Consider the following 72,089-nt stretch of genomic DNA (forward strand, 5'->3'; position numbering starts at 1 on the left):
AATTAATAGCATGAATGTTATGATGTAATGTGATTTTATAAAGTTATCATGTTAGTATATGACGTAATATGCGGGTAGCTTTTACGTATTAGTGATACTTGATCGAGTGAGACTGACTCGATCGGGTAGGTTTTTGGCAATTTCGAGGCCAGAATCGAGTTTTGGGGCCCTCGATCGAGTAACTGGGGTACTCGATCGAGTAGAGAGCCACTCGATCGAGTAGCCTAGATACTCGATCGAGTGGGTTAGAGATCAGAAGGTCTGTTTGGTTCTGGAGTTTGGGTACTCGATCGAGTACATAGGGGCACTCGATCGAGTAACCCGTCACTCGATCGAGTGGGTTTGGGTACTCGATCGAGTGGGTTCTGGGCATCATGTTTTCGTGTTTTGAAGTTTAGTACGTGTGTTCATATCTACCCTTTCTTATATATGTATAGTTTCAAGATGCCGCCCAAGAGAAATGCCTTGTATGCACGAGCTGAGGTTATGACCCCAGATGATATCGTTAAGATGCTAGAGCACCAGGATGCTCTTACTGAGACCTTGAAGAGAGTGAATGGGGAAAAAGATAAGAGTAAGGAGAGGGAGGTTGATCCTTCTAAGATCAGTCTCTACATTGCGAGGTTTAACCCGAAAGAATACAAGGGGATTGAGGAACCTAACTTTCTTGATAGTTGGTTGAGGGAGATGGAGAACATACTTTGGATTTGGTGCGTTGTCCGATGAGATGAGAGTGGAGCAGGCTGCATTTTATCCGAGAGAGGCAAAGCAGCAAGTGGTGGGATTCAGTGAAGGTGAGCGCTAAAGATATATACATCAACCAAGGCTTACCTGCAATACCTTGGGGAGAGTTTCGTAGAGCAGTGAGGAAGGAGTTCGTACCGGAGCATGTGAGGAGTAAGTTGAGGGAAGAGTTTGATAAGTTTAAGATGTCAGCTGAGATGTCTGTGGCCGAGTACTACAGGCAGTTCAATGAGAAATCTAGATATGCTGAGGATATGGGTTTGAGTGAAGAGAATCTGGCTTTGAGGTTTGAGCGAGGGCTAACTGCGAAAATTATGGATAAGTTACCCGTGGGAGTCCTTACTGACGTAAAGGAAGCATATGAGAGGGCCGGGAGAGCCGAGAGGCTAGTGGAGATGGCTCGGAGAGGTCGGGAGGAGAGAAGAGGAAGTCTGAGAGTGAGGGTGGTGGCCAATCTAATTTCAAGAAAGGCAACCATAATCAATCTAAGGGATTTTCTTCTGGATCTGGATTTAGTGCTGGAACTTCCTTTGGGCGTGGCCGAGGGAGTGTGAGTAATAGTTGGGGAGTGACCTGCTTTGGATGTGGTGGCGTAGGCCACAAGAGGCATGAGTGCACGAGTGCACCCTTGATCTTTTCGAGACTCGCACAGAGCTTCGCGAGCAACAGACCGGCTGGATCATGGCCAAACCGAGGAGGCCAGAGCTATCAGAGTGGAGGCAACCGCAACGGCGGTAATTCTTATCAGAAGACACCGACGAACAACAACAATCAAGGGTCGGGTGCTAAGCCGACCGCATCAGCTAGTACTGTCCAGGGAGGTGGGCAGAAGACCAGTGGCAAGTTGTTCATGATGGACAAGACGGCAGCTGAGGAGGATGCGCATGTTATCACCGGTACATTCCTTGTTAATGGTATTCCTACGTTCGTTTTATTTGATTCGGGGGCTTCTCAGTCGTTTGTGTCTTCGAGTCATGTAAAACAGTTAGGTTTGAGAGTATATGAGTCTGTTAGTGAGCGAGTTTTCATACCTTCGGGTGAGTCTGTACCATGTGGGAAGTTATTTAGAGATGTGTCTTTGATAGTGGGGCAAGTCGATTTCCCTGTAGACTTGTTAGAGTTTCCTTTTAATGGCTTTGAAATGATAGTTGGGATGGATTGGTTAGGAAAGTATAAGGCTAAGATAGACTGTCATCAAAAGAAAGTGTCCCTAAGAGGTCCTAAGGGTGTTAGTGTGTCTTACCGTGGGTTTTTAGTCAAACCCAAGGTTAAGTTGATCGCAGCTGTTACCTTGAAGTCTTATCTGAGGAAGGGATGTCCTTTGATCCTGTGCCATGTGAGAGATGATCGGATAGTGAGTCCAAAGATTGATGAGATACCAGTGGTGGGAGAGTTTGCGGATGTTTTTCCGGAGGAGATTCCGGGGTTGCCACCGAAGAGGGAGATAGATTTCACCGTAGAGTTGAAGCCAGGGACGGGGCCAATCTCTAAGGCACCGTACCGTATGGGTCCTAAGGAGATGGAGGAACTTAGGAAGCAGTTGGATGATTTGATAGAGAAGGGATACATTAGACCAAGTGTATCGCCTTGGGGAGCACCGATTACGTTCGTGAAGAAGAAAGATGGGAGCTTGAGGTCATGCATAGATTACGGGAGAGTGAACCGTGTGACGATAAAGAACAAGTATCCTTTGCCAAGAATAGATGACCTGTTTGATCAGTTGAGTGGTGCAACAGTCTTTTCTAAGATTGATTTGAGGTCGGGGTACCATCAGGTGAAGATTAGAGATGTGGATATACCGAAGACGGCTTTCACGTCGAGGTATGGCCACTATGAGTATGTGGTGATGCCGTTTGGGTTATCTAATGCACCGGCAGTATTTATGGATTTGATGAACCGAATCTTCAGACAGTTCTTGGACCAGTTCGTAGTGGTGTTTATCGATGATATCTTAGTCTATTCCAAGACTAAGGAGGAGCATGAGGAGCATCTGAGGATCGTGTTGCAGACCTTGAGAGATCATGAGTTGTATGCTAAGCTGTCCAAGTGCGAGTTCTGGTTAGAGGAAGTTGCTTTTCTGGGGCATGTAATCTCTAAAGATGGAGTAGGCGTGGATCCTGCAAAGATTGAAGCTGTGACAAAGTGGGAAGCACCGAAGAATGTCGCTGAGGTGAGGAGTTTCTTGGGTTTAGCTGGATATTACAGACGGTTCGTGAAAGACTTCTCCAAGATAGCTAGACCGATGACGGCGTTGATGAGGAAAGAGAACAGGTTTCGTTGGGATGAGAGTTGTGAAAAGGCGTTCCAAACCTTAAAGGAGCGTTTGACCACGCTCTGTCCTAGCATTACCCGAAGGGAGCGAGAATTTCGAGGTTTATACGGGCACGCTTCAAGAATGGGCTAGGATGTGTGTTAATGCAGAATGGTAAAGTAATTGCCTATGCTTCTAGGCAGTTGAAGCCTTATGAGGAGAATTACCCTACTCATGACCTGGAGTTGGGTGCTGTGGTGTTTGCTCTCAAGATTTGGAGGCATTACCTTTATGGAGCAATCTTTAAGGTATTTTCGGATCACAAGAGTCTCAAGTACATCTTCACGCAGAAGGAGTTGAACATGAGACAGAGGAGGTGGATGGAGTTGATTGGAGATTATGACATGGAAATCATCTACCATGAAGGGAAGGCCAATGTTGTTGCTGATGCTTTGAGTAGAAAGAGTGTGCATTCCTTATGTACAGCTCTATCTTTGATGAGGCTGAGGGAGGAGGTAGCGAGTTTTGGAATTCATATGATGCAGAAAGGAGATGCTATGGGTGATATGACGGTACATATGGGAGTTTTATGATGACATTCGGGATAAGCGAGGCTTTGGATCCTAAGATAGTTGAGTGGAGAGTCGGAGTAGAAAAGGGACAAAGGTGTCCGGTTTTCCATTCATACAGATGGTAGTTTGAGGTTTGATGGTAGGTGGTGTGTGCCTAATGATGAGGAGTTGAAAAAGACAATCATGACAGAGGCTCATTGCACACCATATTCAGTTCATCCAGGTGGAGACAAGCTATATAAGGACTTGAAGAACACGTTTTGGTGGCCTGGGATGAAGAAAGAGACAGCTGAGTTTGTGTCCCGTTGTTTGACATGCCAGAGAGTTAAAGGGGAACAGAGAAGACCACAAGGTAAGATTCAGTCTTTGGAAGTTCCTGAGTGGAAGTGGGAATCCATTTCCATGGATTTCATTGTGGGTTTGCCGAGGAGTCAACAAGGTAACAATATGATTTGGGTGATAGTGGATCGTTTGACCAAGTCAGCTCACTTTGTTCCAATGAAAGATACATGGACTAAGGCACAATTGGCTATGGCCTATCGAAAGAACGTGCTTAAGTTACATGGGGTCCCTAAGGACATAGTGTCTGACAGAGATGCGAGGTTTATATCGAAGTTTTGGAAAGAGTTGCGGAATCGTTGGGAACGACTTTGAAGATGAGTACAAAGATTTCATCCTGCGACAGATGGGCGACAGAGAAACAATCAAGACCCTTGAGGATATGTTGCGGGCCTGTGTGATGGATTTTGGTGGTAGGCGGGAGCAGAGGTTGGATTTGATAGAGTTTTCTTACAACAACAGCTATCACACCAGCATTGGTATGGCGCCGTTTGAGGCTTTGTATGGGAGGAGATGTAGGAGTCCAATCTGTTGGGACGATAGCGCTGAGGCAGTGGTCTTAGGACCAGAGATGGTACATGAGATGGTGGAACAGATTAAGATGATCAGGGAAAGGATGAGAGCAGCTCAGGATCGACAGAAGAGTTATGCAGATCTACATCGCCGGGATATAGAGTTTCAGGTTAGGGATAAAGTTCTTCTGAAGGTATCTCCGATGCGTGGAGTTATGAGATTTGGGAAGAAAGGCAAGTTAAGTCAGAAGTTTATAGGGCCTTATGAGATCTTAGAGCGAGTCGGGGAAGTTGCTTATCGTTTGGCGTTACCAGCTGCATTGGAGAGAGTGCACAATGTGTTTCATGTATCGCAGCTGCGGAAGTATGTGAGCGACCCGTCACATGTGTTAGAGGCAGAGAGCTTAGAGTTGGATGAGTCCCTATCATACCTTGAGGTGCCTAAGAAGATCCTAGACCGGAAGGTTAGGAAGACCAGGAGTGGTGAGACAGTGTTGCTTAAGATCCTTTGGTCTAACCACGAGACTGAGGAAGCTACATGGGAGGCAGAAGATATCATGAAGGAGCGTTACCCTTTTCTCTTTGATCAGGTATGTATGGTTACGAGGACGTAACCTTGTTTCTTTTAGGGGGGTAGGAGAGGATCGCGAGAGTTTTTAAGAGCTTTTACACCCTTCTTTTTCATGTTGTGTCGGTATGTTGTCGGGATAAGTTGGGTTAGTGTCATGCTTTACGTTGTGTTTTGTTTGACCTTCGAGTCGGGAGGCTTATGGGAGTACCTTTGGTTTGGTAGTGGTTTGAACTTCGGGGACGAAGTTCCTTTTAAGGAGGGAAGACTGTAATACTCCGTATTTATAGTCTTAGGGGTACTCTATAGAGTAGCCCTTACTCTGTCGAGTAAGGGTAAGTGTCGCAAAAAATAGTTTCGACTGTTGGGCACTCGATCGAGTAGCTGGGGCACTCGATCGAGTAGTGGGGTACTCGATCGAGTACCTTGGGTACTCGATCGAGCGCCGGTTTTTCTGGGGAGTTTTCGCGGGTTTTGTTAATTATGCGATTAGGGTATTTAAACCAATTCGTCTTTGTTTTAAAACACTTTTACCAAAACCTAAAACCTGTTTAAGAGAGAAAGCAGCAGTTCTTCTTCCTAATCGCATCCTTAACGATTCCCGAGTTCGAGACGGTCGATTCTCGTTGTTTTTCGTGTTGTTGGATTCCTTGCGTCGAGGGTAAGCTTCTAGCATAATTTTTATAATGTTTTGCTAGTTTTGGTCAAACCCTAATTTAGGGTTTGGGGGTTTTATGAGTAAGTAAGTAATTGGTAGCCTTTATGTGTTATGTGTGATAGGAGGAGAATTCGTAGAGGAGCCGTTTTGAGACAGCTGTTTAGATCGTCTGCGTGTTTGCTTTCCGGTAGGATTTCCTACTCGCATTAGTCCCATAATGGGATATTGGTGATGTGCTGTAGTTAGCTGTTTGATTGTGATTGTGATTGTGATTGTGATTGTGATTGTGATTGTGATTGGTTGTGATGGTTCTCGAGATGCGTTCTCGGCTGAGTGGGGTCACTTGCGGGAGTGATCTCACGCCCTAGTTTCGCCCTTCGTGGAACCCGCCACGAAAGGGGATGTGCACATTAATGATACAGGGTTATCGCTCGTACGATGAGCGGGGCTTAGGTGGGAACGGCTGCGGTCCCCCACTGGCAGGGCTGGTCCAGTGGACAGTCAGTGTTGAGATGATGATGGGAGTTGGTGTTGTGTGTATGTGTGACAGTTCAGCTGTCTGTTTGCCTTATTGTTATCATCTATTTTGATTGTGTGATTAGTACTGACCCCGGTGTTGTTTTGTAAAACCTGCGGTGATCCATTCGGGGATGGTGAGCAGATATTGAGCAGGTATAGAGATGGTACTGGATAGCTGGGAATGGCCACGACATGACGATAGAGTCTTCCGCTGTAGTTTAGTCTTGATTTACATTTCATTTGAGAACAGTTAGTTGGAATAATGTATTGTACTTTCAGTTGGTTTGAGGATTGTAACTTTTCATTAAAGCACTTATAATAAATGTTGTTTCTATTTTGTCTATTTGATTATCATGCCTCGGGCAACCGAGATGGTGATGTCTCCATACCTGAGTGGTCCTGGTAAGGCACTTGGAGTATGGGGGTGTTACAACCTTGATATAAATCTCGCATCTCTGTCAGACACTATGTCCTTAGGGACTCCATGCAACTTAAGCACGTTCTTTCGATAGGCCATAGCCAATTGTGCTTTAGTCCATGTATCTTTCATTGGAACATAGTGAGCTGACTTGGTCAGTCGATCCACTATTACCCAAATCATGTTATTACCTTGTTGACTCTTTGGCAAACCCACGATAAAATCCATGGAAATGGATTCCCACTTCCACTCAGGTACCGTTAAAGACTGAATCTTACCTTGTGGTCGTCGTTGTTCCCCCTTAACTCTCTGGCATGTCAAACAACGGGCCACAAACTCAGCTGTCTCTTTCTTCATCCCAGGCCACCAAAACGTGTTCTTCAAATCCTTATATAGCTTGTCACCACCTGGATGTACTGAATACGGTGTGCAATGTGCCTCTGTCATGATAGTCTTTTTCAACTCCTCATCATTAGGAACACACCACCTACCGTCAAACCTCAAACTACCATCTGTGTGAATGGAGAATCGAGACACTGTCCCTTTCTCTACTCCAGCTCTCCACTCCACTATTTTAGGATCCAACGCCTGCTTACTTTGAATGTCATCATAAAACTCAAGCTGCACTGTCATATCACCCATGGCATCTCCTTTCTGCATCATATGTATCCCAAATCTCGCTACCTCATCTCTCAACCTCATCAAAGATAGAGCTGTACACAGAGAATGGACACTCTTCCTACTCAAAGCATCTACAACTACATTGGCCTTTCTTTCATGTTAGATAATTTCCATGTCATAATCGCCAATCAGCTCCATCCACCTCCTCTGTCTCATGTTCAACTCCTTTTGAGTGAAAATATACTTGAGACTCTTGTGATCAGAAAATACCTTAAAGATTGCTCCATAAAGGTAATGTCTCCATATCTTGAGAGCAAACACCACTGCACCCAACTCCAGATCATGAGTAGGGTAGTTCTCCTCATAAGGCTTCAATTGCCTAGAAGCATAGGCAATCACTTTACCGTTCTGCATCAACACACATCCCAACCCGTTCTTTGAGGCATCTGTATAAACCTCAAAGTTCTTGATCCCTTCAGGCAATGCTAAGACCGGAGCTGTGGTCAAACGCTCCTTTAACGTTTGGAACGTCGTCTCACAACTCTCATCCCAACGAAACCTGTTCTCTTTCCTCATCAACGCTGTCATAGGTCTAGCTATCTTGGATAAATCTTTCACGAACCGTCTGTAGTACCCAGCTAAACCCAGTAAACTCCTGATCTCAGCAACATTCTTTGGTGCTTCCCACTTTGTCACTGCCTCAATCTTCGCCGGATCCACAGCTACTCCCTCCTTAGAGATCACATGCCCCAGAAAAGCAACTTTCTCTAACCAGAACTCACACTTGGATAGCTTATCATATAGCTCATGCTCCCTCAAAGTTTGCAACACGATCCTCAGATGCTCCTCATGCTCCTCCTTAGTCTTAGAGTAGACTAAGATATCATCGATAAACACCACTACAAACTTGTCCAAAAACTGTCTAAAGATCCTATTCATCAAATCCATAAACACTGCCGGTGCATTAGACAACCCAAACGGCATCACCACATACTCATAATGGCCATACCTCGACGTGAAAGATGTCTTTGGTATGTCCACTTCCCTAATCTTCACCTGATGGTACCCCAACCTCAGATCGATCTTGGAAAAGACCGATGCACCACTCAACTGATCAAACAAGTGATCTATCCTTGGCAAAGGATACTTGTTCTTCACCGTCACTCGGTTCAGCTCCCTGTAATATATGCACAACCTCAAACTCCCATCTTTCTTCTTCACTAAAAGAACTGGTGCTCCCACTACAACAAATCCCTTGTATTCTCGACGCTCTTTTTGGCTATTATCGACGTTTAAAAGCGTCGGCAATTTATTTCTCGACGCTTTAAAAAGCGTGGGGTTTTGGGGCGTCAGGAATTTCCGACGCTTTTTAGCGTCAACCTTGTCGACGCTTTTAGGTGTCAAGAGCCGCGACGCCTTTAAGCGTTAGTGTTTCTCTACACTTCTTTCTGTCGCAATTTAGAAATTTTTCGACGCTTTTCATACACAAAAAATTCACTATGACTACTATTTTTGTCAATACGATTGAATTAAATCATATAGATTACTAGATGACATCATCGAGTGTATAAAAAACATTAATTTGACTAGAACATATGCAAAACAAAATTTTATTCCATAAATTAAAATTCCATTATCAAATTGCATGCTTTCAAAATTCAAAAGAACTATTGTAATTATTTTATCCGAACAAGAGAAATGTTTTCACGCAAAAATAATAAAATATCCCCAAAAGAATAAATCCAAGCCTAAACGACTAAACTACTCCAAAAAGTTATTTCCAGATTTGCTCCTTTCATCTCGAAGCACCGCCACCATTTGTTGAGTCCAATATCTACATGCAAGGAAATTAAATATCATCAAGTCAATCAAGTAGGGAAGTTGTGCTACTAATAACGAAAAGATGAAATCACAACACTCCTTAATAAAAAGTATAGCTGACATGAATCCACAGACGCAAAACTTTTAGCCTGTTGTGAATGTGAATGCTATAGTTGCATGGACTAGCTTAGGTACAACTTCCTGCCAGTTTATGTCTAGTACATTGAGATTGTACAAGGGTATATAGGAAGGAATTGGTAAACAATAGCATGTTGAAGTTGCGCCGGAATGTAACTTAGGAAATTTCTTATTTAAAATTTGCAGGATGAATCAAACAAGACAAGTTTGGAACCATAATACGAATATAATAGCCTCAAACTTCATATCTTTATCAATTTTTGACATTTTTGACAGGTTTTACATCTCTTCTACTTAACTTGCACATTAGAGAACTTCACATATCTTCTACTAAACTTCAACTTTAATGTTATAATGCGAGGCTTTGAGCATAGTTGATCATACTATAGTGTAGCCAGGAACAATATTGATGGTGTTTTGAAAAAAGCTTTGCTAAAATGCAGGAACGAGACTACTAGAACAACAACACATAACCGAGAATCATTCCTATAAAAACTGTTCAGTATATACGAAACTACCAACATTCCTATAAGAACCGTTCAACATAGATGAAACCAGCATATACGAAACTACCAACAACATCATACTAGGATTCCAGCTCCAAGGCAACAGCTCCAAGGCAGGTACATGTATTAAATTTAAAGACAACATAAACATAAAAATACCTGTGCATTCGATTTTGCAAGCACTATCTCAGGCGACGGCATTCCAGAACTCATACCTTCCAAAATTTTATACAAGATGTTATTCGTCTCATTCAACTTGCTTTGCAGCTCTTCTTTGTCCTTAGTCAAACTTAGAACAAGCTTTTCCATATTTTCCATTTTTTCCATATTCTTGAGTGCCACTCTGACCCTGAAATGTCAGTAAGATGAAATGTCATCCAAAAGGCTATGTAACTCTCTATTTAAGGAAAGAAATTCACTAAAACCGAGGTAATAGACAATGTTTTTAACGATAAAGAACTGTTATGCCTAAGTATACCAAGCACGGCCAAGCAGAGACTAGAATCAATGATGCTCAACACATAGAAGGCTACATCAGCATCCTGGCCTTGTATAGTAAGATCCTCTTATCGCCCTCCATTAATGTTGGGTATCCTATTTTGATGTTAACCAAATCCTGCCATAGAACCATTTCAATTACAATTGAAGAAAACAAGATCAATTACAATACACTTCACTGTGATGACCTTTACAATTGAAGAAAAAAAAGATCAATTACACCGGCAGCACAACACCTACATATCAACAACATAGCTCAATATAGATCCTGACATAAAAAGAAAAAAAATAAAATAAAATAAAAAATAAACTTGACTTATGTTTTAACATAGTTGTCAAGATTACATTATGCACATAAATGTAAAAATGGTTTATGATGACAAATTGCTGCTAGAACATGCAGATGCTAACAAGCATCGATCGACTCATGGTTGAGCAGCATGGAATAGTAAAAAAAAGTTAGTTGTTAACCCACCTACATCACATTTTCTTTTTCTGAGTAGCCACTTATCTTTGTCATACTCTCATGGCTGACCATGTGCAATATTTCTCATATCCTACACTGATTTTGAACGTCAAAAGTAGTAATGTTGTAAAAGAAGATTATCCATAAGTAATACGTTACTACTCACATATATGATATAACACATGATAAGAACTGAGAAATACATTCAAAAAGACCATTTTCTCCCTAATTTCCAAACTACCAGGTGACAAAGCATAGCTCCTAATATAACATTTCATATACTCTATAAATCCCGATTATTTGTTTACCTTTGATTAAATACTCCCTCAAAAAAAAGGTAAACAAGTGAATGGGACAAAGAGACTAATTAATAAAGATTTGTCCCTAAAAATTGTGTACTTGTTGCTTAGCTAGCTCATAAACAGGCAAAATAAAAACTCAGTTAATCAACTATTTATGGAAGTGTTTAGCATAAGAGGTTAGAAAAATGCTGAAAAACTATGAATTATCTATAGTGATGCAACTACAAATCATACAAGTGGATTGAAAATTAAAGTTCCTATAAATGAAAACTTAATGGATAATTGTATACTACCATTTTTGCTGCACACTAGGATTTATCGCCAAGAATTGATGGATAATAACGTATTAGTCAAGTTAAGTTTCTGAAAAGAATATCCTGCTATTTCTTTATATTAAATAACATCAAACAAACAAAACTAATTCATAAACACACAGCATTTTAACACAAGTTACCTTACATACTCTTAGAAAAGCTTAGATGGTCTAATTTCCACCTAAATGCAATTTCCGAAACAAACAAGCAGGGGATAATACTAGAAAAGATAATACTGAGCTAGTCATGGAATTAAAGAGCAACTGCTTCATCAGGTTCAAATTACTTCACTAGTTTGTCATTTTCCCACGACTCGTTTTTTACCAAAACAAATTGAATAATCTAAACCAGATAAATGATACTGAAGTTGAATAAATAAAAAAAGATTACCTTCCTGATTTTGAACAGTGCCAGCACCAAATTTGCATTTAACAACAGGGCATTGTTATCAGCAGTTCCTTACGTTTTGCAACAATCTGTGAGAAAGAACACAAATTAGTTAAATGACAATTAATAGAGTAAAGATGAACATAAAACCCTAATTGTTTACAAATTAATGGTTTTGAAATGAATCTCCAATGCAGGAACTCTAATATTGAATGAAACCTAGAAGAAGGAACTCTAATTGAATTAACATAGATTAAACTTGTAAATTAAACGGACGAGTAAAGATTCAGAAAGTGCAGTTACTTACAAGTGAAAGTGAAAGACAGCCGACATGAGTGAGATGAAAATGAGAGGGAGATTGATGCGAGAGATGAAAACAAGGGTTTTGAGATCCATTAGACATTAGAGAAAAGAGTTTCAATCGATCTCTCCTTGATTTTGCTGGGTAAGGGACGCCTTTTTTTTAAAAAAAATTCAAAACCGGTTTTCCACATCAAACATCATTTACAATACATTGGAGATACATTACGTCTTTGAACCATCTCTAAAGGTGCAAATAATGGGGAATGGGACTATGACTATTATGAGCTAGTAAAACTCAAACTTAATTGCATTAAGTCACTTATACCAAACATATGTACGAATGCATAGTTTGCAGCTACTAGAACAAAGAATCATTTAGTATGCCTAGCCCTACCTTAAGGCACATAACCATGCATCATTCCTATAAGAACTGTTTAGCATAGACGAAACTACCAAACAATATCACTCTGATTCCAGCTCAAAGGCAGGTTCCTGTTTTACATCAAGAAAGTATCTACGACACTCCCAATTCTTAAAGGACAGGACAACAAATCCTAGAAGTTATAGGACACCAACTCCTATAAGTATAGAAGCATAGAATATTTCACAAGGACATCAACCTAGAAGTGTTGAACATTTCACACTAGTTACACCGTGTGGACAAGGCCCTCGGGAACTGCGTCCGCGGGATCCACACCAGGCATAATCGACTCGAGGTTCTTTCGAATCGAATTAAGACATATTAGAGTCGCCACCAAGTTTTTTGGGAACTTGGAACCGTTCAAGTCAACTTTACACCTTTCATCGAAAAGCATAAAGCCCATCGACTACGAGTGATTAAAGATAAAGACTTGTACCCTATATCACTCGATTTGAATGACTCTCGTAATCCAATGGTATTTAGACGGATCCACAAACCATAGATCTTGAGTAAGGGGTGAGGGTACGTGTTGGGAAGCCCATAAGGACACCCAACCCCGCCCGTCGATAACGGCCTCTACTAAGTCAAGTGTCGGATTTCAAACAAGGTCATAGCTACTACGATATATGAAATGCAAACGTTGTTTTAACCCTAACATGTGAAGTTTCTATGTCGATTTAGATGCAACTAAACTAACTTTGTCAAAGTTGTAATTTAGCATGTGGGTTGATTGATCTAGCAACATGTAAAACAAACAAACAAGGCTTAAGGGGGAATGGGGGGAGCCGTTGGGATCTACCTATTACAAACCAGGCATTTCATGCCGACACAACGATAAATAAATTACAACTCGATCTAATTACAATTGCTACATACAACTCAAAACACGACACAAAACACACGGCCATTGGGCCTTGAAAACCGTGCACATGAGGGTGGCCCACGGCTCACATGACCCACGGTCCTTGGGTCACTCCTCGTAATGCGTGCTCGCGCTTAATCTCATCGAATTATACATAAGGCTACGCACCAAAGCATGCATTAGCATAAACCGGGCCATGTTGCTTTCGACAACATGCGGTTTACTACGCTCCTACAAGCATTGGGGAACAACCGTCTAACCAAACAAGACCAAGGTTTTTGAAAAGGTTTTGACTCAATAAAAGAAAGCTAACTTGAAAGATTACAACTCGATAAACCAACGATAAATTACAAACAATGAAACAACGAGAAAACAAACGGTATAAAAACAAAACGAGAAAGGCAAGACACACGGCCACCTCACGGCTTAAAGCCACGGCCCAAACCAACGGCCAAGATAAGGTCAACCTAGTTCCTAAGTTAGATTCATTGATTAGATCGGGTGATTGCAAAAAGGGATAAGAAACAAGTTAGAAAACGAGTTAAAAACGATGTCGATTGATTGTCGCGCAAGGGTGCATTCTACACGGCCTAAAGGGTCTAATTAGGTCAAATTCGCTAATTAATTTAACTCATCGAGTGTCAATAAGAAGGTGCTAATCACGCACTCTTATACTAGCGAGAAATTAGGTGAAAGAGAGAGATGCATTCAATTATTTACAGAATCGTCGATTGATTTTATAACTTACGTCGAAGCCACCTATCGTGTCTAATTAGGTTATTAAATTAAATTAAAGTCATCTAAATACGTCATAGGTTAACAATCAGAGGTTAAACTAATATGCAACGGGTCCTAGGGTCTGTCGATTTGGCCGAAACAAAAGGGGGTCGAAAACGAAGAACAAAGTTAGATAATTGTTTTATTTATGCCCTACTTTGAACACGAGGATATGTAAATGAGACTGGGGTGTACGACCGACAGATGTAGCGGTTTCTTTTCCCATCTCAAGTCAACGCGGGTGTTCATAGTGGTACTTTAACTCATACTCGGACTAACTAGTTTCATAGTTAATTTAAAACAATCGATAAACAAGCGAAAAAACAAACAAAAAAAGACAATAAAAAGGGCATAAAAAAACGAAATAAAAAGAGAAAAGAGAAGGGGATTTGATGCACCCTCAACCTACATGTATCGTTGACACCGTCTTGGGTCGTAATCGATGGTAGATTTTATCTCGAGAGGCCGTCGTCGACGAAGAACAAAGCAAACACGGGTTTTGGAAAGTTTCTGGACAGCGATTTTAAAACAGTGATATCTCCCTCGTTTCACGACGAAAATTCGATTCGAAAGATGTTTTGGAAACTAGAAAGAGAGGAGAACAAGGATCTTAAATCAACCCCTGCTCGATTTGGGTTATTGGGCACGAAAAACGAGCACAAACAGAACTGGACAGACAAGAAGAAACCGCGAAAACAGAGTGTTATTTCACTCTGTTTTTCGAGGGATTTCGTGTACTCTCAAGGGCAATTTGGCTCGTAATTCTTTGTCTAATGTGTATATGGATGTTATGTGGTTAATTAGGAACAAGAAACTCGAATTTTTATGGAGTTTTGATGGAGGAACGAAAGGGTTTTCGAAGAGGACACACAAACAGTTTCAGTTTGTGTGTCGGTTTTGTTTAGGGTTTTTGAAGGATGTTTAGGGTTTGTTTCTGAGGTTTAAAGCTTGTATGTGATGCTTGGATGTATGGAGGACTTAGAGGAATGAATGTATGGTGAAGGGGTGGTATTTATAAGGAGTTAAAATAGGTTAAAAGAGAGGGAGAGGCAATCGGGCTTGCTGAACATAGCTGCTGTCCAGCAGCTTTTGGGGGGGTTTCTAGGGTTCGTTTTGGGGTTTTCTTGGTGATTAAGCTAGGATAATATGGGTAGGATACTAGGGTATGGGTTAGGGTTAATGGGTACGGGTCTTGGTGGTGTTTGGAGCGGGTTTGGGCTCGGGAATTGGCTCGCAAAAACAGGGGGCTCGGTTTATGCGTGGGCTGCTTGTGAGGGGTTTGGGACGAGGATTTGGGCTGTGATATGGGGGGTTCGAACAAGGGTGGATGGGCATTGGTCTAGGTGGGTTAGTGTACTCGAGATTCGTGCCAATTCGCAAAGAAAACGGGCTCAAAAACCGAGCTCAAATCAAGCTCAAAAACAAGTGTTCAAAACGAGTTTCTCGCTTTTTAAAATCGATTTTTCAAATCAAATAACCCATTAAAATAAATGACTTTTCAAATCAAATATACTCACAAAATGATTTTTCAAATCAAATATTTATTTTATTTTCAATAAAATAAATTTAAGAAAATAAATTCAAAATAAAATAAAATAAATTGAATTTACCTAGAAAACCATATTTTAAATATCATTTAAAATAACAAAATGAACTCACTAAAAAACATTAATTTAAATATCATTTAAAATAATAAAAATGAATTCCCTTTAAAAAACATTAATTTAAATATCATTTAAATTAATAAAATACTTCATCGACGACGCCCATTCTACCTCGTAAAACGAGCTCCAAATAATGACAATGACAACTAAAGAATACATGTGTCCTATCATCATCGGGTGTTTGTCGGGTTCTCTATAAATTCCAATATCGACGGATACGGGTATCTACAGAGCCCCCACTTTGACTGAGGCTTGGACAAGGCGAAAGTCAAAGTATACCCCAGGTCCCTTTCGACCTGAGGATTCTTCGGGTCGTTTATAGTCCATTAGACTTGCGTATATAAGCTCGCCAGCCATAAGAAGAGACCATACCTGAAACTTCGTTGGGGATTGACTCTTGCTTCTGTTGTGTCAAATTATCGTCGTTGGTCGTCGACCCATAAAGTTACATATATAATGGATTGAGCCTTATCCTTAGGCGCCTACGTATCCGTTTCTGACGGAATCAAACCCGCGTCGTAGTTCGGCCACTGCTGACACATGCCCAAAGTTTATCATCTGCTGGCATTTGTCCAAAATTCATCATCTCAATGACATTTGCCCAAAATTTATCATCTCACTTGGCGCTTGTCCGAATGGGACGGGACTTTCCAAGGAGGTTGCCGCCGCTTTCATCATTTGCTTTCGGCTACGGAATTCTTCCATTTCATACTCTTGTATTGAATTGAATTCTTGGTGGATGTCATCCTTTACATCTTGATAATGGTCTCGAAGCCAACGGCTTCGAGCCCCTGAAGTTGAATGGCTCTAAAGTCGAAGACTTTAGAGCCCCCAGTTGAAGCATATCCTGCTATATTTGAAACACAAAAACGTACTAGCAATAATCATCACATAAGCACATTTGGATCATCGATCCTAAAATTAGATCATTTGAAAGATTGGGTCATCGACCCGAAAATTGAATTTGAAAATTTTGAATAATTGGGTCATCGACCCGAATTTTGAAATTGACATCACTTGGAATGTTGGGCCATCGGCCCTTCAAAAATTGAATTTTGAATGAAGGATTGGATCGTCGACCCACAAAGTGTCCACCACTTAATCTATCCACAATTCGCAAATTTTTTTTGGAATTTTGAAATTTTGAAATTTTTGAAATCGAACCTTGACGGGTGAGCATGAAATACGACTCAGACACTCCGTATGACCCGTAAACAACGTGGGCGTAGCCCGCTACCGTCAAACAAAAAAGGAAAATAAAACCCTAAGTGTGCACGGGCTTTAATTCAAATATGGACTTGCTGGGGGTAGAAATGTAAATTGGCCATTCTGATGCCAAAAGAAGCGAATGGGAATCACAAGGTCGTCGAACTTGGGACGGAGATATCGTATGGCATGGGCGTGCTCCCAAGGGCACATGGGAATCAAGATCACTTGGCATTGACAAGGTGGATTAAACTCACGGAGCAACAACGTTAGCTTCGCCTAGACACTAAACACAGACTGATTTTATGAGAACACTTACACATCACACATGACTTTTGTTGGGAACATTCTGTCACTCTTCTCTTCGCCTCCTTTCTTTTCAGCGAGTTTCATCATTTCTTGCCACCGCCTTCTTTCTTTTCAGCGGGCTTTTATTATTTTTTCTTCCACGCCTTCTTTCTTTTCAGCGGGTTTTTTCATATTTTCTGTTCCCAACACAAACCCACATCTATGTGACTCAGCATCTTTGCCTAAACCATTAGATAAAGCTCATTCTGAGACTCGGTACTATTCATCCGAACCTATATCCTCATCCTAGCCTACATCGAGTGCTAAGACTGACTCAAACAAAGGTGGCGTCATTTGGACTTGGTTAAGACCCGTAAGAAACTGACAAGATGACAACTTGGTTGATGAGTGGATTGAATCCCTTATTCTGAAGGACTGCCTACGTATTCGCGTGGAGCGAAATCAAATCCGACGTAGTTCGATCAAGGTGCATAAACTTGGCATATTGATTGTGTGTACACACTCGAAGGTTTCACCTAAGGTATCATGTCATATCCCATTCTAGCCTGTAAAGTACCGTTAAATCCCGTGTTTGGGGTTAGGTGTAAAAGGCTTGGATCTTTTGGGATGTGGAGCTTGGTAATAACAAGTTTGAATGGTTAACCATCATTCTGAAGGTTTGTTTTGTGGTGTTAAGGCCAAGGGCTATGGCTTATAACGTGGTTGGAATGGGTGTCTCGGGTTTGATGAACCACGAGTGCAAATGGGTTGAAAAATGATGTGGGTTCAAATTTCCATGTCTGGACCCTAAAGGCTGGGTTTAACAACACAAGCGGAATAATTCTCAAAATTCCCGACTATCCCTTTGTAACTGTCTCAGAAAGGACTTAGAGGGTAAAGAGGTTACTACTTAAGCTTTTGGGCTTCGCCCATTGAACCTCAACTATGGGTACTTGACTTGACTTCTGGCTTCTGTAACTTCGACATTCAACCAAAAGCATTCTGCAATAACTTCAACATCTTTTTTTCTTTTTTTCTTTTTTTTTCTTTCATCACTTTCCTTTTTTCATTTTTCTTTTCTTTCATCCTTTTTTTTTTTCATCTTTTCATTATTTTTCATTTTTCCAATTTTTTCCCTTTTCTCCTTTTTTCATTCTTTTTGAAAAAAAGTCTTCTACTCATTCTCCTAGTCACAAATGGATACACCTTGAAAACATGGCTTCGCCAACTAATTTGGGTAGGAACTAACAATTCCTTGTTAGAACGGGTTGATATCTTCTCTCTTCGAGATGGGATGATTTTATGGGGAAAAGGCTTGCCTTCCGTCATCGATAGGGGAAACAAGGAGCTAGTCCGGGTTTGTCATAGAATCATCTAAAAGCTTGTCACAAACATTGGTTCAGATGGAGGTTTTCTACCACCAGACATGGAATAGGTAAAGGAATCAAACACGGGATCCTAGTGTACCTTACATTTTGAAACAGGACATATTTCTACCCCAGGGATTCCTTTGAGTGTGTTGTGCATTTTATCATGCTTTCAGAATGATTGAGGATTGAAAACAAGGCAAATTTGGAAACGAAACTGTAACTTTTTATTGGAAAGACAAATGCTTGACAAACTCGAAGGAACGATTCCTAGGACACACCCTAGGTCATCGCGGAACAAATGACTCAACTTCAGGAAAAGAAAGTCCTAGACTCGACTCGACTAAGATAAGAAAACAGATCCCGACTCATAATTTTTCAAATCTGGTCTTGAGCTTTCCCTTGTTCAGCTGTCAGCATAGATGCTCGGTTCTTGTCCTTCATCCCTTTGATGGTCTGCCTCCATCCTGAGGTAGTCCTCTGAGGATCTATGCCAGTGATGAAGGTTGGTAAATCGAATTGTCTTTTATTAACTTCGTTAATGAGAGGAGAACATTCTAGAGCAAGACTCCCGACTTGAATTTCATTCTTCGAGTTTGGCAAGAATTCAAAGCAATCCACAAATATTTTCCCGATAAACACCCCTTTCAAGTGACATGGGCGGATAAGATGGGAATAATCGACATTGTCTTCGACAGAAACAAAGTTGGCGTGATCGGCAAATGGATTGGTGATGTTATTGGGTTTAACAGCTGGGATTGGGAGCGTTCCGTTCTCAATCATGTCTTGGATTTCGTGCTTCAGTCGATAGCACCTTTCAGTATCATGGCCTTTCCCTTGATGAAAGGCACAGTAGGCATTTGGTTTATACCATTTACCTTGTTGTTCAGCAGGTGGATCCGGAGTTGGACCAATAGGCTTCAGCTTTCCTTGGGCTATGAGCCTTTGGAGAGCGTATGTATAAGTGCATCCGATATCGGTGAATGCCCTAGGTGTTTGGCGCTGCGACTTCTTCGATTGCCCTTCTAAGAGATTGATGGCTTCATCAATATGGGTGGTTGCTGGGGCCTTGCCCTTAGACGATGAGGCCCCTTGGTACCCTTTCGGCTTTTCAGCCTCTGCCTTTATGACATCATCTTCTACCTTTATCCCGATTCTTATCAATTCTTTGAAAGAACCAAAATTCTGGTATCTCAGAGCATTGCGGTAAATAGGTCGTAAATTCTTTACGAACTTATCTACCATTTCAACTTCGTCAGGCTTCTTGGCTAATTTCACGCTTTCAGCGCGCCATCTTGCAAGGAATTCAGTAAATCCCTCTTTCTCCTTTTGCGTCATAACCTCCAAAGTTCTTATGTTGGTTTGAATCTCGACATTGTCAGCATAGTGCTTACAGAACTCCACCGTAATATCTTCGAAAGTGGGGAAGTTCTTGAGGTCAAGGTTATAGAACCACGCCTTTGGGTGTTCACCCAGAGATTGGGCGAAAATTTCAGAGAGCATATCAGCAGGTACTCCCTTCAGTGCTAAGTACCCTTTATAGGCCTTAACATGGTGGACTGGATCTTCAGTGCCCTTGAACTTTGGGATGTCAGTGAGTACCATGTTCGTGGGCAACTTGTCCTGAACTGGGGCATAGGCCCTAGCATTCTCATAGTGGATATTCTTCCCTTGGGAGAGCTTCAAACGGTCCTCGATGAACTTGAACCGTTTCTCTAAATCGATCGAGTGGAGTAGATGAAGAGGAATCTTCAACCAACTTAGACTCGATCACATCCATTCGGGTCATCATGAGGTTCACGGCCTCCGTGAGCTTGTTGATAGCATCTTCCATTGCTTGACGTCGGGTTTTGGGCGGCCTTTCTACAAGAAAACCCCGTACTGAGTCAATATTTAAAGTAAGAGCCCCTGCACACTTAAGGACACGACCCCAACTTGACTCAAACAAAGACTCGACTTGAGATTGATTAACCAAAGGTTCAACTCACGGTTTGATTTAGACATCGGTTCATTTTAGACTCGACAAAACGACATGACTCAAACTGTCATAACTCGATTCTAAACTGGACTTGGTGTGACTAAACCCGTGATTGGGCTAACATAGCCCAGGGGTTCGAGTGAAACGTCCATAAGGCCTAGCTTGGACGTTTTTTGTGGACTATTCTAGACCAAAAGGTCGACCAACATGACTCAAAGCCCAAGAGGTGAATTTGGGTGACCCAACAAGGTCGTGTTCTAGACTCTTGAAACAAAACCCGGCCTAACACGGCCATGACCCGGACACGACTCGACGCATTTCATGCTTGGTTGAGGTTCGAGAAACATTTTGGATTGATTTTGAAAAACGAATGATCGATTTGAGATTTGAAATGGGCAGCATGCCGGCTATAAAAGCTTGTTTTGGGCCGAAATTCTAGTCCTATTTGGGCAGCATTCCGCGTTTTGAAAATCATGCTAGGTTTGAAAGTAAGTTGTTCAAAAGTTCGGTTTTGAAAAGGACTTGGAATTTTCGAAAAACAAGACTCGGGAAAACACATTGCACATTGTCATTCTCATGTTATAAGGATGTATGCTCCTAGACATCTCTAGGTCTCGGCAAGTCTTCTATAAGAAGGTCTATGCCCTTCATCCTTTTGCGGTCTAATAGAGCGAGGTGTCTTAAGGTAAAGTACCTAGAAGATCGTCCCCACCCTCAAGAACCACGCGAGGCGAAGTGGAAGCGAGCAATGTGCGCTTCCGGCATAGTGGGACGTCGCCCCCACGCATCACGAAGAAACGCTGGGACGGCCCGGCAAGTCCTTAAGGGTTTATGCATGAATCGTAGCACTATGAGTAATGTTTTACTTTCCAACACTTTCTTTTCAAGTTTCACCTCGGAGGAAAAGACCCTAGAAACACAATGTAACTAGTCCTCTTTTCCCCGCGGAGTCGCCAAATCGTGGACAAGGCCCTCGGAATCTGCGTCCGCGGGATCCACATCTGGCATAATCGACTCGAGGTTCTTTCGAATCGAATTAAGACATATTAGAGTCGCCACCAAGTTTTTGGGAACTTGGAACCGTTCAAGTCAACTTTACACCTTTCATCGAAAAGCATAAAGCCCATCGACTACGAGTGATTAAAGATAAAGACTTGTACCCTATATCACTCGATTTGAATGACTCTCGTAATCCAATGGTATTTAGACGGATCCACAAACCATAGATCTTGAGTAAGGGGTGAGGGTACGTGTTGGGAAGCCCATAAGGACACCCAACCCCGCCCGTCGATAACGGCCTCTACTAAGTCAAGTGTCGGATTTCAAACAAGGTCATAGCTACTACGATATATGAAATGCAAACGTTGTTTTAACCCTAACATGTGAAGTTTCTATGTCGATTTAGATGCAACTAAACTAACTTTGTCAAAGTTGTAATTTAGCATGTGGGTTGATTGATCTAGCAACATGTAAAACAAACAAACAAGGCTTAAGGGGGAATGGGGGAGCCGTTGGGATCTACCTATTACAAACCAGGCATTTCATGCCGACACAACGATAAATAAATTACAACTCGATCTAATTACAATTGCTACATACAACTCAAAACACGACACAAAACACACGGCCATTGGGCCTTGAAAACCGTGCACATGAGGGTGGCCCACGGCTCACATGACCCACGGTCCTTGGGTCACTCCTCGTAATGCGTGCTCGCGCTTAATCTCATCGAATTATACATAAGGCTACGCACCAAAGCATGCATTAGCATAAACCGGGCCATGTTGCTTTCGACAACATGCGGTTTACTACGCTCCTACAAGCATTGGGGAACAACCGTCTAACCAAACAAGACCAAGGTTTTTGAAAAGGTTTTGACTCAATAAAAGAAAGCTAACTTGAAAGATTACAACTCGATAAACCAACGATAAATTACAAACAATGAAACAACGAGAAAACAAACGGTATAAAAACAAAACGAGAAAGGCAAGACACACGGCCACCTCACGGCTTAAAGCCACGGCCCAAACCAACGGCCAAGATAAGGTCAACCTAGTTCCTAAGTTAGATTCATTGATTAGATCGGGTGATTGCAAAAAGGGATAAGAAACAAGTTAGAAAACGAGTTAAAAACGATGTCGATTGATTGTCGCGCAAGGGTGCATTCTACACGGCCTAAAGGGTCTAATTAGGTCAAATTCGCTAATTAATTTAACTCATCGAGTGTCAATAAGAAGGTGCTAATCACGCACTCTTATACTAGCGAGAAATTAGGTGAAAGAGAGAGATGCATTCAATTATTTACAGAATCGTCGATTGATTTTATAACTTACGTCGAAGCCACCTATCGTGTCTAATTAGGTTATTAAATTAAATTAAAGTCATCTAAATACGTCATAGGTTAACAATCAGAGGTTAAACTAATATGCAACGGGTCCTAGGGTCTGTCGATTTGGCCGAAACAAAAGGAGGTCGAAAACGAAGAACAAAGTTAGATAATTGTTTTATTTATGCCCTACTTTGAACACGAGGATATGTAAATGAGACGGGGGTGTACGACCGACAGATGTAGCGGTTTCTTTTCCCATCTCAAGTCAACGCGGGTGTTCATAGTGGTACTTTAACTCATACTCGGACTAACTAGTTTCATAGTTAATTTAAAACAATCGATAAACAAGCGAAAAAACAAACAAAAAAGACAATAAAAAAGGCATAAAAAAACGAAATAAAAAGAGAAAAGAGAAGGGGATTTGATGCACCCTCAACCTACATGTATCGTTGACACCGTCTTGGGTCGTAATCGATGGTAGATTTTATCTCGAGAGGCCGTCGTCGACGAAGAACAAAGCAAACACGGGTTTTGGAAAGTTTCTGGACAGCGATTTTAAAACAGTGATATCTCCCTCGTTTCACGACGAAAATTCGATTCGAAAGATGTTTTGGAAACTAGAAAGAGAGGAGAACAAGGATCTTAAATCAACCCCTGCTCGATTTGGGTTATTGGGCACGAAAAACGAGCACAAACAGAACTGGACAGACAAGAAGAAACCGCGAAAACAGAGTGTTATTTCACTCTGTTTTTCGAGGGATTTCGTGTACTCTCAAGGGCAATTTGGCTCGTAATTCTTTGTCTAATGTGTATATGGATGTTATGTGGTTAATTAGGAACAAGAAACTCGAATTTTTATGGAGTTTTGATGGAGGAACGAAAGGGTTTTCGAAGAGGACACACAAACAGTTTCAGTTTGTGTGTCGGTTTTGTTTAGGGTTTTTGAAGGATGTTTAGGGTTTGTTTCTGAGGTTTAAAGCTTGTATGTGATGCTTGGATGTATGGAGGACTTAGAGGAATGAATGTATGGTGAAGGGGTGGTATTTATAAGGAGTTAAAATAGGTTAAAAGAGAGGGAGAGGCAATCGGGCTTGCTGAACATAGCTGCTGTCCAGCAGCTTTTGGGGGGGTTTCTAGGGTTCGTTTTGGGGGTTTTCTTGGTGATTAAGCTAGGATAATATGGGTAGGATACTAGGGTATGGGTTAGGGTTAATGGGTACGGGTCTTGGTGGTGTTTGGAGCGGGTTTGGGCTCGGGAATTGGCTCGCAAAAACAGGGGGCTCGGTTTATGCGTGGGCTGCTTGTGAGGGGTTTGGGACGAGGATTTGGGCTGTGATATGGGGGGTTCGAACAAGGGTGGATGGGCATTGGTCTAGGTGGGTTAGTGTACTCGAGATTCGTGCCAATTCGCAAAGAAAACGGGCTCAAAAACCGAGCTCAAATCAAGCTCAAAAACAAGTGTTCAAAACGAGTTTCTCGCTTTTTAAAATCGATTTTTCAAATCAAATAACCCATTAAAATAAATGACTTTTCAAATCAAATATACTCACAAAATGATTTTTCAAATCAAATATTTATTTTATTTTCAATAAAATAAATTTAAGAAAATAAATTCAAAATAAAATAAAATAAATTGAATTTACCTAGAAAACCATATTTTAAATATCATTTAAAATAACAAAATGAACTCACTAAAAAACATTAATTTAAATATCATTTAAAATAATAAAAATGAATTCCCTTTAAAAAACATTAATTTAAATATCATTTAAATTAATAAAATACTTCATCGACGACGCCCATTCTACCTCGTAAAACGAGCTCCAAATAATGACAATGACAACTAAAGAATACATGTGTCCTATCATCATCGGGTGTTTGTCGGGTTCTCTATAAATTCCAATATCGACGGATACGGGTATCTACACACCGTAGCAAACACGTCACAGCATCGTCAGTTCTACATAGCTACAACAGAGCAACAACAACAAGTCTCTCCTGTGACAAAGCTTGCGACGGGTCAAGTAATACCCATGTGGGTAGAAAAGACCAAACACATTGTTACTCCCTAGGCATTTTGTTTTTATCTTATCTACCCCACATGGGTAATATTTGACCCGTCGCAAGTTTTTACTTGCGACGGATATGCCCGTCACAAATGAGAATTGGTGTAGCAACAATTACACTAATCTAAAACTGTTAGTAAAGAGGATGCATCATTCATTCTTGATGTTTGCAGACACACAAGGGCTTGGTAAAGCTAACACTAATTTGCTTGGGAGCACATATAATTGTCAAATTTTAGAGCTTAAGTTAACTCTTACCGGAACAAAGAACAACTTCTATTCAACAAAAGTCACTCTATATTTAAATTCTTAACTGCCCACAATAGGACCCTCGTTACCAAAATCATATTAATGAACCTCGCATATTGTCAGCATTGAATGGATTATGGACCCTTTTAGCGTGCTTGACTTTTAGTTAGCTAAATGTGTGTTAGAAGAGGAACATATCTTACCATGCTGTATCTATAGCTTATAGATAATTCTTCATAGCATTATTTGACCATATCTTTATTCCACTTCAACAAACTAACAATTATTATTTTCTTCTTAAGCATTTGAAATTTTGTTCTTAAGCATTCGTACCCAGAAGAGCGATTTTAATTTCCTCATATATAATATGACAACATCAAGCCATCAACCATCTATTATTTTAATCTCAACTCATCCGTAGGACATGCTCACATGTATATTCAAGCTTAATAGGTTTATAATAATAGAATATAACCACAAAACTAGTAAATTAGCATCCACATCATTGCTAAAATTTCAATCAACCAAAATAAATCTGAAAGTCAATGTAAGGCATTCCAACACTAGTTCTCCCACCAACTTGAAGCTCAAGGTTTCCGGAAACGCGGCACTTTATAATGGTTAATCTGGAGATTTGTTCCCCATATTACTGTTTATATGTAACTAGTTACAGTACTAGTTTCAGGAATTTGAAGCCAATAGTTGAACAATGAAAAGAAAAGTAGACAACAACAACATCAGAGCCTTAATCCCAAAATGATTTGGGGTCGGCTGACATGAATCATCCTTTAGAACCGTCAATGGGTGAACGCACAGCTCAAAATGCGAATAGAAAAGGGGAAATGAAAAACAAAAGAGAGAGCAAAAATGTAATGCAAAGTCAAGGTAAACTTACGGGTCTTAAAATCGAATTCCGGATTTCTTTTATAAAAACTTAAAATTTAAATCGAAAGAAAAGATTAAAAAGATTTTGAAAACCGAAATAGAATTAAGGATCCGGAATACCTTAAAAGTAAACCAAGTAAAAAATATAAGAAAGTGGTTGGTAAAAAAAATGTAATAAAGGGGAGAAAACAAATAAATAAATTTTTAAATTAAATAAAAACATCAAATACTAAAAATCCACATGAATCCTTTCCTTCCATTGTGCCCTCTCCGTCACCATACTCTCCTCAAGCCCCAGAAATCTCATATCGTGCTCTATCACTCTCAACCATGTCTGTCTCGGTCTTCCTCTACCTCTAGGGATCTTTTCTGTTCTCCAAGTCTCCAACCTCCTAACTGGTGCGTCCATAGGTCTCCTTCTCACATGGCCAAACCATCTTAGTCGGTTTTCCATCATCTTGTCCTCTATTGGCGCCACTTTTACCTTTTCTCTAATCACCTAATTCCTTAATCGATCTTTCCTTGTATGTCCGCACATCCACCTCAACATACGCATCTCCGCCACACTCATCTTTTGAATGTGACAATGTTTCACAGCCCAACACTCGGAACCGTAAAGTAAGGCAGGCCTAATTGCCGTGCGATAAAATTTTCCCTTTAATCTTTGGGGCATATCTTTATCGCATAAAAACCCTGAAAGCACTCTTCCATTTCAACCATCCCTCTTTAATTCTATGAGCCACATCTCCGTCTAACTCCCCATCTTTTTGAAATGAAAAGAAAAGTAGAAATTAAAAAAAAATTACAATATGAAAGCAAGACACGATAAATGATGAAAAGACATACTCCCTCCTATTCCGAATAAGTGTCCCATTTGGATAATGACACGAAAATTAAGGAATATAGTTAAAATAATGAAAATTATTTTATAGGGGTAAGAATATAGGAGTTAAATAATGAAAATTATTGAATATGATGGGTTATGGAGGTTGGGGTGGTAATTAAAGAAAAAAGCCAAGGGTAGGAAAGTAAAAACCATGTCCAAATATGGCAAAATGGGACAGTTATGTGAATTGACAGAAATGGCAAATGGGACCCTTATTTAGAATAGGAGGGAGTAATTAACTAAAGAGAATTTTTTAAACAAAAATAATAATTATCAAACACCACATAATAGCAAATATGACAACATAGCTACACGATATGCAAATTGTCCAAATGAGGTTTCCAGTTTAATAAGACATGTAAAAGCTTCATAAGTATGAAATAACCTAAATACATATAACATTATAACATGACACACCTATGATTCCACCCAATTCTATGAATTTAGAATAAACCAGTAAGTTTAGCACAAAACCAGTAAGTTTTTTTGGGTTCTTTGTGCCAACTTACGTCTCTGAGTATCTTAGAAATTCAAAATAATAGCTTATCAGGGCCGATTCCAAATTGTTTGGCCAATGCTACAAGTCTTTCTTTTGTACATCTCTCGTATAACAAGCTCACGGTACATATTCCATGCTTTAATAATGTCTACTTTGGATTTCATTTGCATTTGAATAACAACATATTGAGTGGAGATATCCCTTCATGCTTAAGATGTCTGAATAAACTGTGGATAAAAATAATCGTTCTTTATATAACTACACTTCAAATAATTCTAGAGGGAACCTTAAAACAAATTTAGAACTCGGACCACGCTGCATTGAAACAGTTCAGACAATATCATTACAATTTTCAGCTGAACACTACATCCTTATTGATGCACAAGTATATTTCATGATTACTGAATGTTGATCAGGGTTTAAAAATCGAATGTGTAGTTTGGTTTTTATCCCGTCTTTTTATGGGGATTTCTCCTACCACCAAAATACTTAAAACAATTATTCACTGCTAATTCACCTATAGTTAGCCAGAGAGGTGGAAACACTAATGATGCTCAGCAGTTTGATATAGAGACCATAAGAAAGGCAACCGGTAACTTCTCGGATGCAAAAAGACTTGGTGAAGGTGGATTTGGACCAGTTTACAGGATACTAAAAAATCAAATACTTTCTCAGTTCTCACGCAAAATGCCGAAGTGGTTTAGTACTGAAAAATTGATGAAACTGATGACACTTAGGCTTAGAGGAAACAGGTTTAGTATCCTATTCCTACGCCGATATGCTCCTTCCCTCAGCTCCTAATTTTCAAATCGCATTATTATTAGATATTTAAGTTCCGAAATTCAATTTTGATTTTTTAAGCATTCCCGTAAATAATGCAAATAGTACATGAGAATAGAATGGATATCTATTGAACTACAACTCTTTGACATCACTTTTCTCCTTAACATGTGACATTCGCATACGAATATTTTTTTAATGACTATTCGCAGTAAGCATCTAAATAGATGACAATCATAAGAACATTCATGTGATAATGGAATGGAAAAGAACTGTTGAAGCACATAAAAGATTTAAAACCTGGGAATATGTTATAGAAAGCCACCCAACAAGGCTGAGCACATCTATCAGGCCAATAGTCTGCAACAGATCAAGCAAATATGTGAGTATAGTTATGAAAAGTATTATGCATTAAGCTGGATCTTAAATTGGGTACTCAGTTTACATACTTGAGCCAAAATTTGCAATTAACAAAGCATAAAAACACCAAATAAATAAATAAAAAGTCACCCTACTCGTGGGTATTACCAATAGCATATTCATGAATTTGTCAGAATCCTATATCCCTTTATTTCATAGAAACAACAAACTGGATTAATGAAAATTATTACGAAATAACTAATTCCATCTACAAAAGACGATCGAAAGCAAGAAATTAAATAGAAGCGTTCATAAAGTTTTGATTAATTACTTACCTATTTAGCTGATGACGATGATTAACGAGGGGCGTGATTCACTGGGATGATAATTGAGAAAGATGGGCAGTAGATGAATTACGTTTAGGTTAACTAATTAATTGGGATTTTTAGGGAAAAAAATGAATTGGGTAGCAGATGGATTATAGGTCGGCAACTGATGAGGAAGGAGATGAATGAAAAAATTGGGGAAAAAGTTTGGGGGAGATGAATCAACGACGGTCTGAGTTATTGGGGAAAAAAATAATGAAAAGTAAGGCGCGGAAATGAAATGTTTTGAGAGCGTTAAGCCATTTTTTCAATAAAAATGATTATTATATTCTTGAAATGGATATTTGGGGGAAAATGGGCCGACGCTTTTAAAAGCGTCGACCATAAAGCGTCGAGAATGCAAGGGATTTGTTGTAGTGTCCCCACGACGATACACTAGGTCTAATGTATCCCTTCTCTATCAGATCATCCAACTGTTTCCTAAGCTCCTCCATCTCCTTAGGACCCATACGGTACGGTGCCTTAGAGATTGGCCCCGTCCCTGGTTTCAACTCTACTGTGAAATCTATCTTTCTTCTCGGCGGCAACCCCGGAATCTCCTCTGGAAACACATCCTCAAACTCTCCCACCACCGGTATCTGATCAACTGTCGGACTCTCTATCCGGTCATCTCTCACATGGCACAAGATCAAAGGACATCCCTTCCTCAGGTAAGACTTCAAAGTGACAGCTGCAATCAACTTAACTTTGGGTTTGACTAGAAACCCACGATAAGACACACTAACACCCTTAGGACCTCTTAAAGACACTTTCTTTTGATGACAGTCTATCTTAGCTTTATACTTTCCCAGCCAATCCATCCCAACTATCATCTTAAAACCGTCAAAAGGAAACTCTAGCAAGTCTACAGGGAAATCAACTTGCCCAACTATCATAGGTACATCCCTATATAACCTCCCACGAGATACAGACTCACCCGAAGGTATAAAAACTTGCTCACTAACGGACTCATATACCCTCAAACCCAACCGTTTAACATGACTCAAGATACAAACGATCGAGAAGCCCCCTGAATCAAACAAAACAAAGGTATGAATACCATTAACAAGAAAAGTACCGGTGATAACATGTGCATCCTCCTCACCGCTTTCTTCTCCATCATGAATAACTTTCCACGGTCTTCCGTCCACCTCCCGACAAGATCTTGGGTGATGTGGTCGGCTTAGCACCCGGCCCTTGATTGTTGTTGTTGTTCGTTGGTGGTTTCTGATAAGAATTACCGCCGTTGCGGTTGCCTCCACTTTGGTAGCTCGACTTCCCGGTTTGGCCATGACCCAGTAGGTCTATTGCTCGCATAGCTCTGCGCAGGTCTCTGGAAAGTTCCCGGTGCACTTGTGCACTCATGTCTCTTGTGGCCTACACCACCACAACTATAGCAGGTCACTCCCCAACTACCACTAACACTTCCACGGCCACGCCCAAAGGAAGCCCCAACACTGAACCCTGACCCAGAAGAAAACCCTTTAGACTGATTGTGGTTGCCTTTCTTGCGATTAGATTGGCCACCACCCTCGCTCTCAGACTTCCTTTTCTCACCACCTGACCTCTCCTGAGCCATCTCCACCAACCTCTCAGCTCTCCCAACCCTCTCATAAGCTTCCTTAACATCAGTAAGGACTCCCACGGGTAACTTATCCATAATCTTAGGGGTCAACCCCTCTCAAACCTCGGCGCCAAATTCTCCTCACTCAAACCCATATCCTCGATACCTAGACTTGTCATTGAACTCGCTGTAGTACTCGGCCGAGAGACATCTCTCGCGGTCATCTTAAAAACTGTCAAACTCTTCCCTCAACTTACTCCTCACATGCTCCAAAGACAAACTCTTTTCTCATAGCCCTACGAAACTCTTCCCAAGGTATAGCAGGTAAACCTTGGTTCACATACAACTCCTTAGCACTCACTTTCACCGTATCCCACCACTTACCAGCTGCCTCTCTCAGATAGAATGCAACCTGTTCCACTCTCATCTCATCAGGACAGTGAACCAAATCTAATATGTTCTCCATCTCTCTAAGCCAGTTATCAAGAAGGTTCAGCTCCCCAACTCCCTTGTACTCTTTCGGGTTAAATCTCGCTATATAGAGGCTGATTTTAGAGTGATCAACCTCTTTCTCCTTATCCTTATCCTTATCTTTCCCCACAGTCTTTAAAGCCTCAGTAAGAGCATCTTGATGCTCCAACATCTTAACGATGTCATCTATGTTCATAAGCTCAGCTCTCGCATACAACGCATTCTTCTTGGGCGGCATCTTGAAACTATAACAGAAAAAGGGGTGGATATAAACATACGCGCCAAAACCTCAAAACACGAAAATAAGCTGCCCAGACCCTACTCGATCGAGTTCCCAAACATACTCGATCGAGTAACAGGCTACTCGATCGAGTGCCCACTATACTCGATCGAGTGCCCCAACCTCAGACCCCAAACAGACCTTCTGATCTCTAACATACTCGACCGAGTAGCTAGGCTACTCGATCGAGTGCCCGAGGTACTCGATCGAGTGCCCAAAAACACGATTCTGGACTCAAAATCGTCAAAAACCCACCCGATCAAGTCAGTCCCACTCGATCGAGTCATGCTAACTCGGAAACGCTACCCGCATGCAATATCATATGCTAACATGCTAAAAACTTTATAAAACCAACATTATATCATAACTAAGCATATAATGCTACGCATCTTTTCATACGATCTACGAAATAATTATATCATGTTATTAAACGCCACATTGTAAACACCCAACATGTTTTCGTTCCAACTACAATGCTACATATATCATCAACCTTTCTTTCACATTCCCAACTTCCTACCGCAAACACCCAACAGTTACACACACTCCATCACATTCACACACCAGCTAACCAAACAACGCATTCAACCTTGACATACACCCCCCATGTGACCGGTTCAAAATTGTAGAGCGAGTTTGCGACTTCAGGACGTCTCCCAAGCCTTTGCATTAGCTCCTACAACCTTTACCCCGGGTTCATTTTAATTGAATCCCTATGTTCATTAGGTTCATTGGTTACAGGTTTCAAGATCGTCGCTCTTATACCATTTGTAACACCCCCATACTCCAAGTGCCTTACCAGGACCACTCAGGTATGAAGATATTACCATCTCGGTTACCCGAGGCATGATATTCATAAGACAATAACGAAACAACTTAAATGATATAACTTTTAGTGAAAAGTACAACTGAAACCAAATCCCACAATACGGGTACAAGTTCTTAAAACCAAATGTCTACTGAAATACTGAAATGTCATAAAACTAAAAGACTACAGTGGAAGACTTCTATCGTCAGACGGTGGCACCTCCCAGCTATCCCAGTACTCAACTCAATCCTGCTCAATTCCATCGCTCACCATCCCCGAATGGATCACCGCAGTTTACAAAACAACAACCGGTCGACTAATCACACAACTCAATATATATCATCAATAAGATAAACAGACAGCTTAACCGTCACACACATAACCACACCAATTCCAACAATCTCAATCACCGACTGTCCACTGGACCAGTCCTGCCAGTGGGGGACCGCAGCCGCACCCACCAAATCCCCGCTCCTCATAACGAGCGATAACCCTGTCCATTAATATGCACATCCCCTTCCGTGGCGGGTTCCACGAAGAGCGAAACTTGGGCGTGAAGCCACTCCCGCAAGTGACCCTACTCAGCCGAGGACACGCCTCGAGAACCAGAGACAAACAATCACAATCAACAACCGTCACAATACAATTACTATATTATTCAATCAACCACAACACATCAACAATCATCCCATTATGGGACTAATACTGAGTACGAAATCCTACCGGAAAGCACAACTATCGACGGTCTCTACAAATTTGAATCAAAAGCTTCTTCTACGAACCCTCCTCCTATCATACAACATACAAATGCTACCAAATCACAAACTACTCAAAAACCTCCAAATCCCTAGATTAGGGTTTAACCAACTTAAAGGAAAGACAACAAAAAGGGTACATAGATCTTACCCTTGACGCAAGGATCTCAACGGTATAACAAACGATGAAAACCGACCTTCCAAACTCCGGGATTTGCTAACAATGCGATTAAGATGATGAACGTACTTGCTTTCTCTCTTTGACAGTAAATTAGGTTTTGCAAAAGTGTTTAGCATAATGACGAAAAAGGTTATATATCTTAATCGCATAATTAACAAAACCCGAGAAAAACTCCCCGTAAACCGGCTACTCGATCGAGTACCCAAGGTACTCGATCGAGTACCTCCTTACTCGATCGAGTATCCTAGTTACTCGATCGAGTACCGAACAGGTCAGAAACTATTTTAAAACGCAACTCACCCTTACTCAACAGAGTAAGGCCTACTCGATAGAGTACCCAAAGACTCATATATACGGAGTATTACAGTTACGCCCTTTGCCCAAATCATTTGTTTGTCTTTTTATTCTTTATGAAAAGTATTTTATTTATAGACAAACAAATAATTGGGACGAAAAGGGTATCTATTATTTGATACAAAATGCAAAGAAATAAGAGCGGTTATTATAGTTATTAAAGAGAGAAAATTTCAACGTGCACGTACAAATAATAACCCCAACTTTAATAGTCGGCCAAAGGCATTCATGAAAATTTCTACATCATCGCCGTCATCATTAGATGGTAGATCGAAGAAAATAACTTCTTCTTCATCATCGTGATCAGGTGCAACATTCGATTCATAATCGGATTCGTTCACATCGGCTCAAATCGACAAAGAGGACACAAGTGCTTGTACATAATCAGTTAAGTATGCATTGATCATGAAACATATGTTGACATGGAAACCACGCCAACTTCGTAATAATCACATCACAACTATTACTATTATTACTATCCTCGTCGTCGTCGTCCTCGTTGTTGTTGTTGTTCTTTTTTGTTGTTGTTGTTGTTATTATTATTATTAATATTATTATTATTATTATTATTATTATTGTCGTCATTAGTTTCATTAACAACAAATCAATTAAGACAAATAGAACAACTCTCCTCCTTCACCTACCCCTCCAAATCGCCCTCATCAAACATCTCAATAGCACTCTTAGAAGCGGGAAAGGGACGCACCTTGTCTGAACGGTCCAATTCCAATGCCATACCTAGCTCCTTATCCGTAATAGGTCGTTTCAAAATACTCGATTGTTTAAACCAAGCCCTGACTCCTACAATTGCATGTACACGTGTTTTTAACAATAACTAATTGGTCCATGCCCTTACTAACATCACTACGTACTTTTCAAAGTTATTGAATGCACGTTAACACTTGGCGTGAAAAAAGTCGAGGAATGCCACCTGTCATTCAGTGCAAAACAGGTTGAACGTGTCAGATCGTACGAGGTCTGTAATTGCCATGTAATCAACGTCGAGGTAATACAAAGACTCACATCATTGATATGTGTAACTAATATATAACAGGGCTGTCTTTGGGCCTGTGCGGCCTGTGCGCCGGCACAGGGCCCCCAAATTTTTGGCCCAGAATGTCGTTGCAGTTCATGCGCAGAATGCAGATGTAAGGGCTGGATATGATCAGGTTCCTTAATTTTCTTAAACTTCCCAAAAATATAATCAATCCTTTCCAATCCTCCAACTCATTATCTAAATATTTTAAATATCTCATTCCTCCTTTGAAGGTTATTATGGTGCTACTTGGCCAGGTTTATGTGAAATAGCTTCTACTTTCTAGAATGAGTTTTTTCATAAACTACTTTTTGGAAAAGTTGTAGTTGTTTGGCCTAACTTTTGTAAAAACAGTTTCTTAACAAATGGATGTGTTTGGCCATCATCCTATTTTCCAGTTTTTTTTTTCCTTTTTAAACTAACATTATGACATATCGGAAATTAATTATTATGATTACACATCCTCGTCAAATCAAAAGTGTGCCAACAAATAGATAGAAAAAGTTTACGTTTCTAATATAAATTTTAAGATCGTCTCATGTTCATAAGAGACGTAGCAATAGAATTACGAAAAATAGACATGTTTACATCATCTGCAGCATCGCCATGCTCATCTGAATCATCTTCATCGCCATGCTCATCTGAATCATCTTCATCTTCTACGTTGGGCATATAATTTGGATCTGCGTCACACTTATCAAACTCTTCATCTTTCAAATAGCATTTTTCGAATAAAATTATGTAGCGCCATAGTTACAACCACTATTTTACATTGGGTCGAAAACTTATAACTGGGTATGTTAAATAATATTCTCCATCTGTTTTTCCAAACGCCAAATGATCTCTCTATAACATTTCTAAGAGATGCATGTGCAAAATTGAATATTTCAAAATACCCAGTTGGAGGTTGACTCGATCGCTTATAATCAGCAAGATGGTAACGTGCATTTTTTCCCTTAAAAGGTGCCAAATATCCTTTCGAATTTGAGTAACCTGCATCGACTAGATAAAACTTACCTGAAAAGAAAAACACATTTAATACTAAAAGATAAAATAAAATATAAATTGAAATGAAAAGGGAGAAAAAAACTATGTAACTGACCTTCTGGAGGATATGAAAATATATTTTTCCCTTTTAATTTTGCTAAAGTTTCAGTGAGAATTCGAGAATCGTGTGCAGACCCTTCCCATCTAGCTTCGACAAATGTGAATAACATGTCAAAATCGCAAATTGCCATGACATTTTGAGTTGCATAACCCCTTATACATATATAAGGGATCTCATCTTCTTTTGGTGTAACTACTGCACGAACATGAGTATCATCCATAGCACCTATGCACCCTCTGAAATGAGGCCAAAACTTATAATCATCTCGAATCTTTCTAGGAACTTCTTTAAAATTGTAATCAGCTGGTCTTATGATGTCTCTAGAAAACATCACTAAAGACGTTAAGACCTCATTAAACTTTCTACTAATTGTTTCCCCTGAATGTTTGAATCTAGTTTGGAGAGTACGATTTGATTGATTATGTGCACAAATCCAAAGAAATATTGCGAGCGCCTCTTCTGCACGCATCTCTCTAGTGGGATGCAATCCATACTTAGTCACTAATAATTCAGCTAATCTTATAAAGACATGTGACTCCATTTTAGTCTGAGTCACTCAAAAGGAAGAAAGCTAGACAAAAGTATGAGAGATGGCACAAAGTTTTGTTTAAGACGGATGTATCCGTCTTAGCCTTAAGACGGGTCAAGTATGACAGATAAAACAAAAGTAAAATGTCTAAGAAGGAACAAAATATTTGTCTAATTCATACAAATAGGACACTAATTTACTTATTTAACCTTAAGACGGATATATATTGTCTTAGTTGATACTAATTGACTTATTTAACAAAATACACTATTTGATGCATAGAATAATAAAACGCCATGGTACATATACATGAAACAGTTAAGCAATTTGCTGAACACATAATTTTTCAAGCAGTTGGTCTTGCTTGTGACGAGCACTATCCGTCACAAGCTGAAGACGGATAGTACCCCTCTCACAATAAGACAAATGGAAGGGCAAGTGGGGGGGGGGGGGGGGGAATGGAGCACTCCTGGATAGTGCTACTTGCATATTGTGAGAGGGACACTATCCGTCTTCAATGAGATTTTGTGTTTTTCAAGAGCCAAATCGGAAATAATTATTCTATCAGACATTTTACTGGAGATGCTAAAGCATATCTATAAGCATGAAGTTTAATAGAGGCGAGAGGTACAAAAGAAAATAGATCTAAAATATGCCATCATTCTGTACAGTCTACAAACATGCAGCTGAAAAAATGTGCCAGAAAATAAAGAGCAAATTGGTGTGACTTCATGTAGTTCAAAACATAGAGAACTCTCACTGCAAATAGATATGCTGAACACATAATATACAGAGTAAAAACTTAGTACAAATGCTTCAACTGCACATTAAACTACAGTCAAACATGTAAACAAATAGGACCTATGCCTCAAAAAACTGAAATTTCCTAGTGCAGGCAAGGAAAAAGCATGACTGTATTTGTCCATTAGTTGAAATCTATGTTGGTCGGATTCTTCAATATTACCTCGCGTACATGGGTAGGACACTCGGACATTTCATTTTAGACCAAAAACATGAATTTTTTCATAAAATAGCCGAATCCGACACTTAGACACGTATACCACTATTTATCTTCTCTACTGGGAATAAGCATATCAAAGAGCCAATCTAACTAGTTCCACGCATCTTGATACACAGAAACCTATGGTCATGCCTACTGCCACAGACTTTGTCGCTTTGACTCTTCACTTTCGGGGTCAATACCAGTGTTTTCACACAACATTCAAAGACATAGGTATGGAATCCATACCGACCTTTACCAATTGTACAATTATCATTATTTGATGGAGTTCATTGAAATCAGAAAAGATTAATAATTTACCAATTCAACTTATCATATATCTCTAAACTAATTCACAAACATTAATATCCTCAAACACAAGGCTAAAGCAAATTGTTAATCCCTTCTTTGTAATCGATCTTCAACTTAATCAAATACTACTAGACCAAAATCAAAAGCAAAATACATCACCATAATTATTCAACATCCCTTTGACGATTTTAATTAATTTTATCACTGAAAAATTAAAATTAATAATCTCAGAATGCTTGACATTAGTAGAAGATTATGATTATTGAAGAATTAACATTAAAGGAGTAGATAATTACCTAGTATTACAGAGAAATTAATTAATGGAGCCGATCAACAGATTGGAAAGGAGATAAAAATTGAGTTCAATAGCAATGAAATATAAAGGTATAAGAAAGGGATTTGTTACGCGGTAAAAAAAAATTGGTTTGGCGCTTAACAATATTTGTGGAATTGTGGGAAACATAAGCAGAAACAGCAATTTAGTGCTTCTGTTTCTAGGGGCTTTTTTTTAGGTTTTGACTTTTTAAAAGTAGTTTTACAATTTCCAAAAATATAGTGTTTGGCCAAATTTCTCTTTTTACATTTACAAAAACACTTTTTAAACTTGGCCAAACACCCCCTTTAAGAATTTTTGAGAAGGACATGAGGGGTAGAATTCGCAAGTGTCTGGTCATGATATTATTATTGTGGCCATTAGTATTATTATGATGATAACTTCTGAAAGTTTATAAGGCTTTATTTATATATGTTGTTAATCAAATCTCTACTCCCAAGTTTGAATAGATGTTAATTCCTATTCCTAATGAGATTTCGATGAATATTAAAACATGGATTTTATAAGCTTCCATAATTATTGGATGGAAAAATTTAAGAGAAATAGGAATAGGTATCCCGTATCTGAAGTTATAATATTACTTTGCGACTACTTCATTAGTTCAGTGCTTTAGTACAAGCGTGAATTGGAAAACACAAATTCTTAAATATATTGGTCATTACAATTTATTTTGTTATCAATAAAACATATAAAAAAAGATAATGAGTATACATCAATAAACACCCACATAGATTGAACTCAAAGTTAATAACCTTAAAAAAAATAATTGTGGCCAATCACCGTATAACACTTCATTTTACACAGGGGCTGAAACATTGTCATCATCACTTGTGATCTGCATATGTTTCAACAAATTGTTAGTGTAAGTATTTGACTTAGACATACATTATGAAAAATATTTATCACCAAGTCTAGTGTAAATGTAATGTGTAAATTAGTTTAAAACCATATATAAAACGATAACAATGCGGAAAATGAGATATCTGTTGGAGCTTGTGTCCTCCACAAATTAGTGTGATAACATTAATAAATCTCTTAAAGGTTCACAAGGGTATACTTCGTATTTTAATCAGTTGATTAACGATTACCTAATAACGGTTGGCTTGCTAGAAAGTTTGACGTTATTATCATACAGATGGCGGTGATCAACTGGTCCCTAAAGGTCACACCTATAGGATGTGTTCGAGAGATGTGGTTATAGAAATATAATCACATTGAAGTCTTATATGACTAAACAGTTAGTCAATGTGTTGATGAGACAATTATTTAATGAAGATTAAATAATATTAGTTGAGACGAGTTAACTGTCAATTCGTAAATTGAATATAATAAGTTATATTTAATTAAATGTATGTAATGTTAGCTTGAACGAATTAATCTGTTAATTCGTAATTAAATGTAATCGGTTATATTTAATATCAACAAGATGAATGTGTCATAGTGGTAATAGTGAGGGTACTCAAACCAAGAGGTCATGGGTTCGATCCTCACTAGATGACAATTTAACACATTTTATACATTTTTGGAAAAACCGAAAAAAGAGAAATGGATCTCTCTTATTTCGGTTAGCATTGGGCCGAAAATTAGGAGGGTAAAAATATCTCCCCATTCACTCCTCTTTTTCGGTTAGAATAAGAGGAAGAGGGAGCTCATTGTTCTATCCTAATAATTCTAACCTAATTTTTCACTGCTTCTTGCCTCCTCTCATCAGAAAAAACACAAAAATAACCTAAAATTTTTCAGAAAATTTAGGAATCGATTCTAGCAAAATCAAAGGGCTTTTCTCAGAGCATCTTGGGTGCAACTGATAGGAGAATATCATTGCGATATTGTTCATAGGCCGAATTAGCTAGGACCGAAGGTTATTTCGTCATCTATTTACCCTTTTGCTTATGCAATTTATTTTATGACATGCTTTCATCATGATTAATTCGTTATAGTCCTTATATTTAATGGGATGCATACAGATAAATCCCACAATTGGTATCAGAGCTAAGGCCACGAATTTTAATTTTGATGATTTTCATAAAATTGTTTGTAAACAATAATTAGGGTTTGCGGAAAAAAAAGGTAATCGGCTTGATTTTTTCTGTTTTTAAAAAAAAAAATATTTTCTGTTTTTTCTTTCGGTTTCTCCTGAAAAACCGATTAAAGTTTTTTACGGGTGTTTTTGTTTATGCCGATTTGAAAAGCATCCGAGAAAAGAAAAATTTTTCTTCTATTCATCGTTCACGATGCTGAATAAAAAAAAATTGTTTTGTTATGGTTTTTGAGAAAAAAACCGCAAGAAGATAGAAATAAAAACGCAAGTCGCTTTTTTTGTTGTTTTGTCTATCCAGTAGAGAAAAGTAAAAAAAATTTTTTTTGGTTTTTTCTTTGTTCACGTCTTTGATGATTTTAAAAAAAAAAAAATTTGTTTTTTTTTCGGTTTTAGCTGTAAAATCGATAAAAGTTTTTTTGGGTTGTTTCGGTTTTTACCGAGATAAATTTTAAAGAAAATTTTTTTGGGTTTGTTGTGGCCAATTAATTATTGTGAAGCGGTTCATAATTCATGGATACCTAATCATTTTAAAGCAGTTTAAAATTTTGACGGATTAAATTCATATTACAAGTTTAATATGAATTAAGATTGAAATTAATGTGATTAATTGAGGAATTGTCACTTAATTTGATAATTTAAATGGGTGGTTTGGATAAAATTAATCTAGATAATTAAAGAATTATGTCTTGCATGTTTATAATTTTTTTAATTGATGCATTTTATATAGTTGAATGAATCGTTTGAATGGTTTAATTTACGTATTTTTGCAATCGGTTGTAATTTGTAATACTTAGTGTGGCCTTAGTCAAATTATGTTTTCGTAATGAAGGAAACATAATTTTTATGTAATTATGAGATCTCGAATCTCCTTTATTTTTCTTTAGTGTTGGGTTTTTGAAATTAGAATGTAATAAATAGGTTTATTATGTAATTTTATTTATTGTAATTTCAAAGAAGACTAAAGATGGAGGTTGGAGCTCACTTCCACTACATGGATCAATATGGAACATCAAGACAAGCTTCTCGGGTCCAAGGATGGATTCCAAACTTGTATTTATGTTCATTTTGATAGGATAGGCCACACTAGGACTTTATTATTGTTTTTACATTTTACTATTCTTATTGTTTTTCATTCACATGCTAGTTAATGCATCATATTCCGCCTAAACCAAACCACCTACTACTAAAATGCATGAAAATTGACTCATATAGATTGTATGTAAGTTTTCATGGACATACAGATGTCACATACTTATTAAGCCATCACCTTAGTTTATTCATTCACGCATGCTAGATATTAGTTCACTTAAAATGAATTAAAATAAAGTTGATGGGATCTTCCTCTAAAACGGAAATTGAGATTAGTCTTTATAAGGGCAAACAACTATGAATCCCTTCTTCGTCGGTAGGCATAATATGACCCCTTCTACATTGGGTAAGTAGTTTGTGTTGACTTAGTTTATCTCAATATTATAGTCCGAAGAGTTTCTCGTGATTATAATGGACTAAAGATAGAATTAACAGAAATTTATCGACCAAGAATTCTAAAGGTAGAATTAGCCAAGAGGTGGGCTTATCAATTTACAGAAATTGAGTCTTGGATCATTTATATAATTCTTAAGGAAGGTCAATTGTATAAATGCATGAGTCTTCGCGTTATAACAGTATTGCATTAGACTTAAAAATCAAATCGATGCATATGCTTATTATTCAATTTTCTTTTCGCAGTGTAGAACACGTTAATTTTACTATTACAACAAATGGCTGGAAATAACGAAATCCCAATGCCAAGTGCCACACTTGATCGCGCGTCCTGGCTGAAAGTTCTTATGGACAACATGAATCAGTTCACACGTCTGAAAAATGACGGGTCCAACTTTGCGGATCGGGAGGCGGCACTACGGAATCTTTGCCATTGCTGACGGTAAGCTCAGGTACTTAATTGAGCCAATACCGGTAAACCCAGGCCCCAATGCAGGAGTCAACGAGTCACTCGCTTATAGTGATTTCGTTATGGAAGCGGGTGCGATAAAGAAAGTACTCATCTTTGCAATGGAAACCAATTTACAGAGACGCTTCATTGCCCAAGGTGCAAACAAGATTTTCACCACGCTCACAAACGAATTCTCAAAGGCACCGAGAATCGTTACTTATGAGCATACCTATCGCTTCTTTGATGCGAAACTCCAAAAGGGCCAACCGGTTAGCCCACACATTCTTAACATGATTGAGAATGTCGAGAAATTGGAGGCACTTAATTGCAAAATCAGTGAGAGCATTGTCATTAACCGAATGCTTCATTCTCTTCATGATGATTTTGCCCTTTTCAGGGCGAACTACAACATGAATGAGTTGAAAAAGAGTCCTCATGAGCTACACTCCCTTCTTGTACAGACCGAGGATATGAAATTGAGTGGGAGCATGAAGCAGGATGTTCTCATGATTTCCAATAAAAGTAAAGGTAAGGGCAAGGCTCATGGCGACCTAGCTGTAGGTAAGCCAAAGTTCAAGAAGCCAGGAAACGGTAAGAGTGGGCCTGGTGAGACTAGTGGCTCACAGGGCAAGACAAAGAGCAAGGGCGGTGACATTGAGTGCCACCATTGTCACAAGACTGGACATTGGAGGAGGAACTGTCACGTACCGTGAGGACATAAAAGCAGGCCGCGTCGTTCCTGTTGGTATGTCATCTTATATTCATATGATTGAGATAAACCATGCAAGTTTCGGAACTTGGGTACTTGATACTGGTTGTGGTTCTCATTTGTGTAATTATTTGCAGGACCTAAAGAACATCATGCCTCTCGAAAAGGGTGATGTGGACCTGCGAGTCGGGAATGGAGCACGAGTTGCTGCAGTCTCGAAGGGAACATACGTAATCCAACTCCCTAGTGGTTTTGAGTTATTTTTATAACTGTTACCATGTACCCAGTTTATCTAAGAACATTATTTCAGTTTCCGTACTTGCTAAAGACGGTTTTGCATTTTCAATAAAGGATAATAGCTGTATTTTCTTTTTATGAAATGATTTATGGCAAAGCACTTTCCATGAATGGAATATACATCTTAGATCAAACCACGGAAGAATTACACATGAATAATAAGAAATTAAAGGTTGGTGACAAAGATCAAACCTATCTATGGCATTGTCGAATGGGACACATAAATGAGAAACGCGTAAAGAAACTCGTCGATAATGGGACTATTCCCGCATTCGAATTTTCTACATATGGCATGTGTGAATCATTTCTCATTGGCAATATGACTCGAATTTCCTTCAAAGGTGTTGGAATGCGCACTATTGACCTATTAGGACTCATACATACTGATGTTTGTGGACCTATGTCAATTACCGCTAGAGATGGCTATAGATATTTTATCACTTTCACGGACGATTTGAGTAGATACGGATATGTCTACTTAATGAAGCATAAAAGTGAGTCCTTTGAGAAATTCAAGGAATACCAGATCAGGGTTCAGAACCAACTGGGTAGAAAGGTTAAAGCACTCCGTTGAGATCGGGGTGGCAAATATCTTTCAAATGAGTTTGATCAACACCTTAAAGACTGTGGAATCGTACTACAGTTAACTCCACCTGGAACACCTCAATTAAATGGTGTGTCCGAACGGAGAAATCGAACCTTACTGGATATGGTTCGATCCATGATGAGTCTCACGGTAGTGCCTGATTCATTATGGGGTTATGCTCTTTTGTCAGCTGCTCTTATACTTAACCGAAGTCCGATTAAAGCTGTCGACAAGACTCCATATGAAATGTGGAGGGGAACGGTCCCTAACTTGTCCTTTATTCGGGTTTAGGGCTGCGAGGCTTATGTCAAGTGGAGACACGAGGATAAGCTCGGCCCGCGATCGGTCAACACATACTTTATAGGTTATCCATAAGGAACATTTGGTCATTACTTCTATTCGCCTACCGAACATCGAGTTTTTGTTGCGGCTAGTGCGACGTTCTTAGAGAAAGAATTTCTCGAGAACAAGACAAGTAATAGAACCTTCGAGCTGTTGGAGATTCCAGAACCAACAACCGAGGAACAGATAGAGGAAGTTGTTCCTCCAACTGATGATACGGTTAATATTCCTGAGGAACCTAGGAGGTCGGGTAGAGTCTCTAATCCTCCGGACAGATACATTGGTATGGTCGAGGAGAATGACGTTTTACTCCAGGAGAGTAATGAACCCGCTACCTATAAAGGTGCCATGACCTGTTCCGACTCAAAACTATGGCTCGAAGCGATGCAATCCAAGATGGACTCCATGTATGAGAATAACGTATGGAATCTAGTTGATTTACCTAATAAGGTAAAACCTCTACAGTGCAAATGGCTTTACAAAATAAAGCGTTCTGTAGACGCGCAACCAAATACCTATAAGGCACGACTAGTGGCAAAAGGTTTCACTCAAGTGCACGGATTGCAATATGATGAGATTTTTGCACCTGTAGTCATGCTACGTTCCATTCGGACAATCTTAGCGATTGCCGCCTTTCATGACTATGAAATTTGGCAAATGGATGTAAAAACCGCCTTCTTAAACGGTTATTTGGAGGAAGAGTTGTACATGGTGCAACCCGAAGGTTTCATAGATCCTGAACATCCTAAGAAAGTATGCAAGCTTAAGCGTTCCATTTATGGACTTAAGCAAGCTTCTCGGAGTTGGAATCATCGTTTCGACCAGGTGATAAAAGAGTATGGTTTTACTCGATCGGTCGAGGAACCATGATTATATACCAAGTCGAGTGGGAGTAAGATTGTATTCTTGATATTGTATGTCGATGAAATACTCTTGATTGGGAATGACATTCCTCTCCTATCTTCGGTTGAAGGATGGTTGAAGAACCATTTCCAGATGAAAGATCTGGGTGAGGCACAACGCATTTTGGGAATCCGTATCTACCGAGATAGATCACGACGGACGTTATCACTTAGTCAGGAGTCTTATTTGGATAAGATTCTTGAGAGGTTCAGCATGACCAACTCCAAGAAGGGGAACCTTCCAATGACGTCTGGGATGCGCCGTGTTCCTTATGCATCTGCAATAGGATCAATTATGTATGCCATGATATGCACACATCCAGACGTGGCATATGCATTGAGTATGACGAGTCGGTACCAAAAGAATCCAGGTGAAACACATTGGATAGCTGTTAAAAATATCCTCAAGTACCTACGGAGGACTAAGGATAGGGTATTGACTTATGGAGGAGATACTAAGCTTTGCGCAATCGGTTACGCAGATGCTAGCTTCCAAACGGATCGAGATGATTAGAAATCTCAGTCTAGATACGTTGTTACTCTTAATGGTGCTGCGGTCAGCTGGAATAGTTCCAAACAGGAAGTTGTAGCAGATTCTACTACTGAGCCATTGAAATATGATAAGCATGGAGGGCACGTTATTTCCATGAGAACTAAACGTGTACCTGAATTATAGTAGTTTATTATGAATTCGATACGTTATCTTTTTCATAAACTATTTATAACTTCATCATTTTTATAATATTTTGTTTTTCATGTGGATTGTACTGACAACATTGAACGCCACAAAGTGAACTGAATTACATTATATTTGTTTTGATCCGTAATGGCCAATGTGAGCTGATAACTCCGGCTATTATATTGTGCAGTCGATTGATGGTGGGTTCAACGAGCCATAAGTCAAACGGTTGGCTGATTGATCACAGATGCGAGATTATAACGATACCTCGTAGGACAACTTTTTGTGACAACATAATGGAGTCCTAAATGTTTAAAAACATTTGGTGCCAGGTCATGGATAGCACATCCATTGTGTTCCTAGAGTCGATTCTTTTGACTATCGACTGTCGCTTGAGATTAAGGCAGTTTTTGGGTGACTTTGGTTTCTTTCTCACGGTCTGCCGTAACTGGAGGCTAAGTAGATTTTTTCTGGGTCATTTCATACTGTGCTTACATCTGCAGGATTCGAGTTGAGGAAAATATCCAACCCTTATCAGGTATAGTTATTTCTCAGGGCCACTCGAGGAGTTGTAACTGAAATGCATGGCCATGCTCGAATGATGATTCGTTTATCAGTTAAGTTACTCTATAGTCGGGGAAACCACTCTTGATGATGATCGCTTGTAAGATACGACCTTTGTGAATACGGATTTGAAAATTGTTTTACATTGAGTGGGAGATATTTTAGGATATGAGAATCGGTTATCGCACATACACTTGTGAGGACAAGTGGGAGTTTGTTGGAGCTTGTGTCCTCCACAAATTAGTGTGATAACATTAATAATTCTCTTAAAGGTTCACAAGGGTATACTTCGTATTTTAATCAGTTGATTAACGATTACCTAATAACGGTTGGCTTGCTAGAAAGTTTGACGTTATTATCATACAAATGGCGGTGATCAACTGGTCCCTAAAGGTCACACCTATAGGATGTGTTTGAGAGATGTGGTTATAGAAATATAATCACATTGATGCCTTATATGACTAAACAGTTAGTCAATGTGTTGATGAGACAATTATTTAATGAAGATTAAATAATATTAGTTGAGACAATTAATCACAATTCGTAAATTGAATATAATAAGTTATATTTAATTAAATGTATGTAATGTTAGCTTGAACGAATTAATCTGTTAATTCGTAATTAAATGTAATCGGTTATATTTAATATCAACAAGATGAATGTGTCATAGTGGTAATAGTGAGGGTACTCAAACCAAGAGGTCATGGGTTCGATCCTCACTAGATGACAATTTAACACATTTTATACATTTTTGGAAAAACCGAAAAAAGAGAAATGGATCTCTCTTATTTCGGTTAGCATTGGGCCGAAAATTAGGAGGGTAAAAATATCTCCCCATTCAGTCCTCTTTTTCGGTTAGAATAAGAGAAAGAGGGAGCTCATTGTTCTACCCTAATAATCCTAACCTAATGTTTCACTGCTTCTTGCCTCCTCTCATCAGAAAAAACACAAAAATAACCTAAAATTTTTCAGAAAATTTAGGAATCGATTCTAGCAAAATCAAAGGGCTTTTCTCGGAGCATCTTGGGTGCAACTGATAGGAGAATATCATTGAGATATTGTTCATAGGCCGAATTAGCTAGGACCGAAGGTTATTTCGTCATATCTTTACCCTTTTGTTTATGCAATTTATTTTATGACATGCTTTCATCATGATTAATTCGTTATAGTCCTTATATTTAAAGGGATGCATACAGATAAATCCCACAATATCATCATGCATGACTAATGATTTTCAGATATCACACATGAAGAATAATATATGGGAACCAGTAAGTGGACTATACTTACATTTGTACGAACATTTTTTTCAACGAATCCGCCACCGAAACCACCTCGATTGCTGCTTTTCTTTTGCCTGTTGTTATGATCTTTCATTGTCCAACTTCTAAATCTTGGAAAAGTTCTGTTTGTATCTCTTCTACCATCAACAACTGTGTCAACATAGTGCAACTGCCCATAATAATTAATTTAACAAAAAATAAGTATAGACGGATGAGTTAAAACATTTATCTAAAAAGGCGCATGGTTTAACTTACCAGAAGAAATAATAAGGGACCGTGAAAAGAAGCCCATCGAACCAATTCTCACTTGATTTCAACAATCTATCAATGACGAACTCAAAGCAATCCAATTGATTTAAGTTGTCGGAGTCTACTAACCATGGAAATACATCCAGCCAAACATGGTCATTTCCGGAACAATAAATCATTTTGGCTATGATGTAAAGATTGATGTTTCTTTTAAACATCGGACCCGATTCTCCTTTGTTTTCTATAATGTACTTCCTTAGAATACCCATATTCACCACCCTACCATTGGCATCTTTGTCAAACTGATTGATCTATTCCGAAAAGACGGTTTTGTACTCAAGATTTGAAAAAGTAGGTTTACTAGTCATAAGTATTGGTCCCTTTGGTAAACCTAGTACATTGTGAACATCTTCTTTCTTAACTGTGAAATGCTGCCCATTTGTCAACACAATTCGATGGTCTCTATAGTTATATGTGATGTAGAGCTTAGTCTTCACGCTCCATAAAATACATTTATAAATCCAACAAATAATTAGCAAGTGGTAAGTCGGAGTCGATCATGGTATGGTGTGTTTTGGATTCTAAGTCTACCAATTCTAATATGTGCAAGGGTAACAATTATTGGGTTTTTAAAATAAACTAAACTAATGAAATTAAGCAACAATAGCAAAGATGTAAACAAATGATTAAAAGCGCTAGGGTGTCATGGTTTCATAGGGGTAATCAAAGGATTTTACACATGTGAGTTTAAACTGGGTCAATTTTACAAGCAGACTATGGGCCAAGGTTCTCGATCTTATGGCCCTACCTAGGTCGTGTAATACCCCGTAATTTAGTGACATGGTCATTAGTCAGACAGTGGTGGAAATGTGTTTTACAAATAATATTTGAGTATTTTACATTTTATAAAAATGATATTTAAATTAGAGAATTATGTTGTGAGACGGGATAAAATAATAAAATAATGGATTAGTCGGGAAAGGGAGTTGGGCAGTGTATTGGGCCGTGTGTGGTAGCTCGTGCTACATATTAATATGATAACAATAATAATAACAATAACAATAACAATAACAATAACAATAACAATAATAATAGTAATAATAATAATAATAATAATAATAATAATAATAATAATAATAATAATAATAATAATAATAATAATAATAATAATAATAATAATAATAATAATAATAATAATAATAATAATAATAATAATAATATGTAATATAATTGATAGATTAATAGTATATAAAATAGTTTTCTAATACCTTTCTATTTGATCTACCTTACTATTATAAATAGAAGACATAGGAAGCCTTTTGTCCCTCCGCCTCAAGATCTTAAGGTAAGAGCGTCTTATACTAGTCCGTATATTAATAAGTTTATACCGTTGACCCGCCATAACCTTGACCTATCTCTGACCATCATTGACCACCTATTTGACCACCGTTGACTTAGGGTTTGACCGTTTTTATATTGTTGTTATTGCTATTTTTGTACCCGACCTTAGGTGCGTTTTGACCCTATATCTGTGACTGACCAGGGCTGGTCTTGGTGTGGTTGTGTCGTTGGCTGATGGGGCTGATTTGAGGGTCACGTGGTGGTTGTGGGTGGTGGTTTGGGTGGCATTTTGGGCGGTATGAAGCAGGTTGTTTGAGGTTAAAGCGATCTTGTTGTTTTAGGGTACTGCTGTTTGTGTCGTGTTTTACAAGGGTTTGTGGGCTCGTGTGGAGGTGTTGTTGGGATATGGATCAGGTTGTGACCACCGTGGCTAGGTGGGGGTGGTGGTGGCTCACGGTGGTAGTTGAATTGGTGGGGTTTTGGGCCGTTTATAAGGGTGTGTATATGTCTAGTATCGTTGGTTGTGCTGCTGCCGTTGGCTGCTTTTTTGGGGTTTTTTGGTGGCTGTTGGTGGGTGTGAGTGGTGGCTAGAGTAAGGCTGATGCACGGTGGTGATGGCAGGAGATGGTTGGTCATGAAGATGGGTGGTTATGGGTTGCTTTGGGCGGTCCTAAAGGGGGTGTATAAGGGTTGTCCAACCCGTATGGTTGTGGGTGTATGGGAGTGTGGGTTTAATTATTTGTGACGGGTTTTGTGGTTTGATTCGTGGGTAGACAGGGTTTAAACCATGTATGGATTGTGAGATTTGGTTATTGAACATAAGACGAGTTTTACATTATAAAGTTACGTAATAATATAATTAATATAACTAATGTGTAATATATATATATATATATATATATATATATATATATATATATATATATATATATATATATATATATATACATATATATATATATAGAATCAGGATCCCGTACGAACCAAATTATGGTGCGAACCGTACGAACTGAAGTCATACCTATAAATCTAAGCCCAATTACTTACGGATAGAAAAAAGCCCAACATTTCCCAAACTTCAATACCAGAATACGTCCTCCATCATCCTCTCTCGAATTTCTAATGCTCCATCCACTACCACCTAACTCCGGCAGCCATCACCACCAAACGTCAGCGTCTCCTTCGACAACCTATACGGCGGCGACGCCCTCCCAAACCTCTCATACTCTCTCTCGTTCTGATCAGTCCACCACTACCATACACTGAAAAATTGATACTTAATTCTTAGATCTACAAAACACGGTGAACAATAGTTGAAAACTAAGGATATTAGAGATTTTGTCAGAATATTTCTAATCAAGACATGTGTTCGTCGTTCGGAAACCTGTTCATTGGTCTTGATCGTGGTTATGTTCAGGCGGCACGATCGATTGAATGGCGGCAGGCGTGATGAAGGATGATGTTCATTGGTGTTGATCGATTGTTGTTTGTGGTTTGGCGGGATGATGTTGCACTGGGGTCAGCGAGAGGCTGGTGTGGTGGTTTCCTGGCCAGGGGAGAGAAGGGAGGATGATTGTGGCAACGATAATTAGCTTGGAGTCGGGTGATTTTTTTGAGATCTTGTATTTTAGATCTTGAATTTGCTAACTAAAGAGGTTGGTGAATTTTTTCAGATCTTTGTTTTCGAAAAGGTTCAGCCAATTTTTTCATATTTTAAAAACAATTGTGAATTTTGGAAAAATAACAACAATGGCGGCTTTGTGGGAAAATGTCGAGTCTAAAAACATCCTCGTCGCACAAGGTCGACTCTGCCAGTGTTGGTGGTGGGGACGGCGGCGCTTTGGCGGTGGATTGGGCTGTGTCCAAGGAGGCCCGTGATGTCGTCGGGGTTGTTAGTAACGTCTGCGGTGGTGGTGGTTCAGTGTGTGGGTGTTCGTGGCTGTGAAAGTTAGTGGTATTGACGACATTGTGGGAAGTCGGTGACGGTGGAGTGGTGGTGGTGGTGGTGGTGGTGGTGGTGGTGGTGGATGTGCGTGGTGGTGGCTGTGGTGACGGTGGAGTGGTGGTAGCAGTCGGTGGTGGTGGTGCATGGTGGTGGAAAGTAGTGTTTGTGGTGGATACATGTATGAATACTACTAGAGACATGTATAAATACTATTAGATTCATGTGTATCCGGTAGTATAACCATGTGTATCCGGAAGTAATACGATGTGTATTCGAAAGTATGAACTTGTGTATCCAGAAATATTACAATGTGTATATGGCTTTAATGTCATATGTATCCGCAAAAAATATAAAATGTATCCGCAAAAAATATAAAACGTATCCGAGAGTTAGTGTTAAAACTTGTAACAATTTCCACAAAGTTTATCCGCTAATAATATAAAATGTATCCGCAAATAGTATAAAATGTATCTCGGAATTTGTCTTAAAACTCCCAAAAAAATTAGTGTGGAAAAAGTGTATCTACATATGTTATAAAATGTATCTGCATAAGAGGTGTATCTGGTAAGCAAACAAAGTGTATCTGGAAAAAAAAAACAAAAAAATTTAAAGCTAGTTAAATGCAGTTCGCACCGTAACTCGGTCCGTCCGAACTTGCCCATATATATATATATATATATATATATATATATATATATATATATATATATATATATATATATATATATATAGGGGGCGGGGCAGTGCGAACTAATATTCAATACGAACCGTACGAACTAATATAAAAAGTTATCTTGACATCAAAAGTTTGAAACAAACCCATTGCCTAACTTCCCTCTACCTTATCCTTTATGTATCCACACCTCACCTAACTTTCCATCTCCCTGATCCACCACCACCCGTCCTCGTCGCAGTTCCCAGACAACCACCGGAGTTGGTGTTGTCCTACGCCGGCCACGCAGACCAAGCCAGTAAGCCGCCGATCTTCTTTTGCCGCTCTTATTGCTAGCAACCAAGGTATGAATTTTCTGACAACTTTCATGATTTGCAATTTTCGGCTTTAAGTTTCCCGATTTCTTAGACGGTTCAATTAGTTTTTTGAAATCTTACTTTGTTTATTGTAAACCACGATTTAAATTGAATTATGTAAGAAAACTGATACGTGCCTAATGTATAGTCTTTTTAGCCTATTTCAGCACGTATTTCTATGCATTTTTATACTGTTTTTATAGTATTTTGCCCTGAATTGGCTACTTTGGTTTGTTTTGTCCTTTTTGTAGAAATGAACGCGAAAGTAGTGGAATCGTACTCTTTTTCGTCCTTTTAGCATGCATTTAAAGGAGACGGGATTTTCCAGAGTGAGATACTGCATTGGAGTGCGTCAAGGCACGGATTACGAGGCACTCGGACGTGGACTTGAGCTGAATTGAAGACAGAAGACTCGATCGAGTAGTTTTACCACTCGATCAAGTGGTTTTCAGAGTCCCAGTTGGTCGATCGAGTGGTAACTATGCTCGATCGACAGGTGCTGAAAAGAGAGTTACTCGATCGAGTAACTATTCTACTCGATCGAGTAGATTGTGCTGAGGTTTGCTCGATCGAGTGGTTTTATTCCACTCGATCGAGTGGTTTCTGCTGGCGTGGGCTTTAATTAGCCCGTGAGTTGTTTTATTTCGCTAAACTAAGTTGTTTTTCTATTTAAGCACGCATTTACTAGGTTATTAGGTATCGAATCATTCATTATCAATCATTTTACTTAGCTTTTATCTATCAAACTTTACTGCGTTCTATATTCCTCTTCACTGTAACTTTACTTTGGGATTTACTTTGCTCGGATTCGATTGTTCTTTACGCCGGATTCGCACGATTTAATTCCTTTCTCTTCTCTTAATAATAATCAATCGTTTGTTTGTTTTAATTCCTTCTTTACTTCATTTATTCCTTTGCCCAAATTCTCTTTTATGCATTTTATTATTTATTTCATTATGTTTATTGTTAATTCGTCATTTGTTATTAGTTTTGATATTGATAGCGATATGAGTAGCTAAATTTAATGCATGTTGGGATTAGGGAATCTGCGGTAGGAATGTGACGATGTAGTAAATGAAATAGATGAATTAATTGTGAGATTATGTCACCATAGCAATTTAATTGTATTTATCGACTTAGTTGAGTGCACGCTTCTGAGTCACCTCTTTAATATGGCTAAAATTAATCCTAGATCGAAAGATTGGACTAAATAGGCATGCTATGAACATTAGACTACCCTGACGAGAATGAAAGTTAAGTTAGTGGTATTTTAGGATAGAAAGTGGACCGAAAGAACCTTTCCACATCCGTCTTGCATTAATTCGTCTGAGTTGTTTACAGCTGAGTCACTGGACTACCGTAGTGAACCGAATTCCCGACATGTCCCTTCTCTATCTGATAGTTTAATCCTAATTTCTTGCCTTTACTGCTCTTATCTCTACTTCTCTTCCTTTAAACTTCGTAGTTTAGAAAACAATTCAAACAAACCCCCCCATTTGTGACCAAATAGACGGACTTCTACATATATCTTGCCTCCCTGAGGAGATCGACCTGACTTCCCTAGCTATATAGTTAGTTTAGTTAGTTTATTTTTTATAGGTACACGACAGACGTATTAAATTTTGGCGCCGTTGCCGGGGAGGCAATTGCCCTATCTGTTTTTGTTTCGTTTATTTTTTTCGTCTCAGGGAATTTTTATTCCTTGAGGTAGTTCTTATTTATTTTCTTTCAGTGTTGTTTATGCCCAGGTCAGACAGGTTTGAATTTGTTTCAGCTGATTTAGAACCAGAGAGATTGTTCAGGCATAGACTCCGTCTGCAGAGAAAATCACGAAAGGAAGACTTGAGTACTTTTGAGCCAGAGCTAGATCATTCACTTTTCGCAGAAGACATTCCTATTTTTGCCGATCAACCAGTAAAGATGCCAAAACTTTCTAGTCATTCGGTGCCTAAAGCAACCTCAATTCCAAAGGGTTTCAATCTCCAGACTGAGGATGGGAATACATTCGACATCCGTCCTTCCTACATAAATCTGGTGGAGAGAAATCTTTATAGAGGTGTGGCAAGTGAAGACCCGAGGAAGCACATGGAGGTCTTTACAGACTACTGTTCTACTATCCCCGCCACTAAGGGGGTAACTCAAGACAAGATTAAGGAGGTTCTGTTTCCTTTTTCTTTGACTGATTCAGCTAGGGAGTGGCTGACTGACTTGGACCGTACAGCTGCAGGGGTTACAGATTGGGAGTCTCTTGCTCTTGCCTTTTACAAGAGATATTTCCCTCCACAGCGCACCAATCTGCTGAGGGCCAAGATTACCAGTTTCAAGCAGAGTCCCGATGAGATTTTATATGAGGCGTGGTCCCGATTCAATAAATTGGTGAGGTCTATTCCTCACCATGGTTTTGACCCATGGTTTATAGCTAACCAGTTCTACAATGGGTTGTATGATGACCACAGAGCCATACTTGATGCGTCATCTAGTGGGAGATTCCAGGAAAATACCGATGATGATAAGGGATGGGCCCTTATTGAAGAGAGGGTGAATCACAGTGCTGAGTATTGAAACCCCAGGGATAGTATAAGAACATTTCATGCAGTCGATAAGAAGGTCGTGGCTTAGCTGGAAGCCATGAATGCTAGATTTCACAAGTTGGAGTTACATGCTGCTGGGGAGCCTCAGACGATCCATGTTCTTACTAGAGGAGAGACCATCACATGTGAGAGATGTGGGAGCAATGATGGCCACACTGCTGTTGGCTGTCTTACGGAGAAGGAACAAGTCCTTGCCTTTCAACAATATAGGCAAGGAGGGGGTACCTATTACAACAACCAAGGGGCAGTCCATCCCAATTTGAGGTGGACTAGTCAAAATGTGCTCAATACTACCCCCCCCCCCTCCGCACCAGCAGCAGCCGTATGTTCGTCCACATAAGAATCAACAAGGCTTTCAGAAGCCTCCTTCCTTCCCTCATCCCAATCACGGTGCATCATCTTCCGGTGGGGTGAGTGAAATAGGTGAGCTTAAGTCTATGTTGCAGTCCTTTACAAAGCAGTGCCAGCTGAGTGATCAACAAAAAGATGCATCCATTAAGGCACTTGAAACTCAAGTTGCCCAGTTAGCCACGAATAAATCCACAAGAAAGCAGGGTCAGTTACCGACTCGAAATGAGAAAAATCCACATGAGACGGTAAATTTAATCAATTTGAGAAGCGATTGTTCATATGAGGGTTCGGAAATGCAAAAATCAGACCCAACGAAGGCTATAACTGATGATGAACAGTGTTCTGGCGAAGGAAATGAGCTGACGGCTAAGTAAGTGCTCGATCGACTGGTTTCTGGAGGTCGATCGAGCAGATTTGATGATAAAAGTACTCGATCGAGTGGATTTTCTACTCGATCGAGTGAACAGGAAAATAAAGCTGTTCGATCGAGTGAAAATTCCACTCGATCGAGTGTTGTTGCTGAAAAAACTACTCGATCGAATGGGATTTTTGGTCGATCGAGTAGTTTGGATGAAGGGCAGCTTGATCGAGAGCCTGTTAGTGCCCGATTAAGCGAAAAATCACCGGAAAGACCTCGTTCAAGAGGAAAGAAGCGTCTAAATGATACAGAGCTTGCTCCGGCTGACACATTAGAAGATAGAAACAAGGGACTCGAGATACCCATCACGGTTCCCTTCCCGAGGCGTCTACAGAATACTAAAGCTAACCAACAGTTTGGCAAATTTGCCGAAATTTTGAGAAGCTTGCAGGTCACTGTACCGTTCGCCGAACTGCTGACACAGCTACCCTCTTACCTTAAATTTATGAAAGAAATTTTGATGCGTAAGAGGCATATTAGTGATAATGAGATGGTAGCCTTGACTGAGGTGAGGTCGGCCCTAGTTCAAAATAAGTTACCTCCGAAACAGTCAGATCCGGGTAGTTTCTCAATTCCGTGTCATATCGGTACCCATTTGATTGATAACGCGCTATGCGATCTTGGCGCTAGCGTGAGTGTCTTACCATTGTCTTTGGCTAAGAGACTTGGTTTGACAAAGTTTAATTGCACCAACATGACTGTCCAGATGGCCGATCGTAGTATATCACGGCCACTAGGTGTAATACAAGACGTACCTGTTAAGATCGGGAGGTTCTTTATTCCCGTTGATTTCGTTGTCTTAGACATCCCCGAAGATGCACACACCCCTATTATTTTAGGGAGACCATTTTTGTCTACAACCCGTGCAGTTATAGACGTCAGGGGTAAGACTTTGACCTTTCAGGTAGGGGACGTGGAGCTGATATTCCATCAGTCTAAGTTCCGAAGGGCTCTTATACAAGCTCAGCCTTGCAATGCTCTCTCTTCTATTGACCCTATTATTGACACTCCAGATGAAAATTTGGAGTATTGTGCTGCTATTGTTACCCCCTCCGCCTCAAGTTGAGAGCAAAAAGGAGAAAAGTTCGTCTGTTTTCCTTGCTGCAGGTACAGATAAAAGCAATGAAGGAGCGGTCAAAGGGCATTGTGCAATTAAGGTCAATCAAATTGGGAATGACGATGTTAAAGCCGGTGATAAAGGAGAAAGGATGAGGAAAGTTCGTGCATATGTGGATGTGAACTATTTCCCTCCTAAAGAACTAAATGATTCAAATTCATGCTCATGGAAGCTGAAGAGGACAATCAATGTTGCTGAAATGACATCCTCCAGTCAGGAGCCCTCCCAGGGGCTACTGAATTGCATTGGGAAGTGAGCGAGGAAATGGCCCGTGTAACACCTTGTAAAAACCAATTTTTGAATTTTCCGTTGAGTTTCTTTTATTGCTTTTAATTAGGAAAGTTAGATTTTTAGACAGTTTTTTAGCGTAGATTTAAGACTATAGACTGTTACTTAGCGAATTTGGTAGTTTGGGATATTGTTGCACGTGTTTTTATGCAGGTTTGGGGAATTTATACGCTAATTCAAAGGAAGAAAGACGAAATTAAAGAGCTTACGCAATCGATCGAGTACTTTTTGTACTCGATCGAGTGAAAAGTGGACGATCGAGTGGCTCCTGTTCAGTCGATCGAGTAAAGCACTTATGGGGAGTTCTCGATCGAGTAGATTTTTACTCGATCGAGTAAATGGATCATAAAAGTGCTTGATCGAGCGGTTATAAACCACTCGATCGAGTAGATTGGGAAAGGACGCAGGGAGTTTCTTCCTTAACTTCTTTGTTTTTGATTCTAATTTCATTTAACCCCAATTATTTCGTCCCTTTTCCCCTAATTGCGACAAAAAATCCCCAAATCCCCATTTTAATTGCTCTAAATACCAAATTCGTCACCTACATTCTCTTGCTTGCTAATTAATCTTTCAAAGCCCTCTAATTCCCCCTTGATTTGTGCTAGTTTACACGGTTTTATAGCGGGTTTAGGGTTTCGTTTTTTCGAACAAAAATCGCCATCTTTGCTTGTTATTGAAGATTAATTGCAATTTGTAGGTTTTTTCTCATCAAGATGGATTCTAGCTCACTACCTTCCACCAGCTCGTCTTCTAGTCCATCCCTGTCTGAGACGGTGGCCCTTACTGTTGCCACTGCCTCCGCTTTAGTTAGTACCGCAGCTCCTGTTTTCCTAGTTTCAGCTGCCGGTACCGTTTTCACCCCAGCTAGCTCTGCTGCTAGCTCGGTTTCGGCTGCCACTTCTGTTACGACCACCACCACTGCTAGCCTTTCTTCGTTAGTGGTGGCCACAGCAACAACTACTACTACTCCAGCCGCCGTTTTCACACCTGTGGCGGACTCGCTGGCAGTTGCAGTTGCCTTTAGAGCGGCCCTAGTCCCTCTTACCGTCACTGAGCGGACTTCTACTTTGGGTTCTAGGGGCCGGGGCCGAGGTCGTGGACGTTACCGTTCTACATCAGCCCCTGCTACCTCTACTTCTGCTGTACCTTCTACTTCAGCTGCTCCTTCTACTTCTGGCACGGTTACTGTTCGAGGGGACACTTCCCTCAACTCTCACCCAGACTATCCGCAGGTAATTTTTGTTAACGCCTTTCATCGTAAGAGGTTTTATCACCTCCTAGGCTGCGAGTTTGTACCTTCCCGGTTTTTAGATAAACCGGCAATTGAGAGACTCGGTTTTTACGAGTCGGTTTGTGATTTACTACGGGGCATGGGGATGACTGGCCTCATTACTATGAGCGGTCGTACCTTTCTGGAGCTGAGCCTTGAGTTCCTCAGCTTCTTCACCTTCTCCTCCGGGGCATACGATGCTGACCCCGCTAGTTCTTCAGTGTCTTTCCGGTTGTTTAACCGTACTTTTTAGATGACTTTAGAGGAGTTTGGTAGGAGACTTGGCCTCTCCTCTACGGGCGACACTACTGCCCCTAGGAGGGTCATTCGTCAGCTTTGGCGGACCCTGGCCCAGACCACTTTTACCGAGCGATAGCTCGCCCAGGTCCACCTTCCCTCTGCCCGTTATTCTCTTAGGTTGATGGCGAGCACCATCTTCGGCCGAAAGGAGCCGAAAAACATCACAAACACCGAGCTCTCCATCCTGGGTGGTTACCTGAACGTTGACTGTGAGGGTCCTTTTACCCTCAATATAGCTTACTTGACCGCCCATTACTTTCAGGCCCAGGGGCTGAAGGAGACGGGATCTATTGCTTGCGGTGGCATAGCCACCATTGTTGCCTGTTCCCTCTTCCCCGTCTGGCCTCGTGACTTGCAGTACCTCCTCTGGGTTTGGATGCCATGCTTTCTCAGAATTGGTTGACCCTACCGGACATGGAAGATAGACGGTTCCTTGTCTGTGGACTTACCTTGTGACACTCTCCCCCGTCTAGACCCCTTGCCTACTGTTGCTAGGGGTGCCCGACTGCCACCTCCACCTGTTTTCCACCTTCCACTACGACCACCTCCCACTGTACCCGCCGCCAAGAAGCGGCGTAGAGTTGAGACTGGAGAGGGGTCCACACTTTCAGGGAGTACCCAGCCTTCCACGGCTACTCCCATCCCGACCCCTACTCCTACTCCTACTCCCACTCCCACCGACCAGACACAGGCTCAACCGGTTTTTCCGGATACTTTCGTACCACCTCCGCCCTTTGTGGTGTCCGCGGTCATGGACCAAGGGCGCCGTGACGGTTTGTTGCTTGAGATTGCAGAGCGACAAGCTCGTATGGAGAGGGACTTAGCTCTTACCTTACACCCTCTGTACGAGTACCACTTGAGGCGACACCGTCCGATCCCAGAGGGCTAGCCACACCCTTCCTTCTACCGGTACCCAGCTGAGGGGTACCCGGAGTCTGCTGAGGAGGACGAGGACGAGGACCCAGAGGTGGCAGTGGAGAGAGCTCGAGCTGAGGAGCGGAGAAGGAGAGAGGAGGAGGCTGATTCGGAGTTCACGGTGGTGGACGACGACGACGACGACGCCGATGAGTAGCTACTGGTCTACTCACTTCCCCAGTTTTCTGGCTGGTTTGGCGAAGTTCGCATTTTGTATGTATCTCTTTCTCTTTTATTTTGTCTCCTTTCTATTTCTTGTTTTTATTTATTTATTGGTTGTATATTCCCGTTCCCCTGTATATATCTTTTTGTGTATGCTGGAAGACAACGAGGGCGTTGTCCGTTTTGGTTTGGGGAGGGTATTGCATCCTTTTGAGTCTGCATTTGCATTTGTTTTGCATTCACGTTTATTTTTCAGCTTTGCATTGTTTTTTATTTCTTTAAAATACAAAAAAAAAATTCCAAAAAAATTAGAAAAATTTCAAAAATCCAAAAATTTCACGTTTATTTTTGCATATAGGTTGAGTCGGAACGGTAGATTTCCGTGATGATAATGCACTATGACTTGTCATTTCACTTGAGCCTTGCACTTTTTTTGATAGTTATTAGCTTTGTCATACGCATAGTCTACAAGTTTCTGTTCAAATATAGCTGACTGTTTAGACTTGACCTGATGAATTGGCAAACTACTTGATAAATTCTGAGTTTTAGAGCCCATAACTGGTGATATTCATGACCAGTTCATTAGGAATTGAGAGTAGTACTCCCTGCATAGCATGTTCATCATTTTTGCACTTTTATGACATTCAATTTCTTGTCAAATGCACATATTCGGGTTTGTTGTTGGTGTCACATGCAGGGAGGTGCTTGCAAATTTTCCCTTTTCCTTATATTTTTTCACCCATTTAGCTCCACATAAGCCAAAACTTGCCTTTTTGACCCATTAGCTACATCCCAAATGAAGCCTGCCTAGTCAAGCTAGTTTAGTATGTCTTTTGTGGTATGATTTTCCGTCTGCAGTTTGGCCCGTATCTTTTGTATGGAGGTTGCGGAAATTAAGGAAGGAAAAAAAAGAATTGAAAAAGAAAAAAAAAGAAGAGGAAAACGTGAAAGAGAAAGAAAAAGAAAAAAAATGAAAAATGAAGAAAAAAAGAAAGAGTTCACGTGAAACAGAAGAAAAAAGAAGTTTGAGAAAAAAAAGTGTTGATTTGTTTGTTGTGATTCATTCAGACGGTGTTAAATAAAGGAAGTTTGTGATCGTCCGAATCCTCCATTCTTATTCTATATTTTTGAGGAGATTGTGTTTGAGTTTAGTGAGTTGTGTGCCAAATGAAGGGCACTTGTACCTAGTTTTTCAGTCAGTTGAGATTCAGATGGTTTATTATGGTCCTGTTAGGAACTAGCTTGACGCTTTTACCTCCACATTTCCATAACTTGTTTTGCCTTTTCTCACTTGAACCTCACTATTCCCATATTATTTGTAAGCCCTCGGCTGTGACGGACATTATTGGTTGGAGTGTGTGCATTAGTACTTGAATTGTCTTTCATTTTTGTTGCATGCATGCTATGTAGGTCGCAGTTAGGTGAGTGACTGTCTTTTATCCCCTCTTTTACATATAACATTCACCCTTTGCTTCATGAGAGAAGAGTGACCACAAAAGAGTCCGATTTTGTTGGTCTTGCAAGGTCGATAGGTTGGCTATATTTCTGAACAGCTTATAACTCGTTTGCGTATTGACTGCTTAGCTTTAACTGTTAGTTTTTGTTGCATTAAACTGGTTCAAGTAGACAAGTTAAGCTAGCTTTGAGTTTTCATTTCCGTTCCATTAGTTGCATTTTAGTTTACTCGAGGACGAGTAAAGGTTCGGTTTGGGGAGATTTGATACGTGCCTAATGTATAGTCTTTTTAGCCTATTTCAGCACGTATTTCTATGCATTTTTATACTGTTTTTATAGTATTTTCCCCCGAATTGGCTATTTTGGTTCGTTTTGTCCTTTTTGTAGAAATGAACGCGAAAGTAGTGGAATCGTACCCTTTTTCGTCCTTTTAGCATGCATTTAGTGGAGACGGGATTTTCCAGAGTGAGATACTGCATTGGAGTGCGTCAAGGCACGGAATACGAGGCAGTCGGACGTGGACTTGAGCTGAATTAAAGACAGAAGACTCGATCGAGTAGTTTTACCACTCGATCGAGTGGTTTTCAGAGTCCCAGTTGGTCGATCGAGTGGTTACTATGCTCGATCAACAGGTGCTGAAAAGAGAGTTACTCGATCGAGTAACTATTCTACTCGATCGAGTAGATTGTGCTGAGGTTTGCTCGATCGAGTGGTTTTATTCCACTCGATCGAGTGGTTTCTGCTGGCGTGGGCTTTAATTAGCCCGTGAGTTGTTTTATTTCGCTAAACTAAGTTGTTTTTCTATTTAAGCACGCATTTACTAGGTTATTAGGTATCGAATCATTCATTATCTATCATTTTACTTAGCTTTTATCTATCAAACTTTACTGCGTTCTACATTCCTCTTCACTATAACTTTACTTTGGGATTTACTTTGCTCGGATTCGATTGTTCTTTACGCCGGATTCGCACGATTGTAATTCCTTTCTCTTCTCTTAATAATAATCAATCGTTTGTTTGTTTTAATTCCTTGTTTACTTCATTTATTCCTTTGCCCTAATTTTCTTTTATGCATTTTATTATTTATTTCATTATGTTTATTGTTAATTCGTCATTTGTTATTAGTTTTGAAATTGATAGCGATATGAGTAGCTAAATTTAATGCATGTTGGGATTAGGGGATCTGCGGTAGGAATGTGACGATGTAATAAATGAAATAGATGAATTAATTGTGAGATTCTGTCACCATAGCAATTTAACTGTATTTATCGACTTAGTTGAGTGCACGCTTCTGAGTCACCTCTTTAATCTGGCTAAAATTAATCCTAGATCGAAAGATTGGACTAAATAGGCCTGCTATGAACAGTAGACTACCCTGACGAGAATGAAAGTTAAGTTAGTGGTATTTTAGGATAGAAAGTGGACCGAAAGAACCTTTCCACATCCGTCTTGCATTAATTCGTCTGAGTTGTTTACAGCTGAGTCACTGGACTTGACACGGCTGTCGCAACCCTGTCAAAGATAAAACCAACGGCTCTCAACTAAATGTAGCAGAGGCAGTCGGGTATCGAATCCACAGGGAGATGGGAATCCTATAGTCAACTAAGTCTGTCGAAAGTAACCAAAATAGGGGGTTTGTTTGTTTGTTTTCTAAAAACTACGAGTAAAGGAGAGAATAAAAGGAACGAGAGAGAAATGAAATAGAGATGAACAAGGGAGAAAGGTACTAGGATTGTCGGTTCACCATGGCTTCTAATGTCCGGACTAAAATATAGATGCCCTAAATCCAAGCTGTGAGTAATAAACGTCACCTTTTGGTCCTTAGTTCGCCCTAGGTAATACTAGTTTAGCTTTCACCCTAGCTAGCATAAACCCTGATGAAACGCTGCAGAACTATTCCTTTTACAATCTTTCGATCTAGGAGAAGGGGATATCGAGACAGTTAATTGAATGCGTCGACTCAAACAATTAAGAGAAATTAAAGCAGCAGATGCATACAACTAGACTACGGTATTCTAATTAATTCGTCCTTCCTACGCCATGGCTACCCTAAATCCTAGCAAAGCGATTAGCTATTCATGATCGAAATGAGGAACGATAGTAGTAAAGCAAATAACAATAAGTAACATAATAAACGAAAACGAATTGAAATTATGCTATGATAATACCGAATTCAACCAAAGGAAAATTGAGAAATGGCGATTAAAAGTACTTCCGATCCAAAAGCTAAAGCAACGATCTCGTTCTATGTCTGGGATGTGATAATTAGGTCTCTAGTATTCCTTGCCTCTTTATAAGAAAAATAGCAAGGAAAAACAAGCGTTGTAAAATAACAACACAGTTGAAATAAAGCCCATCAGCGCGTGGCCTCTCGATCGAACTCCACAGTTGCTCGATCGAGAGCTTCCCTTAAGTATCTCCCTCGATCGAGAACAGGACATCTTGATCGAGGCCTTCACAATTCGATCGAGCACAGGACAGCTCGATCGAAGGCTTGTGTTCTTCTGTGTTCTCGATCGACAGCCAAATGTGGTCGATCGAGATCTTCAGTCACTTCTCAGCCTCCGTAGTAGTTCTGACTTGCTTAAATTGGTTAACTTTCGTCTTCACGCTTCCCCATGCATGATTCCTTTGTCCTCTTTCCCGTCCATCTTCCAGAGATGCTATCTTGAGGCCACTAAAGGTTGGTTTCCGCTACCAATCTGCAAAATAGCAATAAAAGCACAAAGTAGCCTATTCGGGGTATAAATTGACATAATATCACTCAAATACATAGAAATGCGTGCCAAAAGAGACCGTAAAAGTCTATATAATATGCACGCATCAAACTTCCCCAAAACAAACCTTTGCTTGTCCTCAAGCAAACTAATGCAACTAGCTAGGATAAAATGGATAGGAGTAGAACATAGACAAACTGAAGACCGTCGGCTCAAACCGTTTAATGCATAAGAATCAACTACTAGTAGCTCGACATCAAGGCAAACGAATTTATGCATATTTCAAAGAGACGTTGAACTTTCGACCTTGCAAGACTTTTTAAAAATGGACTCTCACGGGTCGCTCAATCACACAAATAAGCATAAGGTGATATATAAAATAAGATAGAAGGAATAAAGAACACTCACCTAACTGCGACCTATAAGAACACGCATGCAATCTAGCGTGAATAAAGTCTCTACAACCGTACATATGCATTCCAACCAACTGATGACCAAGACACATGCCCAGAACTTACATATGGGTAAGTGAGATAATAGGTAAGAAGGGGCTAAAATGAATTTGGGTACGTGGGGTTAAAAGCCAGGCTAGCAACAACGGATCCAAATTATGCAACTTCCCTACTTCAAACTCCATACAAATCGATACGAAACAGTGCAAATTGGATGCACACAACTCACTAATCACCATAAAATTATCAACTCCCCATAAGGTATAGATTAAAAATGGGAGTATAAATCACAACGTACAGTCTTTCATTTTCCGCATATGATTTTTTTCTCTTTTTTTTTCTTTTTCATTTTTCTTTTCGGATATTCCTTTTCTTTTTTTTTCTCTTTTCATTTTTTTCTTCATTTTTCTTCACTTCTTTTTCAATATTTCTCCTTCATTTTCTTCACCCGTCCATCTCATGAAAAGATATAATAACCAGCTGCAAATCAACACATTCCCAACATTGCTACCATTACTAGCTCAGCTAGGGTAGGAAAGATATGGATTGTAGCTAAATAGGGACAAAATGGGCAATTTGGCTATGTGGAGCTTATGGGTAAAATGAAATAAAGGGGTTGCCTCTCCAAACATGTGTCACCAACCACAGACCCGAATGCATACAGGTACTAAGTACACTAAACTCATGTTTATGCAATTTGATGTTACATGCCTTATAAGGAGTAACTACTCACCTCCTACATGAACTTGTCATGGATGACACCAGTTATAAAGCTCTAAACCTCAGAAAGATATTGTAGTTTGCCAAAATTTCAAGTCAAGTCTACTTGTTCAACGAATTTTGAAACGAAATTCGAGAAATTGCAAAGGCTGTTGCTAAAAGATGTGAAACAATGCAAGGCTCAAGCAAAAGAAACAATTATCAGCAATGAAATACTCCAATCCGACTCAATCTGATATGCAAAATAAACATGATGTTTTTCTTAAATTTTGAAATTTTTCAATTTTTAAGAGATTTTTGATTTTTTTATGAAATAAAATACAATGCAAACGTAAGTAAACGTGGTAACAAAAATGCGACAAAAACAACATGCAGACACAAAATGGATGCAAACCCTCCCCAAACCAAACTGTACAATGTCCCCATTGTACAAAGTAAAGGGAAAGAGATGCAAACGAAAGAGAGGGAGAGTCGAAAACTTACAAAAGCGTGCAGACCACGGACCTCCCCAAACCGAACCAGATAGAGAGGTTAGTAGGGCTCTCGATCGACAAAGGAGTAGGTCGATCGAGATGAACACGGTACTCGATCGAGACAGGTAAGACTCGATCGAGGCTTTTAACGGAGCAGAAATTCGATCGAGCAAGTAGGATCTCGATCGAGAGCTTTGAAGGTGAAAGACCACTCGATCGAGCAGGAAGGCTACTCGATCGAGGGCCGTTGCATCAGTAAGCAACAATACGGTACCTGTGTTGTACCAAAAACGCAAGAATACTTATTAAAATTGTTCAAACGCACGCCAAACAGAAATAAAGAAAGTTAAAAGTTCGAAAAACCAAAAACAATAATTTACAATCGGGTTGCCTCCCGATAAGCGCAGGTTTATAAGGTTCCGCACGACCTATAAGCGTCAAACATCACTCTCTGTCATCGCGTCGAAAAAGAGAACTTCGACGCGTCCAATCACAGCATCAGCCCCATAATAATGCTTCACAAGATGACCATTAACTTTGAAGCGAATCCCCTCGGAGTCCTCTAACTCAACTGATCCAAATTTAGTGACGCCGGTCACCGTGTACGGACCACTCCACCTGGACTTCAGCTTACCAGGAAATAGTCTCAACCGGGCATTAAACAGTAACACCTTTTGCCCAACATGGAACTCACGGGGTACAATCCTCTTATCGTGCCAACGCTTAGTCTTCTCCTTATAGATTCGGGAGCTATCATAAGCGTTCAGCCGAAACTCCTCCAGCGCATCTAGCTGCAATAAACGCTTCTCACCACACAAGTCAGCATCATAATTAAGCTGGCGGATAGCCCACCAAGCTTTATGTTCTAGCTCAACAGGAAGATGACAAGACTTTCCATACACTAAACGATACGGTGAAGCACCGATTGGTGTCTTGAAAGCCGTCCTATAAGCCCACAACGTGTCCTCTAGTTTAGCACTCCAGTCCTTCCGTGATTTAGACACTACTTTACTCAATATCTCTTTTAGTTCCCTATTAGAGACTTCGACCTGTCCGCTAGTCTGAGGGTGATAACCCAAACCCCTACGGTGTTTGACACCATATTTAGACAACAAAGCAGTCAACTGTTGTTCTCTAAAATGCATACCCCTATCGCTAATGACGACCCTAGGGACACCAAAACGGGGAAAAATAATCTTACAAAACAGCTTAATCACGGTCCGGGCATCACAATTGGGAGTGGCAATTGCCTCCACCCACTTGGACACATAGTCTACAGCTACCAGAATATACCTGTTACCTTGGCTAGACGGAAATGGCCCTTGATAATCAATGCCCCATACATCGAAAATCTCAACCTCTAGGATGCCGTTCTGAGGCATCTCATGTCTCTTGGAAATGTTTCCCGTTCTCTGACAAGCATCACAACTAGCAACAAAAGTTTTAGTGTCAGCGAAAAGAGTTGGCCAATAAAAACCTGACTGCAATACCTTAGCCACGGTACGTGATGGACCGTGGTGTCCTCCACAAGGAGTCGAATGGCAGCCTTCTAGGATAGCTTTGGTCTCCCACTGCGGAATACACCATCTGTAGAGTCCGTCTGCACACTCCTTAAATAAATAAGGGTCATCCCAGAAATATTGTCGTGCATCGTGTAAGAACCTCTTGCGCTGCTGATGAGATAAATCTGGTGGCAGTGCCTGACTGACAGCAAAATTAGCATAGTCTGCAAACCAAGGTTCAGCACCATCCTTATAATTCACAGAGGTCACAGAAAAAACATCAACAAAAAATAAAGAGTCGTCAGCGAAAGAATCATTAATAGGAAGAGAATCCTCCCCTTTCTGTTGTGTCAGACACGACAGATGGTCGGCTACGACGTTTTCTGCTCCCTTCTTATCCTTAATCTCCAAGTCAAACTCCTGTAAAAGGAGTATCCATCTCAAAGAATGGGGCTTAGCTTCCTTCTTGTTCGAAGGTGTTTCATTTGCATGATCTGTAAAAATAACAACTTTCGAACCCAACAAATACGATCTAAACTTATCTAACGCATAAACAACAGCTAAAAGCTCCTTCTCCGTGGTAGCATATTTCACTTGAGCCTCATCTAGAGTTCGGCTCGCATAATAAATCGCACTCAGCGCTTTGTCTTTCCATTGGCCTAGCACCGCTCCTAGTGCATAATCACTGGCATCGCACATAATCTCGAAAGGCAGCTTCCAATCCGGAGGCTGGATAATGGGTGCAGAGACCAAAGCCTGCTTCAAAGTGTTAAAAGCAGAAAGACATTCATCATTAAAATCATAAGGAGCATCCTTTAGAAGCAAGTGTGTAAGCGGTCGAGCAATCTTTGAGAAGTCCTTGATAAACCGACGATAAAAGCCAGCATGACCAAGGAAACTTCTCACCCCCTTGACATTAACTGGAGGGGGTAATTGCTCGATTACTTGCACCTTTGCTCTGTCTACCTCAATCCCCCTGTTGGAGACTAAGTGCCCAAGGACAACGCCTTCATTTACCATAAAATGGCACTTCTCCCAGTTTGACACTAGATTAACCTCAATACATCGCTGCAAGACTTTATCAAGGTTAGCTAAACAATTATCGAAGTCATTCTCATAGACACTGAAGTCGTCCATAAAGACTTCCATGATAGACTCGATACACTCAGAAAAGATCCCCATCATACACCTCTGAAAGGTGGCAGGGGCATTACACAAACCAAAAGGCATTCTGCGATAAGCAAAGACACCCTTCGGACAAGTAAAAGTAGTCTTTTCCTGATCATATGGATGAATAGGGATCTGAAAGAACCCTGAGTACCCATCCAGATAACAGAAAAACTCATGGGAGGCCAATCTCTCTATCATCTGATCAATGAAAGGAAGGGGGAAATGATCTTTCTTGGTGGCGGCATTTAATTGCCGATAATCTATACACATCCGCCACCCGGTCACTAGTCTAGTAGGTATAAGCTCATTATTTTCATTTCGGACAACTGTAGTACCACCTTTCTTAGGTACCACCTGAACGGGACTTACCCATTTAGAATTCCCAACTGAATAAACAATACTTGCGTCGAGTAGTTTCATAACCTCAGCCGTCACAACCTCCTCCATCTTCGGATTCCGCTTTCGCTGACCCTGCCTGCAAGGTTTGTGATCATCCTCTAGCTCAATCCTATGCATGCAGACATCAGGGCTGATGCCCTTAAGGTCATCCAACGAATATCCCATCGCCTTCCTATTTCTCTTAAGAATAGTCAATAAAGCAGTTAACTGTCCGTCGTTGAGCTTAGCACTCACAATCACTAGAAACTGCTCAGTATCATCAAGAAAGGCATACTAAAGGTGAGAGGGAAGAGCGTTACGCTCGGGGACCTTTACCTCGACTGAGCACAAAGTGTGTGCCAAGTTCTCTACCTGTTCCAGCTGAACTTCAGACAGCTCTATCTCATCTGTAGTAATCCCAAGCAACTGCTCGACATCGTCCTCGTCATCTGAAAAATCTGCACACTCTTCTAGAAACATCAAAGACTCCTGCGGATCCTTAACTAAGGAATCCGACCAAAATTCGTAAGCACACTCATCAATAATGTCAACAGAGTAACAAGTATCCTCTATCATCGGTCTAGACAAGGTCTCGGGCAGACTAAACGTAATCACATCATCCCCTACCTCTAGGGTCAACCGCCCGAGTTTGACATCAATAATAGCTCCAGCTGTACACAAAAACGGTCTACCCAAAATAATCTGGGTACGGGTATCCTCAGCAATATCTAAAACAATAAAGTCCACTGGGATAAAGAATTTGCCTACCTTGACAGGCACATCCTCTAAGATACCTAAGGGTCATCTAATGAGATATGTCGGCCATCTGTAGGGTGATATTGGTCATTTTTAGGTGACCCAATTTAAGCTTAGAAAAGATAGAATAGGGCATGACACTGACACTGGCTCCAAGGTCACACAACGCCCTATTTATCACCACATCTCCTATAACACAAGAAATAGAGAAACTACCCGGGTCCTTCAGTTTAGGGGGAAACTTTCCCGAAATTAGACTACTAGACTCTTCCATGAAGGCGACAATAGCTGTTTCTCCAAATTCCCTCTTACGCGTAATAATATCTTTCATAAATTTTGCGTAAGGAGGTATTTGGGTAATTAACTCAGCAAAAGGAATGGTTACCTGAATGTTTCTTACCATATCTGCGAATTTGCTGAATTGTCTCTCCGTCTTTGTGTCGCGTAATCGACTCGGGTAAGGGACCTTAACCATAGGAAGTGGGTCCTCTTCTTTCTCTTTACCTTTATCGGTTCTTGACACCCTCGCAGCACATGAGGGTACCCCACTACGGTCAGCATTGGAATGCGTGTCTGTAGGCTCAGCTTCTCTCGATCGAGGCTCAGAAGTGCTCGATCGAGAGCTTTTCTTGCTAACCTCTCTCGATCGAGAGGTTTCATCGTGCAGATTACTCGATCGAGAAGTACCGTCTCTCGATCGAGGGGTTTCTTCCTCAGCATTGGTCGATCGAGAGGTAAGTTCACTCGATCGACCACCCTTCAAAGAATTCTTCGTCATTTTGCTTTGAGCGAAGGTCCCTACCTCGGCGTTTGAACTTTCTCGGAGTATGTTCTGTCCGTCATAAGTGCGACCACTCCTCAAACTTATTGCATTTACCGGGTCTTCCTCTAAGCACATTGACTCACACTTTTCGAAAGCGGTTTACGGAAGACATCCGCACTAGATTCCTGCTCAAGATGTTGCGTGTGAATGGCGGCCTTTAGGTTGTACTCAACCTGATCATTGTCAGTATAAAGCTCGAGGGAAGAGCCTCCTTGCCTAATCTTCCGATAGGCTAGAACGCTCTCGGACGTAGCCATGCATGAAAAGGGATTGTCTCCCCATTCGCCACATCTTCCACAAAATACCTCCATGGCTGAACTATAACCTGTAAGCACAAAAACACTCCGGCCAAGAATGAGAACTGTCCCAAGGAATAAATTCCCTGAGACAAAAGACAAACAAAGGAACTATAAAATTGCACCGTCTCACCGGCAACGGCGCCAAAATTTGACACGGCTGTCGCAACCCTGTCAAAGATAAAACCAACGGGTCACAACTAAATGTAGCAGAGGCAGTCGGGTATCGAATCCACAGGGAGATGGGAATCCTATAGTCAACTAAGTCTGTCGAAAGTAACCAAAATAGAGGCTTTGTTTGTTTTTTTTCTAAAAACTACGAGTAAAGGAGAGAATAAAAGGAACGAGAGAGAAATGAAATAGAGATGAACAAGGGAGAAAGGTACTAGGATTATCGGTTCACCATGGCTTCTAAAGTCCGGACTAAAATATAGATGCCCTAAATCCAAGCTGTGGGTAATAAACGTCACCTTTCGGTCCTTAGTTCGCCCTAGGTAATACTAGTTTAGCTTTCGCCCTAGCTAGCATAAACCCTAATGAAACGCTGCAGAACTATTCCTTTTCCAATCTTTCGATCTAGGAGAAGGGGATATCGAGACAGTTAATTGAATGCGTCGACTCAAACAATTAAGAGAAATTAAAGCAGCAGATGCACACAACTAGACTACGGTATTCTAATTAATTCGTCCTTCCTACGCCATGGCTACCCTAAATCCTAGCAAAGCGATTAGCTATTCATGATTGAAATGAGGAACGATAGTAGTAAAGCAAATAACAATAAGTAACATAATAAACGAAAACGAATTGAAATTATGCTATGATAATACCGAATTCAACCAAAGGAAAATTGAGAAATGGCGATTAAAAGTACTTCCGATCCAAAAGCTAAAGCAACAGTCTCCGTTCTATGTCTGGGATGTGATAATTAGGTCTCTAGTATTCCTTGCCTCTTTATAAGAAAAATAGCAAGGAAAAACAAGCGTTGTAAAATAACAACACAGTCGAAATAAAGCCCATCAGCGCGTGGCCTCTCGATCGAACTCCACAGTTGCTCGATCGAGCTTCCTTAAGTATCTCCCTCGATCGAGAACAGGACATCTCGATCGAGGCCTTCACAATTCGATCGAGCACAGGACAGCTCGATCGAAGGCTTGTGTTCTTCTGTGTTCTCGATCGACAGCCAAATGTGGTCGATCGAGATCTTCAGTCACTTCTCAGCCTCCGTAGTAGTTCTGACTTGCTTAAATTGGTTAACTTTCATCTTCACGCTTCCCCATGCATGATTCCTTCGTCCTCTTTCCCGTCCATCTTCCAGAGATGCTATCTTGAGGCCACTAAAGGTTGGTTTCCGCTACCAATCTGCAAAATAGCAATAAAAGCACAAAGTAGCCTATTCGGGGTCTAAAGTGACATAATATCACTCAAATACATAGAAATGCGTGCCAAAAGAGACCGTAAAAGTCTATATAATATGCACGCATCAGGACTACCGTAGTGAACCGAATTCCCGACATGTCCCTTCTCTATCTGATAGTTTAATCCTAATTTCTTGCCTTTACTGCTCTTGTCTCTGTAGGGTAATATCCGTATAATGCCCTTTAATTATAGGATTATAACGCAAAATTTACATGTGAATATTGTCATAAAACGATAAACATAAAGAAACGACAAAGATGTAGGAATAACCTTCGGTCCTAGTGCAATAAGGCAATGAGAGATTAAAGCAAATCTCCTCCTAAACGATGCACCCAAGATGTCCGAGTAATGCCCTTGTGCTAGAGACAATCCCCTAATTGACTTGCAATATCGAGGGGATTAGTTTTTGTGAATTTGTGTTGGATGAGAGATCCGGAATTTAGGAGGCACAATTCCCAAAAACCCTAATTATTTTTGCAAAATGAAATTAGGTTTGAAGGGAGGAGAGAGCTCTCCTTTTGTTCCTCTAATTCGGTTTGGCCGAATGGACTTAGGGGGAAATGGGCTTCCATTTTCTCCTTAAGTTAAACTCATGGTCCGGTCCAAAACTCGCTAAGTGTATACGACGCGGTTTCATTATAAATCATTATCGGTTATCGGAATTTAAGGCATCAACTAATAATACGGGTTAGTTGAATTCTTAATACATGTCCGACACAACAAATTGTATAATTAATTTGTCAATATACATTAATCAAATATAAATCGCTTATATTTAATTTTACGAATTAATCGGTTAATCCGCATTAGCCCATGATATTTAATCCGTATTAAATATTATATCTCAACATCACATTTTAACTAATTATTAGTCAAAAAACTCGGACTAACCGGTTAGTCGATTTGGCATCTACATGACAGTATTTTCATACCGTCACATCTCTCAAACGTATCCTATAGGTGTGACT

General features: G+C 40.1%; 2 protein-coding genes and 1 long non-coding RNA gene across 6 annotated transcripts; all 3 read right to left on the bottom strand.

Moving 5' to 3' along the window:
• Positions 1-8,840: 8,840 nt before the first annotated feature.
• On the bottom strand, positions 8,841-12,142 carry LOC141634519 (uncharacterized). Of its 4 annotated transcripts, none has more exons than XR_012539243.1 (3): positions 11,942-12,141; positions 11,638-11,723; positions 8,841-9,036 (listed from the first exon to the last, which is right to left on the bottom strand). It is a non-coding gene; the product is annotated as an uncharacterized LOC141634519 (long non-coding RNA). The 4 variants fall into 4 exon arrangements; XR_012539244.1 differs by lacking the exon at positions 8,841-9,036 and adding an exon at positions 10,007-10,283 and having other exon boundaries at positions 11,942-12,142; XR_012539245.1 differs by lacking the exon at positions 8,841-9,036 and adding an exon at positions 10,486-10,722 and having other exon boundaries at positions 11,942-12,142.
• Positions 12,143-34,893: 22,751 nt separating this feature from the next.
• LOC141634304 (uncharacterized) lies at positions 34,894-36,017 on the bottom strand. Its single transcript, XM_074446527.1, has 3 exons — positions 35,471-36,017; positions 35,362-35,385; positions 34,894-35,078 (listed from the first exon to the last, which is right to left on the bottom strand). The coding sequence occupies exons 1-3, from the start codon at positions 36,015-36,017 to the stop codon at positions 34,894-34,896; spliced, it is 756 nt and encodes a 251-aa protein (XP_074302628.1).
• Positions 36,018-65,217: 29,200 nt separating this feature from the next.
• Positions 65,218-68,989, bottom strand: LOC141634306 (uncharacterized). Its single transcript, XM_074446531.1, has 7 exons — positions 68,689-68,989; positions 68,203-68,558; positions 67,822-68,097; positions 67,347-67,473; positions 66,443-66,887; positions 65,498-65,947; positions 65,218-65,398 (listed from the first exon to the last, which is right to left on the bottom strand). The coding sequence occupies exons 1-7, from the start codon at positions 68,987-68,989 to the stop codon at positions 65,218-65,220; spliced, it is 2,136 nt and encodes a 711-aa protein (XP_074302632.1).
• Positions 68,990-72,089: the final 3,100 nt, after the last annotated feature.

This window comes from Silene latifolia, chromosome Y, assembly GCF_048544455.1.
Source record: "Silene latifolia isolate original U9 population chromosome Y, ASM4854445v1, whole genome shotgun sequence".
Classification (NCBI taxonomy): domain Eukaryota; kingdom Viridiplantae; phylum Streptophyta; class Magnoliopsida; order Caryophyllales; family Caryophyllaceae; genus Silene; species Silene latifolia.

Coding starts and splice junctions, on each gene's coding strand:
- LOC141634306 (XM_074446531.1), bottom strand. CDS start 68,989: ATGGTAAGAAACATTCAGGTAACCATTCCTTTTGCTGAGTTAATTACC. Junction 68,559..68,688: donor CTTTTCTAAGCTTAAATTGG/GTCACCTAAAAA, acceptor TTATTGTTTTAG/ATATTGCTGAGGATACCCGT. Junction 65,399..65,497: donor AAGGAGAAGACTAAGCGTTG/GCACGATAAGAG, acceptor GCTGAAGTCCAG/GTGGAGTGGTCCGTACACGG.
- LOC141634304 (XM_074446527.1), bottom strand. CDS start 36,017: ATGGAGTCACATGTCTTTATAAGATTAGCTGAATTATTAGTGACTAAG. Junction 35,386..35,470: donor ATTTTCATATCCTCCAGAAG/GTCAGTTACATA, acceptor TTTTCTTTTCAG/GTAAGTTTTATCTAGTCGAT. Junction 35,079..35,361: donor GTTTTATCTAGTCGATGCAG/GTTACTCAAATT, acceptor GCTATTTGAAAG/ATGAAGAGTTTGATAAGTGT.